At 38.5% G+C, this 64,950-nt stretch overlaps 1 long non-coding RNA gene across 1 annotated transcript; it reads right to left on the reverse strand.

Annotated features, from left to right (window-relative positions):
- Positions 1-2,569: 2,569 nt before the first annotated feature.
- LOC147655406 (uncharacterized) lies at positions 2,570-32,437 on the reverse strand. The gene is made up of 2 exons (XR_015285358.1): positions 31,936-32,437; positions 2,570-6,000 (listed from the first exon to the last, which is right to left on the reverse strand). It is a non-coding gene; the product is annotated as an uncharacterized LOC147655406 (long non-coding RNA).
- Between the last annotated feature and the right edge of the window lie 32,513 nt (positions 32,438-64,950).

The raw sequence follows: 64,950 nt of genomic DNA on the forward strand, positions 1-64,950 counted from the left end.
CTTGCTGATTACTGCTGCTTTTACCTTGGAAACATTTAGGATTCATCTTTACTCTTTACCATGCTGAGACAGTTACTCAGAACACAGCAGTTTCCAGAGCTATTCCTTAATTACGCTCATTGCTAAAATAATGGCTTGATTTGATAAATACCTTTAATTTGAAACTTTCATGCCTCAGTATCTGCACCACCAGTAAAATGCAGAAATCCCACTGACAACTGTGGAAGTAATACATCTAACAATATGACTCTGCAATAAGGAGATTTTTTTTCCTTGTTCATTCCTATGCCTTCATTTCTCCTTTGGGTTCTGTTAATTCTCACATGAAAGAAAAATAATGTAGAGAGGTGCAATACACAGGCATAGTATGAAGTCACAGACTGTGGTTGCTATATAATAACTGGAAATTTTCAAGATGAAGTAAAATGATGGGTACAATGGGAGCATTCCTTGCAGATTCATTGTAGAATTTGCAGCCAGCATCCAACTGAAGACCAAGTTCAGCATGAAGGAACTGCTGCCTAAGAGACCTAGTAAATATTCAAGTTGATCAGCTAATACTAGCTGGAACAGGAATATTTTTACTTCAGTTGGTTTATTCTTGACTTGTATCTTTAATGGGTAATGTTCATATTTGTTCTTTCTTGCAATCTGAGTTATAAATTGCTATGTAAGAATAAGATAATGTTTTCAAATAGGCTTATTGGCACATTAATCTATAGCATTATAATCAGCCTGAAGATCAGACTTTAACTTTTTTCATTAGGCAGTGAATGTCAGCTTCTTTAGGCATATAAGGTGTCATCAAATTTATGCCAGCTTTGCTGACTCATATAAATATCTACACTTGTAAGCATTCATTTTCTTAGAGCTACAGCACATTATGTACTAAAGGAGATCAGAAGTAAGCAAAATCATCTGGAAAATATAGTCTAAATTTATATTGCTTCTGCTGAGAGGATTAATTTAACTGTCTAGAGACAGAATATATATTAAGCCATTAATGTTTATAACTCTAGAGACACAAAATAACGCATTTTACACCACCTATCATTACCACACTTGTTTTGTTCATATGTTCTCAAAATGTTCTTTTACCTGAGTGCTGAGAGTACCCTGAAATTATTAGGTACCTTTATGTTCAAGGGCAAAAGCATTTTGTGGTTTGAACTTTTTGAACCTTTGAGAAGATTGGATGCTTTCTTTTTAGTCGAACAGCACACACTTACTGAAAACAAACAGCAGCTTCCTTTTCTAAGGATTTGTGCTCTTACCTGCTTTGATGGCAAGGTGTATAGATAGCATTATCTGAACTTAAGCTACCCTTTCTAAGTCTCTCAGCTGCTGAAGCATTATTTTATAAAATCTGAGCGACTCCTTCATTTACAGTGCCCAAGGGCATCACAGGAGGGCAATGCTCCTTTTGCTTCAGTGTAACACTGGGGAAGAGTGTATGGGTCATTTTGGCAGCCCCTCTTCTTCTTGAGTGATGTGGGAAGCAAAGAAATATGGGAAGAGACAGAAAAACTGCACCATAGTGGAATGATAGGAGAAAAAAACTGAATTCAGCATTGTGGAGAGCTTTAAAATATTGAATTAGAATATTTTATAAAGAGAGCTATCCCTCGACAGATAATTATTCTATTCCTTTGTCTTCTGGAAATGGACATAGACAAAATCTACCTCTCTGTGGGAGAGAGGATAGCCTGAATTCCATGTAAATTGGCAGATGGCTGGGTTCAGCATGCATGTGTAGATTTATTGATTTGGTTTTATGATGTTTCCACTGCTTCTGAAGTCAATTTTCACAAAGTCTTCAAAGTAAAGCTTTTGAATTACATACTGTCTCCTTCTGCACAAAAGCTGAACAATGGTTCCAGCTAGTTAAGTACTGAAGATAAGGAGCTGCTCAGCTCATCTTGTCAGATGCAGAATACATCCTGATTTTATTTATCTTTTTTATTGCACTGTCGTCATTCATATGTATCATTTTAAAATAAGTTAGAAAAACTTAAAACTTTTGCATTTAGGTGTTTCAGGGTAATAAATGGTAGTGGAATACTGAAGCACCCTTTTTAGGGTCGTCAGAACAAAACTGGTAATGGGTGAGCCTTTATTCCTCACAGCTACACAAATTAAGATAACATCCTCATCTTTTACAAGTGGACTCCATTCTGTGAGCATCAGTAGTGAATAGAAATATCTGGTAACTATGAACACTGAATTTCACCTGAATTCCATCTTTCATGGCGTTATTTCAATAATTCTTCTTTTGATAGTTCACTGTATTTTTTATATTTTCACAGCTTTCTCATCATAATAGAATAAAAATATCTAGATTCTTACTGCCAAGACCATTTAAACTGACATTAATGCTTGTTCTTTGCACACTTCTAAATCATAAACTGACTGGGACAGAAAACCAGCACATGTAAAGCCTTTATAAAAAACAGCTATTTTAGTAGAAAACAAGTATCTATTAAACTGGTTAAATGTTGTTTTAAATACTTTCCGAAAAGCATTCTTAATACACAAGTTCAGTAAACTGTCATAAAGTATGAGAAACACATTTTAAGTTTTAAGCAATAATTTTACTGCATCTGTACACCTGGCAAATAAAAATGAAATTATAAACACTGCAGAAACAACTTTGCAGTTTTCTCCTTTGAACTGCAACTTTAAATTTATTTTTTTTTCAAACCATTCCACCGTTTGTAAAACTATACAATGAGAAAGATATTAGAACATCAGAATCACAGTGTTTGCTCCGAAAAAAAATCAACCCAGCCTTGGAAACTTTCCATCAGGAATTTGGCAAAGCCCTATGCTGAATTCAGTGAATAACAGAAGCTACTCGTCTCGAAACTGAGGTGTTATGACCATGCTGTTCCAATCACACTTTTGCTGGCCTAAATGAAGTGATGCCTTTTTTGCTGGTCCTAAAATTACCAGCCAGACACAGTTAGGGTGATAAAAAGGGGTTATTTTTATAAGGATGCTTAGGTGCATAATTTGCCAGGTGGAAAACCCTGAAGATGCACACGCAGCATGATGTGTATACAATTTTTATAGGTTTTTCAATTTAGCATATTTGACAAGAATCACCAATTAGAATTATAATTGGTGAGGTAATTACCCCCTGGTTCAAGTCCCTTCTAAATCTTTCCCCCTCAGAGGAGAACTACACTTTGTCTATAAGAATACATCTCAAAGAGCTGGTCTCAACATTGGTTTCCAGGAAAAACCAAGGTAGGGTAGAAACCTCAGGCCCCCAGCTTGGAACCTTTTGGAATGTGTTATGTTTTTCTGCCAATTGGGTAGGATAAGGAGAAACACTGGAGCTAGCTAGAATACAATAATGCATGAATACACAAATACATGTGTAAAGAATACAGAGGCTGCATAAAAGAAAAAAAGGAAAAAAATCAATAAGCAGGGACTAAAAAGAAAATTAAGTCACACAAAAACCAGAACTTAAACTGCCTTTTCTTCCAGTCTCAGATGTACAAGTAAGCAAGGGTGAATGATGTATTGAGGCCCAATACTACCCTACTTATGACCTAAGTAAACCTTTCAGTCAGATGAGGTACATTCAGTGTAAATTTTTGCAACCACATTAAAAGTTTCCTGCTTAAGACAAGACACACATAGGAACCTGAGTGCCTCAAACTCAGCTTTGTAATATTCTCAATTGAGTTGCTTTGACATGTTACAAACCCATGTAGGGCACCTGAAGCCTACAAGATGGGGAAAAAAACGCTAATGCCCACAATTTATGAGTATTTTCATCCAAGGATGTGACAGAGGATCCCAGCTGTTGGAAGATCCAAGTCTTCACAGACCAGCTAGCATTTTATCTGTGCCATGCATTCCATGCAGCTTCTCAAAGTGTAAGGCTATGGGGTGAGGGAAGGAAAACTCCACTTCCTCCTTCTTTAGGCTGAAAAGCCACACTGCAACTATCAGATTATCGCACCAACAATACAGGAAAGTAGTTACACTGTGAGTGAGCTTTAATATAGAGCCACAAGGGTAAAAGCTTGTGCCTTAGGTTGCCAGGGAACTGTACTGACAGGAATACAGCCAGAGCCCATAAATGCTCTCAGTGTTGAGCAATGACTGACCAAGGTTTTTAAAGGTCTAGCTGTGAGACTACAATGACCATTGTAGCACTCAAATGTTTAATCTCTGTTTATCCCTCATTAGATCTGTCACTGGTGGTGGGCCAAGTAGGAAATTTATGGACTGCAAATCCTAAAAAGCTGTTATGTTGATTACCTGGATGAACAAGAATGAAAATAGTCTTACACAATCACAAGAAAATGCAGCATAGATGTGCCTATTTTTACTTCATACACTAATTTCGTTGAGGCATATTTTCCAACTTACAACAAAGTGTGCAAGTCAAGGACCATATCAGAGTAAAAGGGACTAAATCAATCTGAGCTAACCTTCAGTATAAACTGAGTTCTCTCTGATTTACAACAGTACCCTCAAAGAATGGTTAGATTTACACAATATCTCTGTTAACCTCAAATACACATTATCTATAGGAAGTAGAACACTGTATATAAGTAATTTTGAAGGAAAAGAGAAGATTTCTCCAGGCAGTTTTCTGATGTTCTGTGATTTTTTTTTTCTGCAAGGATTAAACTGTCTTGCATTGGACTTTGAAAGGAAGGAATCATTTTAAGGAAAAAAAAAATAAAGCAGGACAACTGTGTATGATGGGCAGGAGCTGATGACATTAAAATCAAAAACAGAATCTTCCCCTTATAGAAAGCCTCATACTATTGGCAAGATATGTTATGTCTGTTCTCTCCCTTCTGCTGAAGCATTAGACAAAGAGACTACTGGAAGGAGAATAAGAGACCTGAAGGACCAAAAACCCAATCTGGTGAAGCAGATTGTAGTTTTTTATTCAGAGCTATTTAACAAAACACATTGTGAATGGAGTCTGCAAAATCAGTACCTCAATAACCTTTAAACAGGATTTTATATTGGCCAGATGGATCATGGCAGAGCCTAGTCAAGCTGGGGTCTCGTTCAGCTAGGTAATCAAAAAACATGAGAAATTTGGGCTTGGAGAGAAAACAAACACGACGATTAAAGTGTGCTATTAAACGAAGTGCAGAAGCACCTGAACAAGCAGAGAGAAATTATCCCTACAGCTTGAACCAGAGCAGCCACCCCTGCCACAAAGTGAGCAGCTTTGCCTCCAGAGCCCAGTCTGTAAGGCCCCCTCAGTGGGCTCTCAGTCCACAGCTAAAACACAAAAATGCTATGGGACACAAGAAATTGACGAAGCTTAGATACTTGTTTAGCTGGCTGTTGAGCACCTGTCACAAAATAAATTCTTACTGCTTTCATGCTCTTGCATCCTTCTTCATCAGACATCTAAATCTGTTCTTCCAAAGCTTTTCTAGAGCAGTTCCTGGAGCAGCCAGCCAGGTGCTCTGTTAGCCCAGGCCAATGACTTGCAGTTCCATTTGTAACTTGTTTGGTCTCCATTCATTCAGATAGAGACATTACTACATTCCCTGCCTTGTTTCTTGCTGTGGCAAACACGTCTCAACAAAAAATATTAAGTGGAATATCAGAAGGATTTGCCATTGCAAACATAAAAATATCATCATAAAAATAAAATATTAATAGCATTTTGAACCAGAGTCAGAGGAAGAAACTTCAGCAATGAAAATTAACAATGTATCCGTTTTCTGCCTTAAGGTCCATTGCTTACTGGGTTAGCTCAGTTTCTTCTTCGATGGAATCCTAGAGGCTTCAAGTGGACAAAGAGTTTGAAAGACATATTTGTTTGTGATCTTTCACTATCGAGAGAGACATCAAACCCACAGTTTCAAAACCATCTTTTGGAGAGAAGTACAGTGCAGGAGACAAGCTGCCTTCACTCAGCAGGGTGTGCTGAGTGTACAGGACTGCTGAGAAGAAACTCCTCAGAACAGGCACTTTTTCAAGGTGAAAGAAAATCCTTGTCAAATCCTGGCAGTGAAAGAAAATGAGAAAGTATGATTAATAGCATCATTAAAAGCAACAAAATAAACCATGAAAACTGAACAATCCAACACTGTGCAGGGAGCCTATGAATATGAAGAATACATTTAATTTATGTATGTGTTAGTGGTTTGCTACATTTCTAAATTCTAAAGGGTATGCAGATGTATTCCCCTTCTGACTGAGCAAAGTTTCGAACACTAGATTATACAAATATCCACTATCTCCCTGTATATGTGGTACAAATAACACATTCCATGGCTATTCAAGAGCTGTCAGTCCCTTCTCCTTTCTCTTCAGTGTAGGAGTGGTCAGGCATTGGAATAAGTTGCACAGGGAAGTGCTGCAGTCACTGTCTCTGGACCTGTTCAAGAGGTGTCTGGATGTGGCACTTGGGGATATGATCTGAGTGATTATGGTGGAACTAGGTTGACTGCTGGAATAAATGACCTTGAAGATCTCTTCCAACCTTGATGATTCTGTGATTCTGTAAATTAAGCCAGGATTTTGTCTCCAGTTTGCAGAAGTAGCAATGCTGATTTCAGGATCTTGAAGGAACTATACACAGTACCAGGAAGAGAAAACCTATATAGAAAGCTTCTTTGCTTTGTTTAAACCAAACCAGCTTTTTCTTCTACTGTTTTCTTTTAGAAATAGCAATGCATTTAAAAGAAAATTAAAAAATTACTTAAAATACAGCCTTTAATTAATGAGTTTGTTCCCTGATCCAAACAATTTATAAAACCCCCTAAGAATGTGACCTTTTCTTCCTTGAACTTTGAACAAAACCATACTTTATTATTAAATATGCATTTTGTACAAGGAAACCTGCTTGAATTGCACCTCATTAAAAAGATACAGACAGAACTCATGTATTTCTGCAATACATTGATCCACTAAGCTGGACAAGGTGTTGTAAAGGATGATCAATTTATTGCTTTTATCACACAAAAATTATAAATCTTTGTGAACTTCTTAACTCCAAAATATTCCAGACAACTACATAACTGACAGATCAATGCAACTTCGTTCTGCAACTACAACCAATATTTCCAATTTTCTAGCTAATACATTAAATATCTACAATTACACTCTTGCAAACACACATTCTTCCACCTCTAACTCAGATTCATTTTCCCATCCTATCATTCTTATCTTAAACTTCTTTTGATTTACACAGAGTAGGAAGGGACACAAAGTGCTGTTTTATAAATTACGTCTGTCCAGGGAGAACACTTCCTAATTCCACAGAATGGAGAAAGAGGTAGGTCCAGGCAATCAAAATAGTCAAATTAAGATCCTGTTCTTCCCTTAAAATTCATTTTCTGACATACAAATTCCTGCCAGTCATTGCTCTCAATTACCCAGGCACTCCTGTGGAGGGACAAACATTGACAGTACTACATGTTGAATCTTCTGACTCGAGAACACCAGACATCCCTACACCTCTCATTTAAATTTCACAGTTTTTCATTTCCTGCTTCTCGCAATATCTCAGATTTCTCTTACTACTTACTCATAAGTCACTTTTTTCTGCCATTGCGCTGTCACGACCAATCTCACTTTCCTCAACCTAAAACCTGTGTGCAGTACTTTCTCTCCCCACCACCCAGTCTTTTTCATCTTTATTTTCTGCCATTTTCTCCACTATATTCCTGGAACTTATTGCTTCCTTTCAGCATCCTTTCTTCCTTCTGAAATTACTGAAATTACTACAATTCATAAATATATATTTCAGAATTCATGATAAAATAGAAAAAACCCCACCAAAATCAAAATGCAGATTTTTACAAAGCAATCTTACAGTTACTGTTATAGAATAGAAAAGTTTAATTTCTATGACAGTGTGTTTTTTTATCCCTGAGGCTGATTGCATTTTTGAAATCTACGCGGCAGCCATTGAAGATGATCAGGTCATGTTTCACATTAGGTCAGACTGGGTAACTGGAAGCCTCAGAGTGTGGTTGACCAGAACAATGAAATCAGCATTTTAGCAACAAAACTGGACACATTTTAATTCTTTAGAGTATTGTCATAATGAAACTGCTTTTATCAGTTAGGTCTTGATGTAAATTAGCAATGACTAACTGATATGACTTAGAGCGCTAAATAAACAAACAAACAAAAAAAATCTCTTTTCCCACATAAGGGTTTATCTGACTGCCAGAATTAGGCAGCTAATCACAAGAGGCATGATTGCTTTGGGGTTTTGTTGTTGTTTTCATCTTTTTGCTATAAGCACTTTGGAAGAAAACAGATCTTCTAACCATATAACCTTGGCTTGTGCTGCATCTCTAAAGAATTGTGGTTACAAAGGCTGGCATATTTTTCAGTCTAGAAACTATCCTCACACCCCTTAGGTTAACCAGCTGCAGTGTTTCTCTTGTATACCATGTTGTCTGTTCCTCTCTCGATTTTTGAAAGTACATAATTCTATTGACAAATCCATCACAAACTTACCTTGCAAAAGCTAATAGCAAACTGCTGATAGGGAGGTCAGTTACCCCAGGCACTTCTGTATGCCCTGTACTCCTGTAAAGGTCAGTTTCCTCTTGGTTTGGAAACTTAAACGTTGCTAGAGGGCACAGTATACAGCATCAGAGAATCATGGAATGGTTATGGTTGGAAAAAATATATAAACCGAATGCTAATGAGACACAGGGTGTTGTAGTCTGGCACAGAAGATTTATATGATTTTTCTTTTAGTACAAGCCTAATTGGCTATTTTAAGATCCCTAGATGAAACTTAATAGTTCGTGTTTTTCCTTATCAAATCCATCCTATGAGACTACACAAGATAATTAAGACATACAAGAGGATTTCAGAAAAAAATTAAAGGAATTTATGTCAGAGCTGACAGGCTTAAAAATTAAGCATACCTGCTTGGCTGCTGTAAGCAATTGTGTTTCCTTGCCCCACTGGTCTGCCTACTAGCAACATTCTTTGTAAACCAGTGAAATGCAGAAACATTGTGAATATTTTTTCAGTGTCTCTCTGCCTTCAAAATTCATAAAAGGTTGCTGACACTATAAATCCTTACAGTAATAATTTTCTTTGGTATTATTTAAATAACTGACTCCTTACACATAACTTGAAAATTAAGCTTTTAATTTAAACCTTGTGACTCAGTCTTTTGTGACAGGTTGGGTACACAGGCTGTTTCTCGTAGGGTTTTCCACAGCCTGGCTCCAGGACACATCAACTCAACTTCTGCTGAATTTAATGGAAATTTATTCGTGAAATTCCCATGACAGCAAGTATAGCTATATGTGAATCAACACATACAGGTAACCACATAACCAGGGTGACCACCAAACCACTGCTGAAGTGCAGAGTGGATTTCTCTCATTGCCTCACTAACAGTGCCAGGCAGCAGAGACACACAGGCTCTGTTAGATTTAGCTAATCCTAGCAAAAAGCTAAAGCAAAAAGTGGACACTAATGAGCACTAGATTCTAACATACAGTCAGGAAAGTAAGCCCCATAGCAAGCACAGAGCCTTGCTCATTACTAGTTAACCACTAAGAGATCTATATTCAATCCAGCATAATCCGATTAAACCTGTCATTATCTCAAGCCCCAAGCAATCCACACTGGCCACCAAAAAGGACTGTTGTGGTTTAACTCCAGCCAGCAACCAAGGCCCACATAGCCACTCACCCACACCCCCACAGCAGGACTGGGGACAGAATCAGCAAGATAAAAGCTAAAAAACTCATGGTTGAGATAAAGACAGTTTAATAGGGAAAGTGAAAGCCATGCACACATGAAAAGCAAAGAAAGAGCTTAATTCACTGCTTCCCATGGGCAGGCAGCAGTTCTGCCATCTCCAGGAGAGCAGGGCCCCAACCAGTGGAAAAAATCACCATAAGACCCAAATAATCACCAAAATACCATCACTGCAAACATTTTCCCTTTCCTTCTTCTTCCCTCCACTTCATATACTGAGCATGATGCCATGTGGTCTGGAATATCCCTTTGGTCAGTTTGGGTCACCTGTTCCAGCTGTGTCTCCTCCCAGCTTCCCAAGCACCCCCAACTTCTTTGCCAGCATGGCAGAATGAGCAGCAGAAAAATCCTTGGCTCAGCAATAACGAAAGCATCTCTGTATTATCAGCCACCTGTTCCACACAAAACACAGCTCCATACTAGTCACTGTGAAGAAAGATAACTCTACCCCAGCTGAAACCAGCACAAGCTATCAGTCCATGAACCCCATAAATATACTGCTTTAGCTTCTGAAACTAAAAGGCTATTAACAGTTCTCCTGAAGCTGTAATTAATGTTTTGTAACAAATATTTAGACAGCTTCAGCCTGTTCCCTGACAGAATAGTATACACCACTAATGCCACATCCTGGTGGTAGAAAGTACTGCCTTGGCTGAATGAAAGTAGTAGATTCTTTGCAAAACCATCCCAAAGCAAATGAATTCACCAGTTCTCTGCCCAAACCTGCAGTATTTGCAATACTGTGTCTGCCAATCTTCCTTCAAAACTACCATCTTAAGTATCTTGATCTCATTCTTCTGAGTAATACCTGAACTGTCCTGGTTTAGCCATCCCAACCAGACTTCCTGGTCAGACAAAGTGGTCAGAGGTAGCTCTCCTCTGGGACAGGAGGAATGGATTTCTAAAGTCCTCTTCCCTAGGCAATGAGCACCTTACATTCCACAGGAGATACAGTACTCAGGACATGCAGAAGCAGCCCCACTATGCCTCTCCTGTGGCTGCATCTAAGCCCTGAGGAGAAGGCATGCAAGAGATACAGGGCACTAAATGGATTTCTATATTGATCTGACTCCAAAATAAAATAAAGGTAGAAGAAATTCATCTGTACATAATACTACAGAGAGAGACAAACTTCTCCCTGCATGTTAGATCTTCTTCCTCCTGTGAAGAAATCCCGTTTTGAAACAAACCACAAGGTTTTGTTTTAAACTACTGCAAAGTTTATGTTGATTTCACTAAGATTACCCCATCTGTATTCAATCAGATGTTCCCACACTTTACACTTAGCCCTCACTCTTTAGCATCAATCCACAGAGATTTGGTTTCATACTTTGACTCTCGTAATGGTCCATTTTTGGGATGCAAACACAGTTTATCAGTGTGATATTGGCTGTTAAAGAAAGTTCAAATTCTGAACACATGTATCTGCTTGCCACAAAATGCTAAACACCACTTTCAACTGTACAAGACATCTGTATCAGCCACTGGAATAAATTTATCTAGTGCTGGCTAAAGGAAGTCAACAATTAAAGCTGTCAGAAAAAATATATTTGAAATACATAAAATCCTAAGTTCACCATCAGACAATAGGCAAATGCATAATTAAAGAACACATCCCATTGCCTGTAACGACATTGATGACTTCCAAATGGAGGACAGAAATTTGTCACTTTTAAAGCACAGAGCGTTATTGTGCTAACAGCCCATTAAATCACATCATCATCATTTGTTCTTCTACAGCAAGAAACGTTGATGGAACTTAAGTATAAAAGATGTTTTGTAAAACTAGTGTTTGAGAAGCTATAAGACTTCTTTTTTGTATTTCTTTCTTCACTGATAGGTGAACTATCAATTTGTTTGGAAAAAGGTTGCATTAACCAGATGATCATATGAGGTTTCCATATAAAGCTTTTAGAGCACTCTCAAATCTCTGTGCAATTGAAACACAACATTATTAAATGGAAGGCAAAGACTTCTTATGCACATTAAATTTGGCTCCCTTCTATAGGAAAGTCCATCCAACAGCACAAAAAAAAAACCAGCTAAAACCACCTGCTATTTGGCCAGCACCACAATTTCTGGCTTTTGCCACTTTCGGTTTACACTGGTAGGTGAAAGCTGTTAATCTATAGCTTTCCCCAGTGCTATGGGAAGTTTGTAAGAGGGTGTTAAATGAGAATTTCTCAGAATAAATCAGAGTGCTAACTGAGCTACAGCATTAACACCATGTAGAAAACTTCTCCAAGCCCCTTCTGGGGCTATTTTCTATAATTGTTTCAGGCTGTTACCTTACAGATTCAGCTTAGTGCTGCCATAAGCTCCTCACATCATCCCATGATCTTTTAATGGCACAGCTTTTGTAGTGGAAGCAAAATCTATTGCATAAGTTGGTGACAAAAAACTGATTCAGCTGAAACCTTCAAAACCATGAGGAAACCTTGGAATATTGGGTTCAAAAGAATACCCTCCACCATGGCCACGCCTTAGGTGAGGTTTTAATGCAATGATGTGTATGTCACTAACAGAAAGAGTGGGAAACACATCAGTTTTAAAACAATGACACTAAAGCATTAAAGTGCATCTGAAAAAGCTGCTCAGTGGTTTCTTTATCAGGAGGAATCAGCCAAATCTTGTCCTGATTCCAAGAGATACACCAAGACCTAACTTTACAGACTTTGTATCAAAGCTGATTTCACAGTATTAGCCGGGGCTGTACTTCAGATGAAACACTGATGTCCCTCTGGACAGATTATTTATCACAATATATTACAGCTGATTCATGAGTTCTGAATGCTAAGGATGCTGCAAAGCTAATAATGATCGCTATGACTCCTAGTTTACCATCACTGCTCTGCAAGCATGAAATTCATTTCAGGAAGGTGAGAATGCTATTAAAAAGTAGCATAATGTGACTCATTCTGTCAGGCAGTATAAACAGTGTAGGAGAATCAGAATTTCTCAGCATCTCTTCTGGCTTTGGCCGTCTCTGAAGGGTAGTTCTCTTCCCCTCCAGACTGGGTGGGTATTCTGCTTCCTGTTCTTTAGCTAGCTATAAGAGAAAACTTGATTACCTATAAGAAAAACTACCTGTTATTTTATTAATGATAGAAAGTTTTGATTCTTTCAACCAGTATTTTACTATTTCATGGCAAAGAGACCAAAATGGAAAGTTGTTTCCTACTGAAAAACCCCACACCTGACTTGTCTGCTAAGGGTTTAGTCACAGGAACAGCAAAAAGGACTAAATCCTTCATATAATACTAGGAATTAATGATTTACCCATCTTCAGGTGTATGTGCAAGTTTTTATGTGTCATTTTCTCTGAAACTGCAATCTATTCAGATTAAAAGGAAGAAAAGCTGCCTTTTTACAGCATGAAGAGTGGATTATAGATCTCCTGCTGGTGTTTGCAAGATCTGCTGATTGTGCTCAACTGTCCCAAACTGTTTGAACTTTCCTTTCTATCCTTTGTCATATACTGTGGCCCATACTGTACTTCTTACTGGGGAGCCCACAAAATACTTTTCTCTTCTGGATTAGTCTGCATTTCTGGGCAAAGTAGAAAACCATGACTAACCCAGCTCTGAACACAGTAACATTAAATCACAGTTCCAGCTTCCTTTAGAGAAAACACTTTAAGCCTGCAAGAAGGCAAAAAAATACTGTCAAGTTTAATAAATACCTATATGATCCTGCCTGAAACAAAAATTTTCATGTGAATCCTAAAGTCCAGTGTCATAAGGATTAACAAGGATATATGGAAGGGTGAATCCCTGTAGGAGCCTCTATTGCCTTCAGCCTGGACAAAGACCAATGCTCCCCCATTCCCATGAAGTCTTCTAAATTCTGAGTTCATAACTCCTACTAAGTTTCTCATAATCTTGCAAATGGATCACAGAAAAAGTAAAATAATCGGTGCATGTAGTCTCCCATTGTGTCTCAAACTCCTTATTGCAAGTCAGTCCCAGGCAGTGCTCCCCCATTCAGAGATCATAGAAAGATAATTTTCTCTTCCCATTTTAAACAGGCTTTGTCAGTTTTTTAAGAATGCAAATAGCAGTCAGACAGAAGGAGAAGAATGGATGGGAGATGATAATGTTCTGTCATAAAATGAGTGAAATTAAATTTAAATTAATTTCAGTATATTCATTTCAGGTAAAAAATAATTATTTCCAGCAGTTAAAAAAAAATTCAGCCACAATGGTTATTAAATCTTTTCAGAAATTACCAGTAGAGTTTTGAAGCTGTAATATAAGAGGCCTTTACCTTAGAAAGTATATTCAGCCTGAAATAGAACCTGTAAATGGATTTTTCTTATCATCCTTGAAGAAGTGTAAACTTAATCTAGTTGTGGTTCTTTATCTCAATTCCTTTTTAATTGACATTCTGCTTAAACTAATGAAAAACCACCCTCTCTAAAGGCACTGCAGTTACTACCTTATTCTGGCCTTGTCAGGAATGACTGACAGAAGGGTGAAGCTTAAACACTGATAGTTTGAAATCTTCCTGTTAATCCAAAGTCACTAAAATCTTAGAACTCTTCAGACTGAACATATAGCTATTATTCTTTGTAACTAACTTCAAGAGGATTTGAAATACTAGATAACATGATTCAATAAGACCTTGGTACACGCTTAAAACTCCACTTTAAAAGACTCATTGGCTTATTAGATACTGTGATTTATTCCAGAAAATACTTTGAAAGAAGGATCAGGAAAAAAAAAAAAACACACTAAAATATTTCTATTTTTGAAACATAATCTTTCCTGCCTTCCTGTAATTCAAGCTGCCAATTTCTCCTGGATAAAGCTGTTAGTCAGAGCCCAGATCCAGCAGATGAAACCCTGACTGAGAGGAAGCAAGGCTGAGTCAAGCAAGTCCAACCTACAGTAGGTCTCTCTCTCAATTCCCATAACCTATAGCAAAAGTACCTTTCCTGGACAGAGATGCAACTTGGTGACACAGGGCTTTGTATCTGTCAGAAGCACATCATTCAGTTTATGTACAGCATTATTGCTGCACAAGAGCATTGGGTTGGAAGAACATTTTCCAGCGCCACAGGCTGGTGTAGAAAGAATAATCCCTTCTAATGATAGCCAAGTGGGTTTTTTTTGGAGAAAATACTTCTATTTTTCAAAATCTGGAGGCAAAATTAAGTAAAAACCCTTGGTTTAAATTTCTATACTGAGCTTTTAATTTGGGAAAAAAGGTACATTTTGTGTTGTAATGTAGCCATTCTTTAACCAACTGTATTCATCTTTTAACTCCATATGTTGAACATTATTAATAAATTAAATACTTGCTGAGCAGAAGATTAACATTTTTATTTTCTTTAAAGTTATTGGAGTGCTTACATGCATTTATGTTTTATATATGAATATTTTGCTTTTCAAGTCATCCTGGGGTTTTTTTTTAATGTAATCATTTGAGCTACAACTATCAATGTACTTCTTGGAAAACAAGGCCATAATTCATCCTCATCAGAAACAGATGGCTGAGAAAATTAAAGCAAAAACAGCAGTGAAAGACAAGGCCACCTAGGTCCATCAAGCTGATAAGAAATGCCTGTGAACCTAATGCCAATGGTACCTGGAGCCAACACAAGCTGGCTTTCAAAACAAGAGCTAGGAATCAGTCAATAATAAAGAGGGGAAAATAATAATAAAAAATAATAAAAAATAAAATCTCTAAGAAGCTATAAGAAAAGCAGGAAACAGTCCTGGGAATTTTAGACTACAAGACCACATGGATTCACTGGGAAACTGGCCAATCAGGACTTGTAATCAGTTCTATTTCTGCTTACAGATATGACATGTAGCATGATGCTGAGGAGAATATATGCAGAGCAACCCACAGAGACTAGAGTCCCTGCCCTGCACTTAGCAAAACTCACAAGGATGCCCGTATTTCACATGCAAACAATAACTCTGTGAGACTTAAAGGTAAAGTATGTTTGAAAGATGTGGAGGTACAATCATAAAGCACAATATTAATTATGGTGAAACAAATGCCTTGTTCAAATAGTGCTAGTCATGGGTTGCAGTAGCAGTTATCTACAACCACAGCCACTTTGAGCTTTTGGGTTTTATTTAAAAAGCTTAATTGGAATTTTTATTACTCCCAATTAAGCTTTTTAATTAAAAAGAAAGTTAAAAGAGGCTGGAGGCAAGTACTGCTGAAACTCATATCTGCATAGACTCTGAGGGGGAAAAAAGGAGTTTTGTAAAATTGCAACTGTCAGCCAGCTGCAGCTTTCAGTTTCAGCTTACTGCTGATCCCATTTACCTTGCCAGTGGCATGCTGCAAATGCAGATACACGTCTGCTTGGAAAAACAGGCTCTCAGCTTTAAATAGCACTATAAGACTATAAATCCTGTTTCATTCCTGCAAAGGACACATCACATGAGTAAAAAATGCTACCTACTCCTCCATTTCCGCTTCTTTTTATTCCATTAGCAATTTGATTCTTGTAGATATTTTCTTTTTCTGAGACCCAGGTAGATTCATCACAACATGAATTTAATGACGTTCCAGCAGACATTGGACTACCCTCAAATTTCTCTCCAGACTTCTGCATGTACAGACAGAACTGAGAACTTGCTCATAAAACAGGGCCTGTCTGACCCTTCCTTATTGAACCAAACCAATATTTTAGACCCCAAATTTTTCTTCAAACTCACTTTTTCCATGTGGCCTTTAACACTTTATATATATAAAAGATAGAGTGAAAACTATTATGGAGACATCTGCAATATTCAGCTGTCAAAGCAGAGACTGGGAAACATTCTGATATGCCAACAAATGATTTTATTTTTTTTTTTAGATAATTAATATCTTGGACAAAATATTAAAAAAAATAGTGTAATTTTTTCTTGTACATCCAACTCTCCAGTTTTTGGAAGAAACATACTTCATATTAGTTCTAATGAGGTTTGTTCAGAGAGTAAGTGTAGTCTTCTATCTTGTTGGATTAGCTCTTGGAATTCACTCTATTGTTCCCAGAGAATATCTGACAAAAAATATTTTCTAAATACAGCCAGGGACAGAGAATTTATTTTCACTTTAAAATATATATTATTTCAGTGCAACAGTTAGACAGTAGGTTGTCAGTGAACTAATTCTTAAAGTTTAAGTTTAGGTATGTTGTTTTCCAGATATGAATCTCAACAGAGCTGGTTCTTACCCCACATTTGCTTTAAGTAAAAATCCTACTGAAAATTACTCTAAGAGAATAAACATGTTTTACATAGGGCTTAGAGGACAAAGGCATAGAAGGGAATGAAGATTAGTATTGTATGCTTTTCTTTTTTTTTTTTTTAAACACAGTTAAAGAGTGAAGAGATTACCCAACCCACAAGCTGAAACATTTCTCTCAAGAGAAAGAGGCATTTAATTCCATGGGAAATTAGGGATTCAAGAAAGATTGATTTCCTCTTTGTTATTGCATCTAAAGCTGTGCTTTGAGCAAAAACTAGAAGGTGAAGTGTGTGGGTAAACATGTATTCATTTTCTTAGAATGACATAAAACAAAGGTTGAGGGATATTCAATGGCTTAGATACAGCCCAGACAGTATTTTGATAATTTTAATATAAATTATAAATCATGCTGGATAAGTCTTAAAACAGATAATAGAACCATCTACCTACATCAATCTTAGAACTTTGATGTTTTCTGCATTCTTTATCTTTCCATCTCTTCAATATTCAATTTAGAATATTTGTGTTTGTTTGTACATCAGGATCATTACCAAACAGCTTGCTAAGGGAATAGCCTTCACAGATACTAGTAGTGTGAGGACCAGAGATTAAATTATAATGCACAGTTTTAAAAATATGAGTGCAAATCTTATTCACATTAGAGCCCAAAGATTAATGCCATTTAACACAGATACAAAAAGCTTTGTACTGAAATATACTACTTTTTTTGGTTTTTTCTTTGACTTTTTAAGCCAAAATGTCTCTAGGCTGTCAACACAAAGGGTTTCTTCTAGCCAGCAAACAGCCATGTTAGAAAAGGCACAACCTGTATGTCCCACACTATGAATTATAGATGTGGTGAATTTTGCAGGCTGCTTCCCCCAGGGTCCCCATGGAAGCCATGAGAGAAAGCCACCACCTCTAAGCATGATTCTCCTCTCTCTGTTGCTCACACACATAATGTCCAAAGGAAAGAAAAATGGGGCTGTTTTGACCTAACCTTCCAAGCATAAATTAATATAGATGATGTGTAAGATGAGAGGAAAAGAGCTCTGCTGCTGGTCTGCACAAAGGGCAGTCGTCTAAACTGTGTTTGACCCAGGAGCAATACAGCTGTAATACTGACTATGACTCAGGAAACACTATGATACTGTAATTTACATTAAATGATCCAAACTATGTAAAAATGTCAGTAATTTTATAGACTCTTATCTTTTGAAAAACAAGCTATTGCATAGCATTGTTTCTCCATTATTCAGTACTTCATTAAAAAGATTTTAAACAAAAACCTGCTGGAAATATTGCAAATACATTTACTCAGATTCACTGTTGAGCCCTGGGACATTTTTTTCATATTTATTAATATATTTTTATGTATATTCTCATTAATATGTCTCTTAGATATAAACTGCTAAATGTAAATATTAATTATTAAATAATTTTTAGCAAGGATTAGAACTAGTGTTTCCATATATAAGGGAGGTTATGGTGAGGTTTAGGGTTTTTTTTACAAAATGTTACTATTAGTTACCCAGAATCTGCTGTGGTCATACTGATAAAATGGGGAAAAAGGTTTCAAGGCCAATCTCATTTGTTTTAAATGGATTGTGTCATCCAATATATACTAGAAAATAATCTTTAGCAAGTAAGAAAACAAGGCAAATAAATCAGGTATAAATCTAAATTACTGGCTTTATTGTAAGAATTACATTATGTTCTCTGAGAGGCTTGGTAACATTTCTTCTTTCAGTTAGCTCTCCAGTGGGGTGTTACATGTCCTGTGGGAGCACTACCAGGGTGTTCTCTTCTCCAGCCAAAGGAGCTTGGCTCTGATCTACATGATTTTTGCTAACATTCAGGATGTGTCCTCAATACAGGGGTGGGGGGAGAGAGAGGGGAAAAAAAAAAACCAACCCGAAAACGCCTTATTTAAATGAGTCTACATTTTCGCTTTCTTCTTACTAGGTTGGCTATAAATCTCTGCCTTACTTAATCTTTCCATCAGTCAATCTCAGTCACGGAAGTCAGGGCACTTAAGAGCTGCTTGGTTCCGAGCAATTACCTGAACAAAAGGCTGTCTGGGATTGGACTAACTATTGGCTCATCTTTATTCAGCAACACTTTCAGATCATGGAAGGAGGCACCTGGAAAGTACAAGGGAGGAGGTGCAAGAAAGAGGACAAATTGAAAGAGAAAAAATATACTGTAAATGGACATCGTAAGAAAAAATGGTAGAGATGTAGATGTGTTGTTAGACCAAAGCAAAGATTTAGGCGAGAATATTGTAGCTGTAGGAAAAGAAAAGGAAAAAGAAAAGGAAAAAAAAAAAAAAAAAGAAAAAGCTTCTCTGCTTCTTACTAAATTTTTGCTAAAAATAAGTAAAGAGTGAACCTTTCAGCCACAAATAACCAAAGACTCCTTTGGGCTATCTGAAATCCAGAATTAACTGCTATTACAAATCATGATGGGAACTTAAATCTTTAGTCTCTCACATAGCTCTCCTGATCAACAAGCTGTTTATTAAACTGCAGAATTTTTTCCCCCCTCCATCACCTTGAAAAGCCTCTTACTCACCCTGATGTGATGTGGAAAATATTCTAAGATAAACTCAGAAAAAATTGTGTGCTAAGAAAATTCACTCTAGTTGAAGCTAAGCCCTGACACAAACTGCATTTACACACACTGAGTTTAGTGCTCCACTAAGGAAAACTCCAGTGGGAAGTGACCTTGTTTTAAATATTTTTGTAAAGACTGCAAAGATAATGATTTTTACCAATATTCTGAAATGGAAACTTTTTAAAGTGGGAACTTTTCCACTTCATTATATGACTGTAGACAATTTCATGCAGCAATAAACTTAAGGAAGTATTTTATGCAAAAATTCATAAAATTTACCATTAGATCACCTAATCTAAATATTTAGATAACCTGTTGATGCTGTTCCAATTATGCTGAGCTTTAACTTCATCTCTCTCCTTCATTTTTTCTCTGGGTTGACTTGCTTTTTATTGCTTTTAGAACTACATTCAAATCTCCTAAATTTGTTAATGGCCTCAGGATGGGCAGTAACTGGAAGGCTTAGGCACAGCCTCAGCCTCTAGCCCATTTGAAGATGGAGCCAGATGGAGCCACTCTTTTTCCAGGGGGCACGTGGTCTGCTCAGAAGAAGATTTGCAATGGGTGTCTCACAAGTTCCAACCACGCAAATGTGAATTACCAGCTTTTTGGACTCATGCATGTAATACCTTTGCTAAAGCTGACCTTTACTTCCATAGATCTTCAAGCTGGCTTTTTGTTCTGGGGATTAAGACCGTTATATGAGGCCAACCTACACCTCTCTTGGTCTTGTAACCCTTTGATGATGCCACCTAAATAGATTTTAACTCTATGTAAGTCCAAATGTACAGAAAACAGCTGAGTTCCACAAAAGTGAGGCAATATGCAGGATTGGAGGTTATCAGCCCAGTGAGTGAAATAAAACTTCCCTGCAGTTGGCATGTCTATCAAAGCAGCAATGGTGTCACTTGTGCACTCCTGGCACTTACAACAGATGTTTCATGCGTACACGTATAGCATTGCACAATATGCAGGTCAAAATTCTTTAAGATAAACAAAGCCAGGCTCCTAGTAATAGTAAAAAAAAAAATAAAAATCCTATAAATCTATAACAAATAATAGCCATAAGAAAAGGAGGAGCCCCAGTGGTGACCCACAGCCTTTCTCATAGTACGTGGCATGAACTGTATATCTGTATTTAAAATCTTTCATCATTTTCTCTATCTGTGGGGCCTGGACATTGTGTTAGTGGTACCCACACAGCTTTAGAAACTTGGGGCAGGGTGGAGGCTGCACAGTGCTCTCATGTTGTTTTGAAACACATCTCTCTATAAAATGAATAAATACTAGCTCAAAGCTAAAAAGATTAGCTGTGAAGTTATTTTGATACTCTTCTTAAAGTCTCCTTAATTGAGGAGCCCACAAATGAACCAGCACTGCCTATACTTCTCAGCTGACAGGTATGCCCATCATACAGCAAGGAGGGTGTTTTAGTTAACTCTTTATAGTATTATGGCACTTTCTAATGCAGTTTAAGGGCCCTCTTTTCACAGTAATATGAACATTACTTTTCCTGACTTCCTTTTAATTTTTCACAAAAATTAAACTATGAAGTGTTTATGCAGATCCATTAATACTTTGAGTACCTTGGGTTTGCATTTCAAAAACCCTGATTTACTAAGAAAAAGTGACACAGGGCAAGAAGTAGGAACATCATTCTTTTTGTTAGATCAGGTGAATATCACCAGAGGCAGGGCAGACTACTGCAGCAGCACCTTAATCACAGCAAAACAAAAAGGGGCCTGTATTCTCAGTAACAGAAGGAATAGCCAGTGCAGCCAGTGCAGGCATGTCATGAGCTTTGTTCAATGCTGTGAACAATTTAGAGTATTCAGGATTTGTAGAATTCTAGTATAGACTGAGATTGGAAAGGAAGGAGAACTTTCAAAACCAGTTTTTCTCTTTATTCATTCTGTAAAATCTATGAGATGATGATTTCCTGTGAGACAGACACTTGAAATAATTGGAAATGTAAGCATAACCCTCCACCCCCACCAAACCCCACAGAATTACAGATCTGTACCAGCTGGGGCATATTGCAGGGCAAAAATATGTCAGTCAGGAAATCTGTGCTAGATTTACCTCTGCTGGAACAGAGGGTTGCAAATAATTTGAATAATTGCTACAGAGAGCAGATGGTACAAATACTCCACTAGAAGAGTTTCCAATATAGCTTAATTCAGCAAGGGGAGTGAGAAATATAGACAAAATTTCAAAGACAATCTGGCATAAAAATTAAATTAAAATTAAAATTAAAACTAAAACAATATCATTATAGTTATGATAATAAATTAATGGGGGAACTTATGCCAAAATTGCAATTTGAGGGTATTACACTCTAATGGATGCTATTAGACAAAAGCAGTCTTCTTCACATCTCCACCATCTCTGAGTACCACTACAGCTAGATCCTATCAGTTTGGTGCTATATTATGCTGTTTCTGGCTTTCACCAGAGCACTGAATCAAATGGATCTCCGGAATTCCCCAGCTCTTTTCTGCCTTCCCACAATATTATCAGATGCTTGGGTGCCACTCAAGGATGAGAAATGCTCCACTCCTTGAAATGCAGTAACCTCCTCATCCAGTGCCTTGCCCCAGGGCACAGACCCATGAAATTCAGGGTCAAACTAAGTTGCTCATTTTTACACCCCTCTTTTTACAATGGTAAAACTGCAAGGAGGTGTGCCCCGCAATGCCTGGGAACCCAAGACAGATCACAACAGCAGAAATGGGTCACAGAATCAGTGCTACAATATAATAAATCACAAAAGATGCAGTTCTCCTGTGGAACTTTGCTGCTGTAAAATCAGGGAGATTGAGTGAACTTTGCTGAATGCCCTTCCTCAATGCTGCCATGAACGTTCATCATATTTGTCAGAGTAATGAATTGTAGTAAGAGAGCAGAAGAACACACATTTGAGAAGGACACCATAAATACATTTTGATACAGGTGACAAAAACACACAGCAGGATGAAGAGTTACTTGGTCAAATTCTTTATAGACTACCGATGATTAATTTGAACTTCTTTCCACTACTTTAAAAGCAAACATGGAGAAGAGATACAGTTTAGTCAATTCATTAATCACCTCATATGATCTTGAAAAAAAGAACAAATCAAATGCAAATGTGGCAAAGGAAGTTGGCACTGGCTAAAATGTGTGACTTTGCAAAAGTAAAAGTCAAAAAATGGTGCTTTGTACAAAGAAATAAAAGGAAAGACATAAAATTATAAAAACACCATGTACTTTTTGCCTCAAAATCTGGGATACACCATCCTAAGTATAGTATAATGTAAAACTCTGTTTAAGATAACTCACTACAATTTACATTCTAGCCTCTGTTAGATACTTTAAAGCAAATAATGGGAACACACATTTGGAGAAATTTAAAAATTAATAAATCAAAAATAAAAATCAATAAATCAGAAATGTTAGTAATGACATCAGAAAGCATTTGAACCTTCTACTTATATCTGCAAACTCCTAGTTTTTCATCCAGACATGCAAATTACAACATTTATAGTAACAAATCTGTCATATTTGCATTTGTTTCTCATTGGAAATAATAACCTTGTGGACTTTGCCTCTGTGTACAGAAACGATATTGCAAGAGGCACATTTTAGAGACTTTGCACTATCAGAGCCATGGGTATCCATTGCCATGTTTCCTACTCACAGCTACTGCTTGCCTTACAAAGGTTTCTAAAATCTACAGACAAAAAACCAGCAGAAAACTATATAGGCTGAAAAATCCTAGGTTTTTCCATATTTACCTCAGCACTGAAGAAGGCTTAAAGAAGATAAAGCACTTCAAATATTGCAACCTGTTTAACATTTCTAATCAAATCAAACAAGAACAGAATAAAATTACATTAAGAGTAATGAAGTCTATAATAATGATTGCCAGATTTCAGTGAGTGGTCTGCTTCAGCTTCTAGAGCTTTTCTTTTGTAATTATCACTATTGGCTGTAAAAGTAGCTTAATTAGGAAAATAAATTTCCTGTAAGGAAAAAATTGACAGTGTTTAAAGCTGAAGATACTCATATTTTACAAAGAAAGTGTGCTGCAGAATGTTCTAAATGTACTGAAAACATATGTATAAGCCCCAAGTCAGTGGTGAAGGGGACATCCAAATATCAAATACTATGGAAACAAGGCTGGAAAACGTGGTCAGTGTTCGCGTTTGTAGTGAAACAGATGGACTGTTTTGGCAGCAAAGAACCAGAACCAGCCGGAAGGTTACGAGGAGGAAAAAACCCACTGGCGCGCCTAGAGAGAAAGAAGCTATAGTCTGGCTGCTAGGTGTTTTACAGCCTTCCCCTTACACCAGCGATTCTGTACGCAGGCCAAACAAAGGCAGACAAGATGAGGAGTGGAAGAAGGGAGGAGAGCAGGAGCTTTCCGCAGGTGCTGCTGCCGGCGCTGCGGTCGGACCGTGCCGCTGTGCCGGCGTCTGCCGGCCGCGCACCGCCACCCGCGGGACAGCCCCGCGGGACAGCACCGCCTCCTGAGGGACAGCCCCGCCACCCGCGGGACAGCACCGCCACCTGAGGGACAGCCCCGCCACCCGCGGCAAGGCCCCGCCACCCGCGGGACAGCCCCGCCACCCGAGGGACAGCCCCGCGGGACAGCACCGCCACCCGCGGGACAGCCCCGCCACCCGAGGGACAGCCCCGCCACCTGAGGGACAGCCCCGCCACCTGAGGGACAGCCCCGCCACCCGAGGGACAGCACCGCCACCCGAGGGACAGCACCGCCACCCGCGGGACAGCACCGCCACCCGCGGGACAGCCCCGCCACCTGAGAGACAGCCCCGCCACCTGAGGGACAGCCCCGCCACCCGAGGGACAGCACCGCCACCCGCGGGACAGCCCCGCGGGACAGCCCCGCCACCTGAGGGACAGCCCCGCCACCTGAGGGACAGCCCCGCCACCGCACCGCCACCCGCGGGACAGCCCCGCGGGACAGCCCCGCCACCTGAGGGACAGCCCCGCCACCGCACCGCCACCTGAGGGACAGCCCCGCGGCACAGCCCCGCCACCGCCCCGGCACCCGCGGGACAGCCCCGCCACCCGCGGCAAGGCCCCGCCACCCGCGGCAAGGCCCCGCCACCGCCCTGCCGCCTCCGGCCGCTCCTCTGAACTGGGGCTCTATACCTGAGCTGCTTCTCAGCGCCAGCCCAAGCCGAGAAGCCAAGGGCACACACCTTTCTGCGGAGCTGCGGCCTGATGCTTGATGAAAAACAATCTGCAGCGGTGTCCTGGGCTGTACCCAAAGCAGCGTGGCCCAGCAGGTCAGAGAGTGAGCTTTCTCTTCCTCTACCCTACCCCTGTGGACCCCAAGGGGAGTGCTGTGCACAGTGCTGGTGCAGTTCTTATGCCTTCAACATAAGAAGGACATAGAATGGCTGGAGCAAGTCTGAGGTGGGCCACGAAGTTGGTAAGAAGTCTAGAGCACCTCACTTAAGAAAAAAGGCTGAGCAGGTTCGGACTGTCCAGCCTGGAGAAGAGAAGGTTGTGTGGAGACGATGTAGCAAACTTCCACTATCTGGAACGGGCCTACAGAGAAGCTGGAGAGGGATTTTTTTGTCAGGAGCTGTAGTGATAAAACAAGGAGTAATGGGCCCAAACTGAAAAAAGGAAAATCTAGGCTAGATACTGGAAAGAATTTCTTTACTCTGAGGGTGGTGAGATACTGGAAACAAGCTCCCCAGGGAGGTTGTGGGTGCCCCAACTCTGGAACCAGTGTTCAGAGCCAGACTAGATGGGCCCTTGAGCAACCTGATCTAATGCCAGGTGCCCACGCTGCTGGTAGGGCAGGCTGGGACAAGATAATCTTTAAAGTCCCTTCCAATCCTCATGATTCTATGATACAACTGGACCTACAGTGCTGAGAAGAGGCAGGACTGTTACCTCCCAGCAGAATGAGCCACAGAGGGTAAACGTTCATGTTCAATAAATCTCCCTCACTGTGATGTTGGCAGGTCCCAGGCAACACCAGGAACATAAACTGCTTTAGAAATTAACATTCTCACTTTAGTTTAATGATTGTGAAAGGGGAGAGAGGAAGAAGAGATATTTGTAATTAAAGATGGATACAGGAAATACAGGATTTAGAGGAAGTACTGTATTATCTGGCTTTCAAAGAGTCTAATTCCCCAGGATGATTTAACTAACTCTGCCAACCAGCTGCATGTCAGATGAAGACACCAGATATCTTTTCAGTGCTTCTTTAAGACAGGGGAAAGAAGAATCAAGGAATAAAATAACGTACTTTATGCTATGCCATGTGGATTCTCAGCTGTACTGATCACAAAGCAAAGCTTTCAGCAATGCATATGACTGTCCTGCTATATCCAGTTTGGATATAATGACTGTGTGAGATTTTTCCTAGTTGAGGCTTTATAAATGTCAAGGGCAAAAATGAATGTTGCAGAAAGCAGCTCCAACAGTTTGATGCCATACACAGGTTGAAAGGTGCTGCTTTCTGAGGACATGCTGGATCAAAATCAGCATCAGTGTCTGTGCTACAAAGAAAAACTCTCTGCACACATTCTCCAGAGAACTGGTCCCTTCAGCTAACTATTGCTTACTACTGGAAACAGTTAGGATGTTTTATACAATCAACCCATTCAAACAAACTTCAAGCAGTAGATACGAGACAGCGTCAGCTGAGCAGTGCACAGCAAACAAATGCCCTGCCTTCTCAGGAAGAACAGCACTGGGGTGTACAAGAAGGCAGCAGGGTCTGCCTGAAGGCAGAGCTGTCTGATCTGCTCTGCTCATAGAACACCTCACATGGTTAGGTCATGTTCTTGACCCTTCTTGAGGTACCTCACATCCACCATCATCATCAACAATTTGAAAAAAAACCCCAAACCTTCTGGCAGAAGTGGACTGAGATGCTAAAAACTGCACTGGAGCGCTTGTACAATGCTGACACAAAAAGGCAAATGCGAATCTGGGACATGGGGATGTGGTTCATCAGACACAGAGATGACAATTCAGGAAATTAGGTCCAGCAGAAATCAACAAGGCTGATAAACAGAGTATATGAGGAGAGAGTATAGAGCAATAGGATTGACTTAGTTTCAAACAGAGGAGAGGCATAATGAGATTATGGGGAATACTGTCATAAACATGTCAATGATTAATTGTTTTCTGTGTATCATCTATACAAGAAACCAGCAATGCTGGCAAAGAAGATTTCTATTAGGTGTAGGAAAAATCTGTTTATAAGAAGAGTTAAGTGCTGAAGCAGCTGAGGAACTTAAGAAATCCTTATGTTCAGAGATTTTTAAGAAAAAATGCAGCACTATTTGGACTTCATACAAGTCATGCAAGATATTCCAGATTTCTCTTGATTCTTTCTTATCAATATCTCTTTAGTCATGGCCAGATTAAAAAGCCATGACCATATTGCAACTCTGACACATACGAATGTATCAATATGAATACAGAAGGAGAACACATTATTTCTTTTTCATGTTTCATGCAGCCAAAGATATTTCTACAACTTACAGTTTGACTCGTAACTTTTAACACTGTAGGAATAACCATACTGGAATTAAAACAAAAATTAAAGAAAAAAACACAATACAAAATGCTCAACCATCATTTTTTTTTAAAAGGCAAACATACATGAAACAAATAAATATACACTATTCAGTATGTGTAGTATTTTTACATCTGTATATTTCAAACCTGAGTAACACAATAACGTGCTTTTTTAAATTCTCAAAGACATCCAGAGAGCTAGATACATACAATGTAATACAATCATATTACTTGAAATGAACTATTTTATAGAAAATGAAAGTTTTATCACAAGATGAAACACTAGGAGCCAGTGAAGGTACCAAAAATAGGAACCTAACACATCCGTATTCATTCTGAATTGTGTACAGGAGCTCACAGATGTCTTCTGCATTACAGGCCTTAAGTTGCATATGACTATAGAAAACAGATGTGCCACATGCTTAAAAAATTAAATCCAGCTCTTTTTGCAATTTGGAAATCTCAGACACTGAGCTTCAGCTTATTGAAAAGATACTATAAATTATGTGGAGAATCACAGAATGGCTGGGATTGGAAGAGACCTCTGGAAAAAATCTAGTCGAATCCTCCTGCTAAAGCAGGTTCATCTGAAGCAGGTTGCACAGGATCACACATCCAAGTGGGGTGTGAATGTCTCCAGCCAAGGAGATTCCACAGCCCCCCTGGGCAGTTTGTTCCAGTGCTCTGCCATCCTTAAAGAAGTTTTCCCTCACATTCAGATGAAACGTCCTGTGTTTCAGCTGCTGCCTGTTGGCCTTTGTCTTGTCACTGGGCACTACTGAAAAGGGTCATGGCCCATCATCTTGACACCCACCCTGAAGATATTTGTATGCATCACTGAAAATCTCTCTGGGTCATCTCTTCTTGAGGCTGAACAGGCCTCAGCCCTTTCTCATAAGAGACACTCCAGTCACCTTATCTTCTTCATCATCTTCTGCCGGCCCTTCTCTACTACTTCCTTGTTTCTCTCGAACTGGGGAGCCCAGAACTGGACACAGCACTCCAGGTGAGGCCTCACCAGGACTGGGCAGAGGGGCAGGATCATCTCCCTCTACCTGCTGGAAGTGCTCTTCCTAATACACCCCAGGATACCACTGGCCATGTCGGCCACAAGGACACATTGCTGGCTCATGGACAGCTTGTTGGCCACCAGGACCCCGGTCCCTCTCCATAGAGCTGTTTTCCAGCAGGTCGGCCCCCAGCCTGTACTGGTACACAGGGTTATTCTTCCCCAGGTGTAGGATCTTGCATTTGCCTTGCTGAACTTCACTATGTTGCCCTCCACCCAGTCTCCAGCCTGTCCAGGTCTCCCTGAATGGCAGCACAGTACTCTGGGCTATCAGCCACTCTCTCAGTTTTGTAACATCAGTGAACTTGCTGAGGGTACGCTGTCCCTTCCTCCACGCTGAACAAGACTGGACCTAGTCCTGATCCCTAGAGAATCTTTCTAGCTACAGGTCCCCAGTCAGACTCTACATCACTGACCACCATCCTCTGAGCTGTGCCATTCAGCCAGTTCTCAATTCACACCACCTCCACTCATCCAGCCCACGTTTCCTGAGCTTATCTACAAGGTCATATAAGATGTAGAAAGTTATAGAAGCACCACGATGACAGTTCCACTTCACCCCTGCACCTACACAAACAGTTGGTTGCGATGCCTAAAATTTCTTGTGTGTTTTTTTTCTGGACCTGACCAGTAGTGTGTGGCATTTAGACATCTTGCCAGGTAATCGCTTTCCCTTCAGGAACATCACAGCCTCTTCACTGCTTTCCTACAGAGCTGGATATTCAGAAAATGGAAGATACATTTCCAGTTTGCAAACTGCTTATTTAGGTTCTGGCGTGGCGATGATACTTGAATGCCTTAGTGTCAGTTGAGACCAGCAGAATATCTGACAAACCCCTGAAGAGCTGGTATATATTTCACAAGACCTCTATGAGATCCATTTGCTTCTAGAGGCTGCTACTCTCAATAGCTCAGACACCACTAGGATGTTCAAGCATGAGCAAATTAATCAAGCCCAAGGACACTAAATTTGGATTTCAGCCCTTTCAACTTATCCACCAGTCTGAAATGTTCAAACCATAAGAGAAAATGCTGACAGAAATAGCTCTGTACCACGTCCTTAAGTCTTCTGATGAAGTGGGAAGAGGCGTGAAAAGGGGTCAGGGATGGTGGAAGCAAGTTGGCATTGCTTGCCTCCAGGGACAGACAGCACTGAATCTCTCACTTTGGGTAGAAATACACAGTCTGAATGACAAAACACAACATAACACGGCCCTCTTCCTGTGAAGCCTCTTGAGAATAATAATGTGATCACTTTTTTCTTATTATTATAGATTGTTACACAGCCCTGACTTCTCTAACCTCCATAGAAGTATTTGATGTATTACTCCACCAGGACAATAATAATACAGTGGTAAATTATATTAATTCTACAAATAGTCTGAGAAATTGTGGATAACCAAAAAGGTTAATCCCTGTTTAATCTTCAGTTGTTGTGCTAGTGTGGTATAAATCTGATGGTAAATGGGGTGGCAGGAGAGCAGAATAAAGTACAGCATGTAAAAGCAGTCATCTGAAAGTTCACTTCTTACTTTGCTTTATACTTTGCATTATGTTATCTCACAAAAGGCTAGTGAATTAACAATAATTGGAAAATAAGTACTAAAAAGAATAGCATTTTTCTTCCCTTTCTAGTATGCTCACTTTGGATGCAAGAGTGTAGGGAAAGATAGAATTACTGCAGCAGAACTGCACAAACCATTTGTTTGCAGTACAAGAAAAAGGCTCCTCAAGGGGTGGCTAAAACACTCAAAGGATGTATTTTCTATACATCCAAACAAGCCTTAGATTACTCTGTCCATAGTACTGCAACACCAGGCAAGGCAGATACTAAAAACAAGTATTTATTCTCTGCATGGTATTTTTTGTCTCTCCTTGCTGCTGATATTATTCTTATGACACCAGACACTGCATAATTTGACATTTCAAATGTATGGCAGCGTCACAATGATACATGAGGAAATATTTACAGAGCCTGGCACAAGAAGTAAAATTAATACTGAAAAGCAAATGACTTGCTTATATTGGCTGCCATTTCTCACTTTGCAGGGTAAATATTCAGTTTAACAGTTAAACTTGGGAACACAAATAATTGATGGCTTTCAAGCAATGACTGTAGATATTCACCAGCTACCTTTTTAAGTACCTGTTTTTTGTCAGCACCAATGTTATTTTGCTGAAGGCATGTCTGGCTATATGACCAAATGTGTCTAAAAATGCACTGTGAATTCATTGTGTTCTTTACGTAAAGAAATTATCTTTAAGATTTCAAGGAGAAAATGTTACATAAACACAACCAAAGAAATAACCCATGGAGGTCATTCAAGGGAAAACTTAAAAACAAAAAAAAGGAACATTAATGAAGTAGTGCTCTCTGTCCAAAGTATTTGTTCTTTGAACAATTTTAAAATCAATTTGTGAAAAGATAATCAAGAATACACTGAATGTTTCCGCTAGGCTGCCTTGCCCCTCCACCCTCCCCGCTCCCTTGGGCAGCATTCATTCAAGACACATCCTCATGCTTGGTTTGCCTTTAGCTCAATCATCTTAAAAGAGTTTTTCTGAAGGTCAAAAAGAAACAAAAAACATGCATCAACATTAAGGGAAGAGGAATAATATGAGTGTGAGTGCCAAGAAAGAATCAAAGAGAAACCAATCATTCCTAGGTAGCAGAAGGAGGACAGGGGAAAAAAAGAGCTTCACTCTCCAAATTCCAGCACCCCAAACAATCACTTCTCATAATATAAATCAGTAGGATAGATTATGCAAAAATTATAAAACCACTAGTAATATGTCCAATGATCTCATCGCAGCTAATATTAGTGCATAAAATGCTTTGGTCTACATTTTCAAGTGGGTAGCTAAAATGGACAGCTGCATTGCCAAGGACAAAGACCAAATGAATCTTTCCCTGATCAGTAATTTTAGGGAGACAAGGGAAAAGCTAGACTCCTATAGCCTTGAGCACTGCTAGATTAACTTTCTGCAGGTGATAATGGGTCTGTAATCTCCACAGAGTTGGGTTCACTCAGCATCATTACAACACATACTACAGTCACAGCTAGGACTTGGAGATGTTTAGAAGGTTATCAGCCAAGATCTTCCTAAAATAAGATCAAGTTTCTATATAACTCCAGCCTTCTGGATCTAAAATTCCATTTGTTCAAAGGTTTTAGTCTATATACTTGGTTGCAATAAGTTTTGGTTGAGAAGCTTTTGTAATGAGTGATTCTGAATGCAGATTTGTGAAGGTGAGAGAATAAGAATTGAATATTCTGCTCCTATTTGTTTCATACTCAATCCCAAATTAACAAAACCCTGATGTCCTTTCTGGGATGGTTCTAATTTATATTACCATTTACATTATTTAGTTTTTCCTTAGCTAAAAAGACAAACTCAACAAACACTGATATAAATAATTCTTGTCATTCTCTAAGCACTCAGATCTGCCATCAAACATCAAGCTGGGTTTTCAAATTTTAATGATAAACTAAACAATCTTTTAGTCAGGGCTTTTAATGTCCTTTAGTAAGCTCTTTAAGGTTTTTATTTATTTTTTCATTACTACTAAAGAGCTTACTAACTGGCCAATTCACTGTACAATCAAAATAATATAATTTATTTCTAAAGTGGAACTTAGAAGCAGGGTAAATCTCAGCCACAAATTCCTATTAAGCCCTGACCCTGAAAATGAAACCACATGGAAAAAAAACTGGTTTTAGATAAAGAAAAAAAAGAAAAAGTCAGCTTACATTTCAGAGAGGAGCAAGGTCACTTCACCTGGTCTCATGTTGAAGGGTCTTTTGTGAAGATTTTACACTGAACATTTTTTTTCTTGTAGAAGGAATGATCAATAAATATCAATTTGCTTTAAGAAAAATTCTCTGTCTATAAGCAATTTCTCACCAGGGGTTGACAACCCCTCTTTCTTAGAGTCCCTAAGCAGAGCTATTAGACTACATTTTTGTGAGAGCTGTGTCCTTCAGGAACACTTTCAAAGTCAAGTGATATCTCACCTACAAATTGCATGTAGGATTGGCATTGAAGGCATTTAAGCTGGTAATAAAGGTTCACATGGCCAGTTAGATCCTGCAGCTTGGATGGCTCCCATGAGCTCCTACCCCAGGCCTTTACTGAGATGATGCATCAAGACCTTATTTGTTCTTTTCTTAATTCAGATGACTTCCACATCAGCTAGTCAGCAGGTAAGATTCCAGCTCAAAGCTTGAGACTGACATGTCTTTTGAGATAATCAAGATGAGCAGATGAATAAATATTATAAATATATATATATATATGCTTATTTTTGGCAGGTTGACAGTATTTGGCACAGAAAGACCGAAGTGTTGAGGGAAGGAAAAATAAAGCCTGATCCCCTTTGTTGCAGTTCATTTATTTAATTTTGTTAAGTATTAGTTAGTACATTCTTGTTGCTCCCCTGTTATTATGTAATGGTTTAGCCCCAGTTGTCAATATTGTTAACCCCTCCCCTTTTTCCTGAAAGTTCCCTGTCAGTTGTCTTCACCCTGCTCCCTTAACCCTTCTCCCCATCCATCACTGTAAACCCCACCTTTGCTGCCCAACAGCAAAGTCAATCTCAGACATACACCACCAAGAACTACATTAGAGAGTGTTGGAAGTACAGAGAAAGAGATTGAAAGAGAAATCTGCTCAATACAGGGAGGGGGTAAAATTCGGAGATAGGGAGAACATGGAACAAGATAGTGTTTGACTGCATGACAAATCCTAAAAAAATTGTCAGAACTCCAAAGTATGTTTTTGATATAGAATTGCCTGATATAAGTGAACAGATCATATTCTGCTGCAGGATAGATCAACTCATCTGGACATGGGAAGCAAAACCAGCAGTCAGCAACAGAAGAAATTAGCTCTGTGTACATTGAAAAAAATTCTGAAGCTGTTAGAAGTTACGTATCTAAATTCTAAAATAAGAAAACTTGGCAGCTTCCAAAGCAATATCGAGGGCCTGATGTATTATGTCTTTTACAATCAATCACTTCCTTAAAACAATGCAAAATAACTGCCTAAGTGAATATAGATAGAACTGTGAATATAGATAAAACTGTGCACTTGGAATTGTACCAATTAATAGCTTGCATGATAATCTGAAAGAATAATAAGATCTTTAACAACAGATATCAAGCAGAACTGATTTGTTCAGCATAACTTCCTTGATGCTGTTAAAGCCAAGCTGCATGAAAGAAAAAGATAGATTTATGAATTCTCTCATATGAAAGATGTCAGAAAGTATTGGGGAAAAAAGCTATATTCAGTCTTGCAGGACGATGATTCACCATCCACCCCTTGTAGTCACTGAAGTCAGACACATTCATTACCCATTATGCTGAGGAGTTTTATTTTTCCCCTTTCAGTGAATAAGTGTTGAATTACCCGTATCACTGAGCCATCTCACTAAATGCAGTGGCTGCTGCTCACCAAAATAATCACGAAAAGTTTACCTGTGAGGAACTCCAGACATTAAAATACGTAGAAACTGCCTCTGACAATAAGAGATTTATATTCCATTCTGAGAGGGGTGTACACAAATTCTAAAAATCACTACTCAGTACTATATGCAAGTATAAATGTTCAGAGAATAGTTGTGGCTTAAGTCTGTTCCTTTCATAAGAAGCATTTAGCAATCTTCTGGAACAGGTTGATGAAAATGGGAAAAGAAATCACTACTGAAGATTTATAATCTTCTATATTCTAAGGGTCCCCCGTTCCATATGGATTAGATTTTGAATTGATAGACAGAAGCCATTCCAAACAACAAATTTACTATTTTAATGTAAAATTTAATTTCACTTTTTCTCTAGCTTCACATTATCTTTAACTTTCTTCTTTTAATCAATTTACTCCGGAACAGCAAAATGCAACCATTAGGCTGGATTTTTACCAGTCTATATCTTCCAATCTAGCTTGATGCTACCTATGTATTAATGTGTTCCTGTAATCAAATCTACTTAAAATAATAGTAATCATTTAAAATGTACTGCTGCTGTCACCTAAATGTATGCTCTCTTTTGCCATACAAAGATCCGCTTACTGTAGAGCTTGAAAATAAATGAATTTTCATCAAAAACGTTTTTATTGAGAATAAACAAATCTCACATGTGTTATAGAACGGTATGGAAGACCTCTAAGCTACTATATAGAGGTTTTTTCATGCATTTTATTCACAGTTTTTATGTGGAGCTAGCTTCTTGATTGTTCACAGAAACAGGAAAAATGAGGCAGGTTCAGTCACTCTATTAAAAATAACGGAATAAGATCTAGTTACTGGACCAAATTTGATCCATTTAGAATTTTCACTTATTGGACGTGCAGTTAACTACCATTTTGTTTTTCAGCAAAAATTTTAATTCATCACTTGCAATTAAGCTCTGATAAACGTAGCCACGAAAGACACACATAAATTCAAAGCTTTTTCAATTGTCCTTCATGTTTTTGGACATTTAAATGCCATTTCATTTAAATGTTTAAGTGGCTTTTATTCTGTTCCACTTAAAACTAGAGCTTTACACAGTAGTCCAAAGGGGGTGGGGTCCCTGCCCAGGAAGCAGTTGAGGCAGAGCTTAACACTCTTAACACTTGTAGCACTCCAACCAAGCTACAAGCAGTGATGAAATCAGTTTAACTACTGTACAAGAAAGAAGTAGTTCACATTTTCCTAAAATTTAATATAGCTGATTAATGCCAATAAGCTAAGGCATGTATTCAGTGTTTTCAAAATCATAAAAAAAGAAAAAAAAAAAAGGAAAAAAAAGAAAGTAAGCCCAAATAATTAATCCATTTGCTTGGAAATGGAATAAGGATAGGCCAGAGAGGTCACAAGTTAGGTCAGATCATCACAAAGCAAATTTCAGTCCAGGCTCAGCCCTGAGCATGCTGCAAATTGAGCTGTTTGCTTTGGCCTTCAGACATTTTTAGGACATGTACCAGAAATGCAGATTTCACACGTTTATCAGTCTCTTGTATTGAACTTCATCAACTGAACTTCAACAATTCAAAAATTACTCAATCTTATTTCCACTCAGATTTTGTCATCCTTTATGTCAGGGAAACTGCTTGCCCAGTAAAGGACTCCACCATATGTGGCATCCTTCTCACAACTCATGTAGGGTCTGAAGACAAAAAAAAGTAACAGTTAAGCCATGAATATGATATCTCAGTTTTCAACGCACTGCTGCAATAAATACATAACAACAACTGCAATAGCTAAATGTACTACTAAAATTCAAAAAAAAAAAAATAAATTTAAAAGTGCTAAGGAATTGGCCTTGATTTTAAAGCTTTTCATCTTGTACTATTTTGCTGAATAAAGATCTTGTATACTTTCAGAACACAGACTTGGATTAAGATTCGCAAAATTGTTCTATAGATATGAAAGAAAACTGACTTCTGTGCAACTGCTTCTGGTTATTGGAAGTGAGGTGCTTGTACACATCATGCTGCCTCTGCCAAACCCAGCTGCAACCAATTTTACAGAGAAAAAATCCTATGCAGGAATTTCAGACAATTACAAGTGAGTAGCGGTTTTAATTCTGAACATACTGAAAAACCTAGAGTAGATAAAATTACCTATACAAATGGCAAGACTAAAGAAATTATTCAAATCAAAGTATGTTAAGTATAATTAGAAGTTTAGGTGGCATAAATGTACAGTGTGACACAAGAATGATAATGAGTCACTTTCAAACTTTTTTGTGTTTCTAACTGACTCAGTCTTAAGATAAATTCAATACTTCAACAATACTCCTCAGAAATTAGCTGTGGTGACAAAACCAGCACAGATTGCAGGTATTAAAATGCTACTGAACTTCCTGAGTGGAAAGGAAACATTTTAAGGATCTCATTGAATCACATGCACCTTCACTGGGAAAGAAAAAGAAAAAAAGAAAAAAAGAAGAAAATACTCTGTGAGCTGCTGCTATCTACTGGAAATTAAATAGAAAGGCATTTGGTTTATCTATGTCTAGAATAAGAGTCAAACCAACGAAAATATAGCAGCACACTCCTTACAATACTACCTATAATATGTACCTTGCTGACTTGATCTAATAAGAAAATGGTTTTAGTTACTTGTGCAATTGATTCAGTTAGATTCATAGACTGATTTGTCTGAACTCCTAGGCTTTGTAGGATTTTTGAGTTTTTTTCTTAAATGGTCTCCGATGGTTTATTCCCACATATCACCTTCTCATCACTTCAATAAACAAGCTGTTACTTACACTAGGTAGTACAGTTCTTCAGACTAGGAATATGCCTCCTCTTTTACAATACCCTGAACATCAAATGTTCCAGCACATGGCTGAGGTGACACTTCAAATACCAAAAGATGCACCTCACCAAACTCCAGCTGTCACAAAGACCAGCATCAAGTTCAGTGCTACCACTGAGGCTTCTTCTCTGCAGTCAATGGAGGACAGACACCTCCAGAGCTTGATTGATCTCTTCTGTTCCAGGAAAGATAAAGCATTCACTGGAAGTACCTGCCTCTCTCCTTTTGAGGTGACCAACAAGTCCAGAACTAATAGCTAACCCTCCAACACCTTCAGATAAGTGAGATGACTCTCACCCTGACTGCCTGGGGCTGTACCTAATTACCAAGAAAAAAACAGGGCATACTCCAGGATTTTGATTGCTGATCTCGGATCCTCCTGGACTTTGCTTGGTTTTCCTTTCTGCAGAAATCAGAGCAATGAGATGAAAGGAGGGAGCAGCCTTGTTCGCTCCAGGGTCACAGCCTGACCAGGAGCCAGGATGCAGTCTCTGACAGCCCCTCAATAAGATTAGCAATGGTAACTTATAGCTGTACATCGTTTCACTGCTGGAGGTGTGCCTGCTCAGCGTGGTGCAGTGCTGCAGAGTGAGCCCCGAGGCTCCTTGGAACAAGGCAGCCCAGGAGCAAGGCAGCTGCCTTGACCCAGCCCTGTGAATCAGCTTTTCATCACAGCTAATTAGCTACTTTAATTCAGCACACTATCCTTGTTATACAGGCTCTACACAGTTCAAAGACAGCTTGGTTATATCTTCATTTTAGATTTAGCCAGAATGCCTGGGAGCTCACACAGATTTAACTCACTCATACTTTTAAAGGTACCTCTGCAACTAAAGGATTGGAAACACATTTTCCCCACATGAAAATTTATTTTCTGGAGCATAGTTCAGGCTAAGGGAAGATAAGGGAGGAGACCAGTACAAGGACAAGCCCTGAACTACAGGGCTAGAGACAATCTGCTAAAACACAAGAAAAAGATCTTTCTATATTCAGGAACCTCCATGACTCCAAGGTCAAACTGCTCCCAGTGCTTATAGGCTTAGATAAGCTTATAAAATAGAGTTGGAAAACAAGTGTCTCTTTCTATTCCTTAAAACATTTTGAATGCTAAAAATTTCAATCACATATTACAACCAGGTGTTATGCAAAATTTGTCCTTTTTGTTTCAGTGAAGAGGTTTAGAGAGGACAGTCCCTTTGCAATCTCCAGCAAAGACAGAGCCACTGCAGGGAAGAGCTCCACACTAGGATAGCTGAGGCACGGGCTCAGAATCACCAGAACCAGTCCCACCCTGCACAGCTTGATTTCTTCCGAAAACTGGTATAAATAGTAAAATTACCTAGAGCCTCATCTGACAGTCTGAATTCACTGGACAGTGATGATATATATGCTGTTACGTCTTTCCCACACAATCTCTTTCTTTTTTTGGGTTTAGCCTGCATGTTTTTTGGGAAAGAAGGCTTCTGGCTCACAATACACCAAAAGTCAATAGTGCAAAGACTTTTTTTGCTGGTTTTGGCTGGGGTAGAATTAAATTCCTTCACAGTGTGGGGCTATGTTAACAGTGTTGGTAATTCAGGGATGTTTTTTGTTATTGCTGATCAATACCAAGGCTTTTTATGCTTCTGCCACTGCCCCAGCAGTGAGCAGGCTGGGTGTGCATGAGGAGTTGGGAGGGGAAATAGCCATGACAGCTGACTCCAACTGATCAAAGGGATATCTGATACTGTATGACACCATGCCCAGCATAAAAAGCTGGGGGCAAGAAGAAGGAAGTAGTGGGGGGATATTCAGAGTTGTGGTGCTTGTCCTCCCAAGTCACCACTAGTGCCATGGAGCCCTGCTTTCCTGGATGACTGAACACCTGCCTGCCTATGGGAAGAAGTGAATTAATTCCTTGGTTCGCCTTTCTTGGGTGCACAGCTTTTGCTTTACCTGTGACACTAACTTTATCTCAACCCACAGATTTTCTCACTTGCACCCTTTTGATTGCCTCTGCCACCCCACCAGGAGTGAGTGAGCCCAGAGCCTGTGTGGGGATTTATTGCTGTCTGGGGTTAAACCATGACATTCTCAGGGTATTCATGAGCAAATACCAAAATTACATGGAACTTAACTTCGATACATATTTTTTCTCAGTTTCTGAGAGCAAGGAGCAGCTTAATACATCTACATCATGTAAGGCCAAATGCTCTACTTCCACAATTATGTTCATGGTGTGCAGAAATGAGTTGTAAATTCCTCCTCCTCAATCTCCCAGGTAAAGGGAGCTCTCAGAAGGAAAAGACCCTCAGCATCACCTTTACAAAAACAGTAAAGGTGGGATCATTAAAAACAGTGATGGGGAGTGACAGGAACACAATATTTCCTGGAATATCTAGTTTAGAAGATAAAGCAAACTCATAAAACACTCATCTTCAAGCTTCATATTGCCCCACCACCAACAATGGCAGCTGAAAAATCCTTTTTTCCTTTTCCACAGAACAGAAGAGAATCCATGACAGAACGATTTGATCCTTTGTCCATTAGGAACAACAACAAAATTTGCTAGAGGTAGATGTGGGCTTTTGATGGTTCACTGAAGTTATATCTATTCCATAAAACTACCTACCTTTGAATTTTGTATTCTAAAGATGATGTGGTATGATATGAAAAAGAACCAGCATTGTTCCGTGGGTTTCTGAGCATCACAACACATTCTGAAAGCTTCCGTTTTCACCATCACAATAAATATACCAGACCACTCACTGACATCCACTACTGAATATGCATAGGTCTTTAACAGAACTCAGCTTGCTGAAACCTGATACACTGTGTCAATGAAATCGAAGTACAGTTTATTTAGGACCTGTAAGAAAAGGTTTTGAGGTATATCAGCATGCTCTGACTCTCAGCACGAACAAAACTCAGTCTCTGAATAGAGTAGCCCTGTCTGCTAATACAGTCTGGGAAATAAATGTCAGGAATGCTTTCATCTGCACTCAAAACTGAACCAAGTTGTCTAAAGGGACAACATACCCTTTCACATACCCACACATCTAGAATGAAACATTTTCACCATGGTACATGAGACTGGGGGAAAAAACAATAAATTAATTCCAACTCTGAGAGGAACTATTCTTTTTTTGTTTTAATTTACATATTTGCACACATTACTCTGTCTTGTTTAAAATGTCTGATGGAAATTGGCTTCAGAGTTGATGACAGATCTTGATCTCATGGGACATAAGGAGACAACAGCTTGAGCTAGAAATGAAAGTGCAATTAGAGTTAGTTACATCATGCTTTAATTTTTAGTCATCCCACAGTATCAATCACACAGTTTATACTGGAAAATAAATACCAAGGAACATGGCATAAAAATTATGTAACTAAAAAGAAGTAAAAGGAAATATAAGTACCTTTCTAAGCAGTTTGGGGTGAGGGGTTGATTCCCCATGAGAAAGATAAACATAAGTGTGTTTACTGTCCTCCAGTAGGATGCCTTGCTCCACACAGAGATTTGGTCCAAAGCAGACTCAACATACACAGTCCCTGAAGGAAACACTTCACTGCGCCAATTGTAACTTGGATTTTTTTAAAATACAAATAAGATTTTTTGAGAAGGAATATAGAGTTTGTTATAGCCTGTTCCGTTTATAACTAAAATATTAGCTGTTTTTAATTTTTTTACTGTTTGGATAGTTCTAATCCTTACTACCCTCACATGGTTCCCACTAATCATGTATTGAGGAAAAACATGTGTTTATCAATTCATATTTCCTACAGAATAATATGAATCCTAGCTCCTCAATGTTCAGGAGAAATGCCTAAGAGCAAGCATTTTGTTTATACACAACTTGGTTAAAACTAAACATAATGCAACTGCCTATAGGTGATGACACAGCTAAAACAATCACAAGCTCCCTTCTGAGTAGTGGGGGGAGAAAAGGGATTCGAAATGAAAAATTAGTTTCAGATTTCAAAATGAAACCATGTGAGCCATCCAGGCATAGTGTAAACACCACTGAATGTTAAGCCAAGCAGATGACTTTCTCCCCAGGGAAGAAAGAAAAGGTTTTAAATTAATGTTCAAGCATGGGATTAAGAAAGTAAAATTACAGTTCCACCAACCCCAATCATAAGCAGCCCGCTTCTGCAAAGAAGCAAAGTATACTCCTTTCACACTGATTGCCAATAAAGCCTTTTTGGCCAGGACTGCATCTCAGGTTGTTATTTATACCATGTTCACAGCCAGCATTGACTGGCAAAGAGACCAGACCAGACCTGACTCCCAGCTGGGCTGTTTGGCTTACCATGAGTTTAGCAAGACAGATACAGGGAAGAACTCACTGTCTCAATTTCTCAGTAGTTTCTGACAGTAGATATTCCTCCTTTGCAGACAGCGGGACAAAGTCATTCCCAGCTTAATAGGATTGCAGAGTAGTTTCACATGCAACCCCAGTTAGGACCATGATGAAATCAAAGAAATAGACCATCAATGAATCATTGAGTGTGATAAATAGAAACCTCAGCCCAACCTCCAGACATACTGTGGTAGCAGAACAGATGTAAGTCCAGAGCACCAGGAACAGCCTGAAGAGTGACACTGATGTGTGAAACAGTTTGTGCAGATATGAAGAGGAGTCCTTTCTCTGAAGAGAGCCCAAGGCAAAACAAGATTTCTCGCTGTGTGGTGATTATCCAAGTGGCCTTGTACTAAACACCCTTCACAACCATTTGTACCATTCAAGCCTTCTGAACTCTCTTTCCTTGCAGGTGCTTCTATATAGGTTAGAAGCACTGGCACATTCTCAAGGTGCTTCTAACCTTGAATTACCTTCAGTCCATGATCCTGGTTCAGGAAAGGATTTAATGGCATATATCTATGCTCTTTTAAGCAAAGCTGGAAACACGTACTCAAACTTCTGACATAGTGGCATCTAAGCTATGTTTAAACACTCTGGAAAATAAGTTTCTTCTAGAAGAAGAATGGGAGAAGGGATGAACTATTAACACTCCTTCCTTTTAACAGACAGTCAAAATGTCTGTGGCAGACTTGGTACTAGCACTAGTCTTACTGTTAGCAAGTTTAATAATTTTAACACCAAAACATTTTACCTATTAGAAGAGTAATTTTAGCACACAACTAGATAGAAGAGTAGGCAATAAGGTGAAATGCAGTACTCTAACACTAAGAAAGCATGCCTCCATCACTGAAAAAATGTGAAAGCCAATGTAAATGTTTTAATGTAACATACCCATTTTATAATGTTTGGACCACTGATCAGAGAAAAAAGCTATCAACAGACCAAGACTATAAGAATTCAAAATTATCATTAGAGTCTTCAAAATATTATTAAAATATTACTGTTTTAAATTTTTTGAATTATGATGTTAAACATCTGTACTACTGTGTGTCAAGAAAGTGAAACACTCTTCTCCATGTAGTATCTCAGGTAAACAGAGGACCACATGAAAGGAAATAACTGACAAAACCTTCCAAGTACACAAATTAGTCCAAAGACATACTTTTATTATTTTTTATTCCTTGCAACCTGTTAGTCAGGTTTTTGATTTTGAAATGTCAGCTTCAAAACTTGGCTCCCTCACCTCACTTCAAGAAAAATAGATAAGAATGGTTCAACAAAAATTCCTTTGCATTTGTAAAGTATATCTTCCCCTTAGAACCCATAAAAGGACATTTTTCCTTATGTCAAATTTTGCCACAAAAATGTAATTCTGGCTCAGTTACTTTAATTTCTCTTTTCACCTGCTTGACAAAGTTCAAATTATACAAGTTCAAATGATACAAAACTGAGTCTTGTTAACTGAGCTGCAGCTTAGTTAGCTCAAAGCCAACTGGGAACAATAGGTATCTTCCACACCCTAAGAAGAGGAGAAAACTTCACGTTCTGTTGAAAAAAGTCAGACTACAAAAGCTTTAGAGAGAATTAAAACAGGCAGGAATAATGTTCCATTTCTTCAGATGCATTCAACATTTTTAAACTGAATGGCAGAGTTGCAAGCTCAGGATTTCTCTCTTGCTGCCTGCCAAGCAAGTCAGACCTTCAGCCCTTTTTTTTTACTTCAGTCTACATAATGAATGGCAACACAACGCAAAATCCCTGATTCAGTGCTGAGCCTATTTACAATCCATCAGTCCAAGAAAGAGAGTAGATCCTGAGTTTTTTGCTAATAAGCTAAACTCAAATTAAGTTCATCCTTGTCTTTAACATACAGACATTAGCACAGAGGCATCGTTTTCCCCAGGGTAAGTACAATGGAGGTTTTTTTAAACAACTGGTGAAGTTACAATGAGCTCCTAAATAATACATCATCAAGTCTAAACATGTACGTTGACATCCATATTAAAGCTTCCAACTCTTAAATTCATAAGCTATCACTCATTTTTACCTCCAAAGAGTCAGTAGATGCCTAACACAAAATTCAGTTGCTTTGAAGACATAGGTCAGAGGCCTTACTCAGGTAAGGGGATGTACTAGCAAGCTAGGTGAAAAAAATGTTAAGCTTAATGTAATTTCTAACAAAATTTCATTACACGAAAAGATTGCCAGAATGAAGCATTCATACTTTTATGTTGGAAGCATGTCTTAAATTTAGTTGCCATGTCAGAGAACAGATGAAGAATGACATTAGAGAAGAGCCAAATGGCAAATTTTGTTGTGTTGACCTCAGAAAAGAGAGATAACTATGTTTAAGTCATTGTTTCTGGCCAAGGAGAGCAGAGATTCAGACTTTTATTTACCATAAAATACTTTAGTGTCCTAAATACCTTAGTAGTTTCTGTTCCATTATAGCAGATTTTCACCTTTGCATTCATTATTTTCTAGTAAATTTCAAAATAGTTAATGTTTTCCCTACATTCAACCAAGACCAACAAGAAAGGCTTATTTCAGATGGTGTTCCATACACTCAGAAGCTTTGTAAACCCAGCTCATAGCTCACTATACCACACTTAGCTCTGCATAAGCAGTTCCATTGACTTGCACCTGTTTGTTCCCAATTCCTCAAGGTCTGATTAAACAGTGACCTCTAAAACACTGTTGAGCAGACCTCAGAGTTGCTTACATTTATTATCTTGTACCATAAGCAACTATTCTACTCTCCAGCATTAATTTAAAATCAATTGCACAGCACCACAGTCAGGTAGTTATCTAAATAGACCTGAGGTAGGTAAGGAGTGAAGAATACACAGAAGAAATTCATCACCAATTCAGATGGTTATTGAAAAAAGAAAGGGGAAAGAGACTGCATGAATATATAAGAATGTGGACCCATTTTGTGAGTTAATTCTCTAATATTTCATTGCAAACAACTTTCTTTCATTTTTTTTTCTCATATTGATTAATTGGGTGAACAAGACAAAACTTTTTACATAGTGTAAGTCTGTACACAGAGCCCATTATCTAGTTGTCCTGAGGTGACTTTATGATGCTAGTCCATAAAAATCAGTGATTTTTTTTTATTTTTTTTTTTTTACCATTCTTGACAGAATTATTCCAATGAGAGACTCTAGCCAACACCCAGACCATCTGGTAAATTTTGTCTTGGCTAGGGTCTAGGTGTGGATTTCACTGGCAAAATTCTCCACATGGATTTTTCTCCCCATCCTCCAGCCCATGAGAGCAGCCTCAGCAACACAGCAGAACCCAGGCACAGGACAGCAGATTGCACAGCAGACCCAGACCTGGCACACAGCTTCAGGCAGAGCAGACACATGCAAGAGCAGCCAGGAAGTCACCAAGAATGGACTGAAGAGCATCAAATGAAAAAATAGGAAGGTTCAGAGTGACCAAAAAAGAGGGTGGAAACTGTGATGCTGTTCTTAAGCCAGGAACTCTGAGAACATTCTTAGAGATGTTGTGAAATAGACCAGGAGCCTTGAATGAATCTCAGCAACTCATTGGGTATATGATATATTTACTAGATAATAAGAGCAGTGGGAGAAACACGCTGAAGGAATATTCTTCATGATCAAGAGCAAGCCAATGGAAACAATAGGGAGAGGCATGTGGCTCCTATTCTCAAATTTCAACTTCCTCCCCGAGAATACTCTTGGGTCTTAGAATGATTCGGATATTTATTCTCCTTATTTGACAGAAGCAAAGACAGCTGGAGTTACAAATTCCTCTTATATACTGGGATTTCAATTTTGTGCCACGCATGAATGTAGAAAAGCGAGTAAAAATGAAAGACTTTGTGACATCTACTGTCAGTCAAAGCTTCAAATCCACTCCATTTGTACAGTAGATTGGTTTTGTTGCTTCTTTTAATTTAAGGGCAATAAAAATCTTTCTTTTAGAATGAATAACATGGAGAGATTTGGAGCTCTGCATACAAACAAGGCTTTACCAGTGAAAGCATACATTCATCTTTTATTATTGCCATTATTACTATTACGTGATTTTCTTTCCCAAAGCTTTGTTACCTTGGTGAGTTCTACCCTTATCTATCAGTGGAATAATTTATCAGTCCCACACCCATGGGAAAAGGAGAGATTTTCTTTTCTTCTTCCTTGAATGTTATCTGCTCCAAGATAAAATATAACACCTGCTGTTTCCTATCAAATACTTATGACTAGAAAAAAATAGCACTATATTTTTTATTATAAAGAGATATATTGTATCTCTTTGTGAATGTCACCCAGTTATATTTTTCCATGGAATATACAATTAAGTGTACACACAAGAGAACCAAAACGAAAAGGATCAAGCTAAGCCTGCTTTTCTAAGCAAAAAGAGTAGCAAATGTAGAAATAGGTCATTTTACAGAGCATCCTGGCTACAGATCTGCAGATGGGCTTCTGATGGGTGCTGGGAGCTCTGCTGGGAGCTGCAGGCAGAGGCAGGGATTGCTGGTGTGATGCAATGCCCAGCCCACTCCACAGTGGGGTCTCAGCCTGCAGCACTTGCACATGAGCCAGCCTTTGGGCTAGCACAGCCTCAGGAGCGCTCACTGACTGCAGTCGCCTCACTGAATGTGGTAATTTGATTAGATGCTTTGATTAATTTGATTTGATGCTCTTGGAGGTCTTTCCCAACCTTAACAATTCTAGGATAACACAATGTCCATAATTCTCTGTAGCAGGAAGGAAGAGAAACTATTTAACAGACACTTAAGCAAATTAGAAAGGCCAGAGAGATTCAGGGGCTGAAGAAGATTTTTGACACATTCTGCATCCCATTTTGTCAGAGGAAACATGCTGGACCCTCCTGAGGATGCAAGCCTGTGCCTCTGCGTGCATCCTGCTTTCTTCAACATACACAGACACACTCTGGTCCCCTACAAACATTTGCTGGCACTAAGAGTCCTTGTGCCTGACATAGCAGTGCCCCAGTGTCCTTGTCCAGATGCATTTATTCCAGAAAAACTACAATTTTGCAGAGAATGCTGAAAGCATTCCATAATTTTCCTGTTAGAAACTGTACCCTCAGCAAGAGCGCTTTGATAGCAGAGATCAACACAACCACACCAGCATATCCATAGCAGCACTATGTCTGGCCTAAAGTCCTGCACCTTGACCCCTTTTGTCTTCAGCTTTCACCTGTCTGAATAACCACCTTTCACTTTCTCTTACAGCTTTTTCCTTCAGCCTTGGTCATCAGTTTCCCTGTTGCACAAAGGATGCTGAGTCAGGGTAATGTGCACAAAGATTTATTAGCAGGATCCACTGCTGATGACACACATCGACTCTAATAAAGTAATCTTGAGCAGAAAAACTAAAACAAAAGCAGAGAAGGGCAGAGAAAAGAGAAGAGGAGATAGGAAAATGCAGAGAGGGGGAGAAAATCTCCCTAGAGGCCAGTGAGTAAGGGCAGCCATGCAGTCCCAGGTGAGCCTCATCCTCTGGACAGTGTCTCCAGAGGAAGGAGAAGGACTTTTCCCTTCATCCTAAATGTTTCACTGAAATAAACTCCAATTCCCTATGGACTGCTATTGCTTATGTGTTAGCACAGACCACAGTACACTAATATGATGCAAGCACTGTACATCGACTGATTTTTTTAAGCTTTTTTCCACTTATATTATTGGATAATGTTTATTGAGCATGTGGATTACTATTATCTACTTGTTGTACAAAGTGTTCAGTTTCTCTAATATAAATTAAAGTCTATTCATATTTTAGTAACTGTAATTATCTCACAGTCTTTCCTAATGTAGCTCTCAACTCTTACTGAGGTAGCAATGCCAGAACTAGGCATCTGTCTGCAGATTAACACAGAACAGAGCTTTCTGATTTCCAAAGACTGAAACCAGAATTTTTACTATCCTATCCTTGAATTAAACTCACTACATTTCTGGTTATCACAGGTAGGGCAAGTTTATATATGAAAACAGACTCCAGACCAGCAGGGGTATCTCAGCAAGGAAGCCAAGGACTAAATGCACATGGTGAGTAAATTATCCTCTCATCTTCCAAACTGCTCCCTCTGGATTGCATTAATGACATGCATTAGTTGTGTGCACCAGCACAGAAAAAACTGAGGCATGTTTTTGAACGATTAATGATCACTTTATCAAGAGGGAACAGGTGGACTACATAGGATGGCAGCAGCTAGACAAATAAACTAAATTGTCAAATAAACAATTTGTGAACTTCATTTTACTTCCAAGGATTAGCTCTAATCTCTCCATTTGGATTCTGTCCTCAGCTTCCATTACAGCAAGGTAAACTCACAAGTGTTTGTGCTACGTGCAGCCTTGCTGAGCCACTGACCATGTTTCTCTGAATAAGGACAGGATTCAATTACTAGCATTCAAAGGTTAACAGGGGAAAAAAAAAAAAAGACAGAAAATTACTCAGAAAGTTCTAGAAAATGCACTGAATGTCAAAGAAAGCAATCCAAGCAATTACCTTCTAGCATAACATATGATTAGGTGACTAAATCCACCTATCAACATTACAGGCTGTTAAATGCACTGGGAGGCCACCACTGAACCTGAAAGTGAAGATCAAAAGCAAGACAAGACAAGACACACAAGCATGAGGACTCCAGTCCCTGAAAAAGTTACAAGTGATTTACTGACATTGGCACAGGTGGAAAGAATTCAGGCCCACTACCCTGTATCAGGATAATGGGCCAGTCTGCAGGGCATCATCCTGGGAACCACAACAGGTTGTGACAGGCAGTGGGGCTTCCAAGAATCCCACTCATTCCACAGATGAAGCGAAACAGGAGTCAGCAAAGTTCATTCCCTGGGAAGCACGCCTGTGCTTATCTGGCAATCCAGCCATGCAAAGCACATGCCACTGCCCAGGAACAGGGGCTGTAATCTCAGTTTCCCTTGCTTCTTGTGTAAAAGATGTTGACTTGCAGTGTTCCCTGACTCTTGTAGAAGACTGGTGACAATTTCAACACCAGACTGGCACTTAGGACCACGCTGTCATATGGATTTCCTATATTCTCAGATGAAATGTCCCAATGCAAGTGAATTCCAGCACACACTGGGGATGTTCCATTCCCCAGGCTGCCAGTAGAGAGAGGAAGGAAGACTGCACATTAGGAATGATCCTCGTTCAGTGCTGGTGGCTCTTCCTCTGCCAACTTCAAGACATTTCCACCCTTACTTAGAATACTCAAAATTAATTTCCAAAGTGGTGATATTTTTAAATATTGATCTCCTGGGTTTCTTTTAAACAACCCAAACTAAACTGATAAAGCAGTACTCCAGAAAATGAAAATGTTTAACAGCTAGTATCTTTTTTTTCCATGAGGAATATATGATCTTCATTTGGAAAAAAGAATAAAAACAGGACAAAAAAAAAAAAAAAACAGGTCAGAAGAGTAATTTCAGAAAATTGGTAACAAAAAGCAAGTCTTTCAGCTCCCACAAAACCCCATACACACAAAACTATTATATCACACACTGTGGCAATGGAATAATTTGCCCTTTCAGGTACCTATGAAAACTTGACTGTAAAAATTTTGAATATATAGTACACTGTTAACTCAGAAGACTACTTGTGTGACATCTTTTACAAAAAGCTTCTATTCATTAAAGCAATAATATAGAGAATGGGACAGCAGATTTATATTCCAAGAGTCTGTCATTGCACTTACAGACAGGATGGATGATCATCCTGTACTCTAAATTTCACAAAAGTTTGGTATAAACTAGAAAGTATCACCCAGTTAGAAACTTTTATAAAGAAGTCTTGAAAAGGAATAAACATAAAACCATTTCCAGCAAGCCTCCAGGTCCTACTGAGATGTGCACTAACCTTTGAAGAATCAATCTACACATAGTCCTCAGCCAAATTGTGCTAGTGCTTAAAACTAACAGGCACTAGCTAAAACTGCGATTTAAATTGTCCTGGGTTATCTTAAACTTCTCAAATGACCTCCTACTGCACAGCACCACAGGACTGAATTGGTTTAAAGCACATGACATCCTTCAAGTACAAAGTTACTACCAGAGCCTTGTTTCTGACCTAGAAACTGAGACTGCCTTTCTGTTACAGAACAGATGGTAGCAGGAAATCAGCTCTAAAGCATGGATCTTACAATTGGCATTTAGCACTGTTTCTAGTTTCTGAATGTGGTCTTCCTCTAAATAAATGCAACCAAATCATTGTGAGAATTGTCTTCTTTTACAGATTTGCAGGTTAACTATCTCAATATACCAGCAAAATTACATTTTTTTTCTTAATCTCAGCCCCACAAATTCACTCTGGGGAATAGGAAGTCAAGCTGGGTTTTTTCCCATCTTAAACATTACTACCAGAAATAAAGGCTTCACAAGACAAATTTAACTCTCAGTTGTGCCTCTCTCAATTCCCTACTTTCAAATAAAGCCTTTTGTTTTGAACACCACATCAGGTTAATTTAAATCTTAGATGGTTCTCATGGCAAATATTTATGTTTTGGAGTTGAATTCAGAGGGCTAGAGGTTATAGGAGCACTGCTATGTGCTTCGTACTTGGGACCCTGATGCCGATTGTCCTATGAAGGGTCTCTGCTAGTGGCCAGCCCCAGTCTGCACACTTGAGTCTCTGAACATGACTTGTTGCAATGTCTGCTTATTAGTCTTCTAACTCCTTTGGCCCTCAGACTGCTGACTCACACAGAATCACCTAGGTTAGAAAAGACGTTTGACTCTCCAAGTCCAACCTAAGTGACCTAACACCACCAAGTCAACTAGAGCATGGCACTAAGAGCCACATCCAGTCTTTTCTTGAACACCTCCAGAGATGGTGGCTCCACCATCTCCCTGAGCAGCCTATTCCAATAGCCAACCACTCCTTCTGTAAAAAAACTTTTCCTAATTGTCCAATTTAAACTTCCCCTGGTGTAGCTTAAGACTATGTCCTCTTGTCCTATTGGTAGTTGCCAGGGAGGAGAGACTGACCCCCACGTGGTTACAACCTGCTTTCACACTGTCATAGAGAGTGGTAAGATCTCCCCTGAGCTTCCTTTCCTCCAGCCTGTGGACCTGCAGCTCCCTCAGCCACTTCTCACAGGACTTGTGTTCCAGATCCTTCATCAGCTTCATCATCCTTCTCTGGACATGCTACATCAACATTCTCCCTAAATTTAGGGGCCTAGAACTGGACACAGGACTGAAGGTGCAACCTCACCTGTGCTGAGTATAGTGGAAGAATCGCTTCTCCAGTCCTGCTGGTCACACTATTCCTGACACAGACCAGGATGCCATTGGCCTTCTGGCATGGGACAGGTGCTAAGCAAAAGCAGCCACTCCCATGCTTAACTCTGCTTCCTGAGTGAACACTCTGATATGACTAAGAAGTTACACAGCTCAGTTGGTATTCTCTTGCACTCCTCAGAGCTTGTGGAAAATTGCTTCAGCACTGGCTTGGGTTCAGTGAGTTTGGCAAAGTCTGTTTGGGACCAAGTGCAAGGTCTGGCCCACACTGGCAATACATTCTAACCAGTGTACTGGGTTGCATAAACAAAGTCCTTTCACGGGCAAGCAAGGGAAAGTACCGCCGGACCTGTCAATCTGGTGGAAATTACTTAAAACCAATTTCAGCTTTAAGTCCTGTCTCCAAGTCTTTAGCAAACCTGTTAGTTTTAGACCAGCTCTAAAACACTGCAGCACAAATTCCAAAAAGCCCAGAAATTATGAGACATAACATTTCTACCTGTTTGTGAAATGCTTTCTAATAAAGCGGACTGTCTTGTCTGAAGGGAGGCCCAGAGAAATCTGGTAGATTTCCTTACTTATTTGGATGCATAAAGCTCCACAGCAACATGGGTACATTTCTAAAAAAGCTGATGGCAAGCCGTGTTTATTTATTTGTTCAGGTCTACAGGTTCAAATTGCCCCAGCTAACTTATTTGGAACTAATGCCATTATAAATATTTGTAAATGTCAGAGATTATCCTCTTGGTTGATTCTGTATTACTTACTCTTCAGTGCTTTAAAATGATACAGTGCTGTCCTATTTAAAAGTACTTTCTCCAAGTACATGCAAGTGCACCAAATTCAACAGTTTCCTATTGTTTTCAAGTTTCTCAAATGGTGGCAAAAATCAACAACCTGATTCCAGACAAGAAGCTTCATTGCACTATCATTGCATTCACCAATGGAAAAAAATACAATAAATAGCTTTAGACTGCTGAACTGGCAATGTGAAGGTTCTTACTTCTCTATCAGGGAACAGACCTAATTAAATATGCAATACACAGTATACACTAAAGATTTACTGCTGTTTAACCCCTCTACTCTAGAGTTATCAAAAGAGAAAGATAAATATACCAGAAGCACTTCCTAGGAGAAAAGCTGTTCGCTTTGAAAAGAAAAAATTCTCCCCACTATTTCATCTCTAAAATCCTTTTTAAACAAATACTTAGAAAGGGAAAGATTATGAAAATTAATACAGAAATTACACAAAAAAGTAGGCCAGGTAATAATACAATCAGTCTTGTCATAACCAACACCTACCATCATATAATGGTCGTAGCTTCAGTGCATATTATGCTCCATTTTTATTTCTCAGTTTTAGGTGTATTATACTTTGCTTGAAATATAAAGAAATAGGGGCCAGAGCTGTCTAAAGACACAAAATCAAGCTTACTTTAGTACTTACTTTAAGTACTAAAAATTGCACAGTTCTTGTGTACTTAAAATCAGCATGACCCTTACTACTTAGAGAATGGAGGTATATACAAGACATAACAATTCATATATTAAAAATTTGTTCATTTTTCTGCTTTTCCTTTCTTTTACATTCTTAAAAAAGGGTAATAGCCAAGGATGCATTTCACTGTAAATACTCAATAGCACACTAAAGCACAACATTTCCATTTTAATCCTAAAATAATGTATGCAATAATCAAACAGCAGTCCAGGTATTTTTCTGTCAGACCACTTGCAGAAAATCAGATTTTACAAAAGGAAAAACTGTCACTGGAACAAAGAAGCAAAGAAATTACTTTGAAAAAGCACATCCAGAAAAGCATTTCTATCATTTTCAGTGGTCAAAAAATTGTAGTAATGTTTGGATTTATCAGCTAAGGACTAATTTTGGTGATAACACTAGATCCATTCTTCAAATAGGAGTCTCACTGTTTGCAAAGGTGGAATGAGGCAACAAACTGAGACAAATCAGGGGAAGTAACTGAAATTATGTATTTGCCAAGACCACTGAGTGCTCTATATTGAGCAAAACAACCTACTAAGGCAGCCTCACTGCAACATATACTTCTTCCTAACTAGACACAGCTTATGCAAACCTTAGCACTGACATACTTTATTGTGCTCACAATGCCACTACATAGTCCATGTACAACACTCCTAATCTAGATAACCAGATGTTAAAAACAGTTCTTTGTGAATACAGTTGATTCCATTCTAAAATACAGATTATACTATGATAGCAAAAGAATTCTTTTCCTGGTATAATACACATCTTCCTTGGAAGATGTGAGAGGTTTACCAGAAAATCTTTTAAATTGATAACAGAAAGCAATACATATTATCAAAAATGATAAATATGCAAGACACAAATTAAATTCTTTATTGTTGCTGTGTGAGTGAATGAGAACCTGAGGGTTTTTATATGCTGGATGAGTTCATAATATCTCCCTTATGGTTTATTTGAACTTTTTCAGAAAAGAAAAATTATTCGCCTGGCCACATTTTATTACTTATAGCACAGATTAGAGGGAATCTTCCTTCCTTCCTGAAACATATTGCAGATTTCTGTCAACATCTCCTAAACACCCTTCTTTTGTGGGAGTCTCTTCTAAAATGGCAAAGGTGACCCCATGCAGATGAGGGACGAGATGCAACAGAAAACCTTAAGCATCATTAGCTATGGAGATCACACTGTTTTAGGCAAACTACCAAAGATGAGCAAGCAGTTTGCTGGAATGTTCAAAGTAGTCTCACCAAATGTAAGGTGAGTTAGTGATACATCTATGAGAAATGCATAATGCAGGATCAGCACAAACGCAAACCATGCATACCAATTCAAACTGCCTTCCTGAATTCACAGAAGAGCACCTTCCTCATTTGTTTCTCTGAACAAGAATTGTTCTCTACAGACAATAACTGATATTAAGAACTTTCCTAGGGCTGCTAGATTCAACATATTATGTAAATGATGGAATTCATAACTTTTCTCCATCTAAAATTCAATTACAACTCTTATCTGTGAAGTAGCAACAGAAAATCCTCTCCTGCAAGGAGATGATCCTAATCAGGTTAACCTGAATTTTGACATTGATTTGCATAGAAAAAATATTGGGACTCTGACTACTTATGCATGAAGCAGCAGTTATCTGCCTCCAAGACATCTCCTACATTGGTACAGATCTGTCACCTTGCATGACTCTCCCAGCTTCCAAATTGAGCTTCTGAAGTGGTCTAATTTTCACATCACTGTTCCAAAGTCAGCAGCTATTACCCATAACTAATATAATATGACAACACTCCTCAATGTCTCACTCTTCAAATGCCCTTAGTAATTGCCATCACTCAATATTTAGAATTATGCATGCTGGGAAAATGTAGCTCATAAGTGTAGAGCCTCTTATGCACAGAGATTCCACTCAAACTTTTAGTCTTGAGTTTTCAGAGGTAATATGAGCCCAGTGGATGCAACTTTTTCTAAACAAATACATTTCAAAGCAATGTTTTCTTTTATGGGGAACATCCTTGAAAATATTATAGAAGGCATTTTGACCAAATTACCTTCTATTTGCCTGTTACCAATCACACTCAGTTCACGTTGGTTAAGCCATCTGGTTTACCTGGATGCCAGGAACCCACTAGAGTTAATCCTGAGTTTTGCAACCAATTTTGCCAACACAGCTCTAGATTACAGAAGGGGAATATTGACAAATAATGAAGTAGAATTACTGCTTGTATTCCTCAAGGTACATTATCCTACTGACTTGTTCTTTCTCTCCCAGAATCAAACATTTCTTTTATGACAGCTCTTCTTCCATAGCAGAGAGTTAATACCCTAACATCGGGCTCAAGCAGACAACCTGGTTTTGTCACGTAAACAGATACACTGAACCAACAAGCACTTTTAGAGCAAGGTATTACCTGAAATGAGCCAGGGTGACAGAACCAAACCCTTCCTATTTAAAGGGGGCTTAATCTGTAGATACATGCCACCATTGCCTGTTTGCACTGCTCTGTCAGTATAAAAGGACCTTGAAATGGGTGCAAATGCAAATGTCAGATCAAAACCAGCATTGTGCATGCATACTGCACAGTCTTTAGCAAGGTACAGAGTTGTGAATGATGGACACAGGTGATGTTCCTGTGCACAGCAGACAGACAAGCGACTAATGGGTGTGCATGGCTAAATAACAGGAATAAAAGGAACCCAACAGCCACTGCTCCACTCTTTTATCAGAGGTTCAAATGTCCAGATGTAGATCGTTGCAGAGAAAGAGGGGAAATGCCCTACAACATCAGCAACTGCAATCCTTAGACCACCAGTGGAAGTCACTGACACCACAGGAGCTTTCCTAGGGCTTTCTATTACAAACTTTATAAAAGTCTATCATAAGCATTGAGACATGATTGGGGCCCAAAGAAGCGTGGCTCAAAACTCAGCATCAGAAAGCTGTCATTGACAAAAAGTAAGTACAACCTGAGAGAACTCACTCTGAAGGAAATTAGCCCATGTTCTACCAATGATATGCAAGATCAGGTTAAAAGAATTACGCATGAATTAAGTAAAAGGCAGAAATGTAAAAGTGTCTTTGGGCAAAAAACTTATCTCCTAAAAAGATTGGCTTCACATCACCTGACTTCTTGACACCTTAAGGTGAGAGAAAGCATTAAAAAAGCAACATTTTTCCCTCTACCCTGCAATCTTAAGACTGTGACTTGGTCGGTCAGCTGAGTGATCAACCTACCTTCCCTCCATCATCAAGCATTTGACAGGGTGTTATTTTATCAGTGCTAAAAAGCCCTGATGTCTCAGTCCATTACAGAGAGTTTCTGAGGGTAGAAGTCTTTTCAGCCGGCAGAAACATGTACAGAAGTGTCTAGAGAAATCTTTAACGACTTTTAAAAGTAAACCACTCAATTTCATGTACTTGACTGGTGGCAAGTTTTTATTGACATAATCCTTGAAAGCATCCTCTGTTTGCATGGAGGGTAAAAAGTATAGGGTATTTAATTGTATCAAATGCAAACTTATATTTGTCGGTGTATTTACTTTGCAATAAGCCAAGTTTTTGGTTTTTTCCCAGTGGAAATAATTGTTAAAAAACATATTGAAGCAAATTAAGTAAAAACAGAAGACAGTTTTCTCAGAACCACTACAAACTCATTTATTTAACAATGTCCTTTTTCTTTTTGGGATGCTAAACTAACTAAAGATCAGGTAAATTTTGCTTTGCTTTAGTTTTAAGAGATAGAAAAGAAACAGAAAAGAAAGCGGACAAAAAGAGAAATGGTAAATTTTTCAGATTATACTTCACTGAAAGCATAGACAAAGACGATAGCAAATGCAATCAAGAACAAAAGAGTTTTAAACTAAGCAAGCAGATAACATATGCAATTAAATTGGGATAAATTAGAATAAGACTAGCAGCAAAAATAAAACCCCAAACTCTCTAAAATCTAAAAGTTTTTTTCTGTTGATCAGGAAAATGCTAAAATAGGCCAATATGGAGAAAGAGATTAAAAAGAGCACTATACATTGCTAACAGTTAATATGATCACATTTTTTGGAGCAAAAATGAAAAGTTTGTTCTGTAGTTAGGGCCAGTTAGTCAAGATTTAAAATTTTGCCTATAAACACAGTTCATAATGGAAGTTGTTTCACGTATTTTGGAAAAAGTAATTTTTTTAAAAAAAGTGGAGATACTGTAGGTGAGATAGAAATCCAGAGTGTTAAAGTAGAATAATTATGAACAAGATCTAAAAATTTTGGAAAATTGACGATTTTTTCCCAGTGTGATTAAATTCAGTTAGCATTAATCTTTCATTACAAACCCTTTTTGAAAATAAATTATGGACAATTTATTACACACTGTCCCTTTTTAAATTACTTTATAGAATAGATAATAAATTTTTATTTTAAAAATCCTATTGAAAATATACAAGCAAGCTTGTTGCATCTTTCAGCACTAACTTAGCTACAGGAAGTTTTGTCACCCAGAAGTGCTTGAATTATTGATCTGCTCTTGGTGTGGTTGATCCTACATGTAAGAAAATATCCCAGCATTCATCAGCAAATCACACAGCATTCTCTATTCAGCACCTACCACTACATTATCTTTTAGGGACACCCACTGAGATTCCATTAGTCCTATTTATAGCTTTTAAAACTGGTATTCAGAGACTCCCTGGATCTTCCTTTCCTTTACAGGGATTCTCAAATTCAGACACGAGACTTAAAGAAAAGCTCAAGTACACTGTGGAAAACCTTAGGTGAGATAACACATTTTTTCAGACCACCCAGAAAGCTGGGACATCTCATCCTTTCCTTTAACCACACTGACTTAAAATCACACATGACAATAGGGAGTTAGCACAGAAAAAGATAGTCTTCTAATTTCACACAGCTTTGTGAGAGCATTATTCTTTCACTGTTGGAAAGCAGAAGCAAATGGTATCCATACCCATCACTGCTGAAGAGGTTGCTGAGATATGTGTAGAGATTCACACAATTGAGACTGATGCTGCAAATTGCAGAACAGTATCTCACTGAAAAACATAATGAGCTATTTCAGGAAGCCAAAGTGGGAACAGACAGTGTTTCAGTGCATTTACCTAAGCAATCACAACTCACACTTCAAGGCAATAGAAGCAGTAAAATAAGTATAATCAAAAGAAACTCACTTGTCTAGCTACATTTAATAAATAAGGATGGATGTGGTCCTAAAGAAAGAGAGCTGACCTGTTGGTTGGTCTTCACCAGCATATTTTTTTCCTGAAGTCCTGGTGATGGACAGTCTACATAATATTCTTTTCAATACAGCAAATGTGAATTCTCTGCAATATAGAAACTGCATACAGCTGCTAGGGGTAGAGCCAAAGATGGACCTTCACCCAGAAATCAATCACATTATGATTAGTTAGCTCTTTCCTCATTAGCAGCACTGGCTTTAGAACAAACATCTGGTCCAGATACATGGATCTTTAATGAAACGTGGCAATAATTTGTTTTTCAATTTCCCATAACATCCAAATATATAACCAAGAGCACCCTTCTCCTCTGTATTTTCCCTCTGAAAATGAAAAAAAAAGAGAAAAAATAAGGCCAGAAAGAAAGCACAAAGGAGGGCTCAAAATCAGCAGCTGAAGAATTTCTAAGTTGCACTTGTTGCCTGATAAAAATGTGATAGCTAGATATGTCTGTAACACCCACTTGAAAAGATCTAGGTGCTAGTCTGGGCCTTTGAACACATTCAGTACATACCTACCACTGTTGATCTGTAATTCAACACTGAATTCTTAAGTAACATTTTTTGAGGAAGTTAGAAAGTAATGTTTTTCCCATTTTATTGACTCCAAAACTGAAACAGAGACGTCAATAACTAATTTGAGGCCCCTGAAAGAAAAATTCATTATAGACAAGCTTTCACTGCAAGAAGTTATGGAAAGTCCATGCTCTTAAGCAACAGGAAGAACTGCTTTCTGCCTTCAGAGTGAGTTTCATCACTAACATTTTCAGCATGAATATTTATCATTCACTAAAACGTCATATTCTCCTCTTTTGCTTTTTTTTAACAGGAAGAGTATCCCCCAGAATACATAACACATCTTCTGTTCATCTCTGCTCTTAATCTTGTAGCTCTCATGGAAAAGTTTAACCCATATGTCATTTTATTTTAGAGTTCTTGCATGCATTTCCTCTCTGGCCATACAAACAAAACTAAGACCCAGCCATGGATGAATTGGAGTCCAACATTTATGAACATTTATTCCATATTTATATATGGAATGTATAAATTCTATATATAACATCATGCAAAATGATCCAAAAGGACTCTCAAAAAAAAGGTTATCTCAGAAAACCTAAGTGCTCTGAAAATGCTTTTGGTTAGTATGGGCTACTAGGGATATCCACTTTGAACGTAAGTTAGATGGCTAAACAAAGGTAAGAAGAAGCTTTGTTCCTGAGTGGGTAGGAAAGACACTCCACTGATATGACAGACGAGATGGCACAAGAATCTGGTCAGCAAAAAGGACAAATTTTATTTAATTTTTTCCTAAAAGGACTGTGTCACACTAACTATAATTTTCTCTCTGCAATGAATCGTCAAGCACTGCTTCTTCCTTGGTATCAATTGGGTGCTATCACTCCAGGCATTTATTTTATTTTTTTTTTATGTAAATATCTAACAGGAATGAGACCAAAACAATCAATTCATACCAAATAGACCACTGAATAATCTCCTGGTGATGACAACTTCAAACCACAATTGACGTGGCTGGAAAAGGACTAATGATTTAGATAAGGAAGATGCTTTATGATATTGGCAACCCTTTTGCCCTCTATTTGCCCTCACTACAATCTTTCTAAAACTTTCATCAGGGAAGAAGGTTAAGGAAAGATGGCTTGTAATGCAGTATCAGATACAGTGCTTCAAAAACTTCAGCTTCTAATCACATTTCACTTTTAATGGTCATCTCCCAGATTATTTATTTTTCAGAGAGTAGCTTAAGTTATTTGAACAACTTTGTGAGCAATTTCCTTTGCCCCATTTCTTCAGACATTTGCAGTAATTTCATAGGTACTAGGTCTTTACATTATTTTCTAGCTCATCACTTTTACTATCATTTTGACTCAGAGCTCATTTCTTTGATGTACAATAATTTGTTATGAGAGCACAGGATATCAAAAGACAGAAATATATTCATCATCTAATGTACAGCATGATCTACATGTCAGAAAGAAATAGTAAGGTTATCATTTATGCTTCCTCTCAACCATCTCTCTTGCACAATTGTCAGATTGCTGCATTCAAATTGCAGCTCACAATTCATTTCACACCAAGAAAGCTCCATTTCATACCAGGCAAGGAGCCTTGTGGTATAAAATCCTGTATTCTACATTGCACAGACAAGAAAAGGCCAGCTCCCTTTGTCCCAGAATTGTTCACTCCTCTTTAGATTAATTTGCAACACCATCCAGAACACAGGATTTGGGTTCTATATGTAATTTTTTTTTTTTTTTCTTGCTCTGGTTTATTTTTGTTCTTTCCTATTTCACGTTTTCTTTATGGTGGAAATCTGTTTCAGCCAACCAAGATAGAACCTCTTCTTATTTCACTGTCAAGCCATTCCCTGAAAGATGGTTGATGCAGGTTAGCCTGGGCTGGATGCAGCAATGGTATAATGTATCTGTAATTCTAATTAATGAAGCTGAAAGATAAAAATCAGCATCAACAACAAAAAGTGCAACATCAGCTTTTGTTGTTCTCTTCCCTTTTATGTCTATTTGTCTTGTTTCATTCCCAGCAAAATGGTACCAAAGCACAAACTTAAGGAAAACAATAACTCGGATTCATTCCAAGCACATAATAAATAAAGTCTATAATACCACCTATAATATAGTTTAACTGAAAGAATTCCCTTCTAAATCATTTTTATATACAAAGGAAAACAATTAGGGGACACTGATTAAATTAATATTCCTTACTTTATTGTATTACATATTTTTACGGATTTTATTTTTAAATGTATTTTTAAAAACCCCACTTAAATTATACCTCAAATTTTCCAACTATTTTTCTTCCTTTTTTCCATATCTTTATTAAAAGATTAAAATAATTTGCAATGTCAATTGTGGACCTAATAAGCCAAGGTCTTCATGTTGAAACTTCACTATCATACAGCGAGTCAGAATAACATGAGACCATTTAGGAACACTTATTAAAGTAACATCATCCAAAAAAAAGAAAAAAAAAGGTTTTTTTTTCAATTATACCATTAGTATTCATTTGTGGGGATATGGTAATAATGCCTGTACTGGTGAAAGGCAACATTAATTTTTGATAAAAACCTGACCATTCTAATACTAGCTTTGTTCCACCACATATGATGTCTCCTTTGAAACACCTGTGACAGTTCTGACAGCAAATCTCCATCTAATATTGCTTACCTTTCTTACATCCACCCCTGTTTTTTGCCACCTCACCCTACACTTACAATACCTGCCATTCCCATTACATCCAGACACAGCAATGTTTTCATTCAAAAGACATCCTAATGACTGCCTTCCTCATGAGCACATAAAGGATATTATTTACTCATACAATTGTCTAATTTTCCCCTTCATTTAAAATTGAGTTTTGAGGAATGCTGCAATATACCAGTAATCAGCTGTGTCTATGTTTCTAGGTGAAATTACCACTACTGCCTCTGAACTGTGGTACCCATGACTCTTCTCCCCAGACTTGGTGTGAGACATGGCCGTATCCTACCAGCACACTGGGACCACCCCAACTTCTGCTTCCCTCCCATACCCTTACATTCACTGAGAAATCAGGCATGTGGGCAGTTCAGAAGGAAGGGATCAGCATTCCAGACCCTGCAATCATGTCCAGATGACAGCAAAACAAGTACTGCAGAAAAGTGAGGCAGCCTTCTCTCACTGTTTCTGTGACTGAAGGTTTCCTACCATGCTTCTTCAGTGAGACTTGACACAGCTGAGATCTGCTAAGACATTCCCTCTAGATCTCATCTCTCCTAAAGAAAAGTCCGCTCCATGTAATCATTCATTCTAAATAAATACTGCCTGATAATAAATTCTAAGTCAAGGCCTCAGGTAAGTGATTGATCTTCCTGTGATAACCCTTGCTCTCTCGTATCAATTTGTCTGAAATGTTTTTTATCATCACTTGTTTCTTCCTATTTAGTTACAAATAAAGTTACAAATCTATCCAGAAAATAACAACATTTTTCTGTCTCAGCAAATGTTTAGCACACCTGCAGGCTCTGCAAGATAGCAAGAACAATAACCACTAAACAGTAGCCTCCAGCCCTAGAATAGCCTGCAAATGTTAATGCTTAAATTAACATGTTAGTGTGCAACATATCCTTTAATTGCAATTAACAAAGAAAATTAGCAATAGAAAGAGACCAAAAGACTAAATAAACAGAAAACAATAGAAAACAAAGTCCTGAAGAAGAAAGTAATTTTGTTCTTCTCAAAGCCAGGAGTCCAAATTATCTGCAGGGTTTTTTTACCATAAATTAAGTACACTATTGTATAATATTCATCTAAAACTAACTCCATATTGCTACTTCACAAAAAAAAAAAAAAAAAAAAGAAAGAAAAAAAAAGATGAGTGTGATTCTATCCAACTTTATACATGTGGATGTCAGGTACAGCAGTAATATTTCAAACCCTACTTCTAACACAGAAGGAAAAGCTGCTAGAATTTTGGCTGGCTGAACAGAACCTGAGCACAATGCAGAAGCTTACTTAAGTGTGGCAGTACTGAACATTGCCACCCTGGCACTTACTGAAGCACAGGGTGTGCTCATTTCCATATCAATGCGACACATGTTTCTCCTAGACAAAGCTGTTTCACACCACTGCAGCTATTTGAACTTTGGAAATAAACGGAAAGGTTTCTGTGTTATTGTTAAAAAAACAATGAAACTTATATCCTTTGTGCACAGGATACAGTCAATGAACGCTGTCCTTTGTAAGGCTGTATTAGTGATTTTGGGCAAAAGGAACGCATTGTAACAGAGCTGTGTCGTGCAGGAAAGACAAGCATCTCTTTAAATTCAGAACACAGAGTTGCACAAGTAATAGTGATTTAGAAGATTATATTCACTGCAACTTTGTTAGCTTGCTGAATGAGCCTATAACAAAACCTGTGAATCGACAATAATGTGAAATTTAAGTGATTTGTTCAAGGCCACAGAGAAACACTAGAAACAATTAACAGCCTGTCCCATTTGTGTCCATTCATGTTTTAACAAGGCCAAGTTTCTTCTTCTTACCCCACAGACAAAGAAATACTTTCCAGATTCTCACAAATCAATACTAAAATACACTATACCATACAAAACAGTAAGCTGTAGAGCATTAGGAAAGAAAAATAAAATCTTCAAGAAAAGCGGTATCAAAGGACCAGAAGCTTTGTCACGTTGCATGAAAAACCAGGGTACCATTGCATCCAAAAGGCCATTACTGGGAAAGAACCACCTCTTCCCTGCAGAGAAAGAAAGCAAAGGGTTCAATGATGTAAAACCAAGATCATTTAAAATCACTACTTTTAGCTAAGAGGAAACCAACTATTTTTAAACTTGAAGCTTCATACCCATGTAAAGAACTCATTGTATATGAATATGACTCCTCAATCTGTAATTCCTGTATAATACTTCTATTTAGATTGAAAAGAAAACACATCACATACTAAATTAACAATAATTCCTTATTCTCTGCTCCCTGGGTTTTCCTTACAATGTTCTTTTCACTATGATTACCGACAAGAAAAAAAGTAACTTATTCAGAAAAAAAAAGTATCAGAAAGTACATTCAAAGATTACCTGTCAACTTGCCACAAGCTGAATTTCATTTCATCACACAACAGCAAATGAGAACAATTTTTTTCTCCCATACTCTTTGAAGAGTAGATGCTTTTAAGGAAACAGAAATAGAAATGGTGCTGGTACATTTTTGCTCTTCAGCAACAGCAGGATGGAGGGTCTTTAAGCTCACAAAATCACAGAAGGGTTGCTGATGCAAGGAACCTCTCAAAATCATTTAGTCCAGCCCCTGCTTAAAAGAAGGGTCAGCTAGAGCAAGTAGCTCAGGGCTGTGTCCGGTCAGCTTTTAAATATCATCAAGCAACTACTTCTCTGGACAATCTATACCAGTGTTTGATCACTCTCACAAGAAAAATGTGCTTTCTTATGTTCAGATGGAATTTTCTCTATTTCCATTTGTGCCCTCTGACTCTTTTTCCTGTCACTGGGAACACCTGAGAAAAGCCTGGCTTCAACTTCTCTGCACACTCCCATCAGGTATTTCTGCACATGGGCAAGGCATCCTTGAACCTGCTCTTCTCCAGGCTGAACAATTCCAGCTTTCCCGTCTTGTCATTCACAGAGAAGTGTCTGCTTGTACTTAGCATTGGTGAGGCTGCACCTCAAGTGCTGTGTCCAGTTCTGGGCTACTCACTTCAAAAAAGACATTGAGTTGCTGGAGTGTGTCTAGCAAAGGGCAGCAAGGCTCATGAAGGGTCTAGAAAAGGAGTCTTACAAGAAGCAACTGAGGGAGCTGGGATTGTTCAGTCTCAGGAAGGCTCAAGGGGCACCTCATCACTCTCTACAACCCCCTGAAAGGAAGCTGTGGTGAGGTGGGAGCCAATCTCCTCTACCATGCCTGCAGTGAAAGGAACAGAGGGAACAGCCTTAAACTGAGAGATTCAGATTAGATACTTGAAAAAAATTCTTTTGCTGTTAAAGTAGTCAGGCAGCGGAGTAGGCTACCCAGGGAGGAAGAAGAGTCACTGTCCCTGGAGGTGCTCAAGAAGTGTCTGGATCTGGTGCTGGGTGATCCAGTTTAGAGTTAGGTGGACGGTAGGACTGGACCATCTTGAAGGTCTTTTCTAAGACTGATGATTGTATGATTCTATTTATTAATGACACATTATTATTAGCAGTTGGTGATCATAATTATTTGTGTATTTTAAAGCTGAAGCAAGATACACCGAGCCAGGACAGGGACCAAAAATGCTAATGATAAGGATAAGAAGGAAAGACACAGTTTTCTAGGCATTTCAATAACTGCTACTGGACAGAAGCAAATGTTATAATTCAAATTATTGTAAAGTTAACATTTATAGTTCATTCATCTGAAAATTCTGGCCATAATAGCCACGACTTTCTCTACCCAGATGCAACTCCTGAGAGAAATATTTCTTATAATTCAAAGTAGACTTAGCCTCTGGCCAGCAGAAATTTTTTAACTTCTTAGAGGCTTCTGCTTTCTTACTTGAGGACTCCCATCTAAGAGAGAAGGACAACAGGCATACCTGAACAGAAAACTGTTGAGTCCCATTCATAACTCAGTGAATTGCCCAGAATAATATACAACAGCTGAACCCCTCATGTGAACCTGTTACTCCACAAAAAGCCTATTAAGTCTACCTTTATTCCATTAATGGACCATTAGCATCATACCACACTGGAACCAATTTAGGTATAAGAGGATATTATGAGTATGGTTAATGACAAGCATGATAAGATACTATAGCAGTGTTACCAGGCAGGGATAAGTAATCAGTTAGGTGCCATAGCAGTAATCAGTCTCCACCACACAAAGTCATGGTCAGGGATCAAGTCTGAAATTCAAAACCTGAGATAGAAACCATAAAGATCTACAGCTAATAAAAAATGGACTTTGGGAAAGCCTAGTCCTCTGCATGCTACTTTAAACTCTGAACAAGAACTGCAGGCTTTCAGGAGCCTACACTGCACAGGCAAGGTGACCTACAATGATTTCAAAGGAAACTTGAACATAGTCAGTCACAGAGAAGTGCATCACAGAGAGTCAGACCAAACCTGCAAAGAACCAGACCACAATGGAATCTAAATCCTATCTTGTACCTCTCCCCCAAGTCCTTTCTGGATATCTGAAATGGGGTATTACAGCTCCCAAGGACAGAAGCTCTCAAAGGATATATGAAAAAGGTTACATTTTTATAGCTTTTAAAATAATCAAGGTCCTTCTGAACATGTGCTGACATCACACAGGCACAGGAAGTATTAAAATACAACACCCACACATATTGATACACCCCCTCTGAAGTGGAGACATTAGAATGACAGGGCAACTGCTGAAAGTATTACAAGGATCACAATTTAGGATCTGCATGCCCACATGAAATTCCTGCAAGTACAAAATTCCCAGTTTTGATGCTAAAGTCTACTTTCAAAATATCCAGCTGTACATTTCCAAAGTTGTACAGTTTTAAAATTTGGAAGGAATTAAAGGACTTCCTTTAGAAGAAGCTCCATAACTTCTAACACTGAAGTCTACAGCTGAGAA

Source organism: Cyanistes caeruleus, chromosome 1, assembly GCF_971803275.1.
Source record: "Cyanistes caeruleus chromosome 1, bCyaCae1.hap1.1, whole genome shotgun sequence".
In the NCBI taxonomy this organism is placed as follows: domain Eukaryota; kingdom Metazoa; phylum Chordata; class Aves; order Passeriformes; family Paridae; genus Cyanistes; species Cyanistes caeruleus.